We start from the raw sequence: 65341 nt of genomic DNA, 5'->3' as shown, positions 1-65341 counted from the left end.
GTAATCGTGATGGGTGTGTCAGAGGCAGTGCGGTTGGCGCAGGACAGAGCAGGGTGTAGGGCTGTTGTGCATAGGGTCGCTATGAGTCGAAAACGACTCGACGGCACATAACAACAACAAGAGAACTTGAAGCAATTACTGATAAAGATCAGTCTTGTTGTATGGATTATGTTTCCATATAATGAAAATCATATTTTCAAAATAGAACCACTTATCAACAGCATGATAAATAGAAAAGATTGGGATTGAAAGGATTTAATTTTGCTTGGTTCCATAATCAATTGCCATGAAACAAGCACTTAAGAAACAAAAGATAAATTGCAGCTGGACAAATCTGCTATGTAGAAGTTTTAAAAATTTAAAATGTAAAAGTAGTTATGTCACTTACATGACCAATTTGTACCTAACAGAGCTCTGTCATTTCAGTAGTCTTATATGAATTTGAGCAAATTATTCAAGAAGCTATATTCTAAAAAGGAATGTGGCATTAGGATTGGGAAAAGACTCATCAGTAACCTTCACTACACAAATGACATAATAACCTTGCTTGGTGAAAATAAGAAGGATTTGAAATGCTTACTGCAGAAGATCAAAGACTATAACCTTCAATATGTATTGCATTTCAACATCAAAGAATCAAAATTCTCACAATGGGACCAATAAGTAACATTATGATAGATGGAAAAAAGATTTAAACTTTCAGCAAATTCATCTTGGATCCACAATCAACACACTTGACACCAGCATTCAAGAGATGTATTACGCTGGGAAAGTCTGCAGTCAGGGATCTCTTGAAAATACTGATGTCAACTTGAGGACTATGGTGAGCCTGACTCTGGCCATTGATTTTCAATCACTTACTATGCATTTGAGAGATGAAGAATGAATAAGGATAACAGAAGAATTGATGTTTTGAACTGTGGTGTTAGAGAAGAGTACTGAATATCCCATGGAATGCCAGAAGGTGCAACCAGAGTGTTCCTTGGAGGCAAAGATAATAAATCTTCATCTCACATACTTTGGGTATATTGTTAGGAGAAGCTGGTTAATCCTTAGAGAAGGACATCATGGAAAGGTGGAGGGATGGCAAAAAAGAAACGCTCAATTAGATGGATTGGCACAGAGACTTTAAAGCAAATAGGCTCTAGTGTATCAGAGATTGTGAGTATGGCATAGGGCAGGAAAAGGTTCACGTCTACCGTTCATGAAGTCACTGTGAGTAGTACTCGACAGCACCTAACAACAACATATAAATGTGACAGTTGGACAATGAAGAAAAAGTGTAGAATTGATAACTTTGAATTACGGTTTTGGCAAGGAATAATGAATATACCATGGACTGTCAAAATAATAAGCAAATTTGTGTTAGATAAGTAGGGCCATAATCATCCTTAGAAGTGAGGATGATAAGACTAATATACTTCAAATATGTTATAATGCAAGGTCAAAGTAGAGAAATAGCAAAAAAGAAGAATTTCAACAAAATGGATTGACGTTGTTGTTGTTATAGTTGTTATGTGTCATTGAGTCATGTGTGACTTATAGTGACCCTATGTACAATAGCTTGGAGCCCTGCCCTAACCTGAGACAGTCTCACTGTTTCCGATACACTAACCCCAATATCTCAGTCATTGTGTCAATCCTTCTCAACCAGGGTCTTCCTCTCTTGTGCTATCCCTCAACTCTTCCAGGCATGATGTTCTTCTCTAGGGACTGGTCCCTCTTGGAAATATGTCTGAAATATGTGAGACAGACCTTCAAAATTCTTTCCTTTAAGGAGAAATTTGGTTTCACCCCCTCCACCTTGTTCTCTTTGCCATCCATGGAAAGTCCAACACTCTTCTTCAGGACCATAATGCATCAAGTCTTCTGTCATCCTTAGTCATTGTCCAGCTCTCTGATGCACAGCAAGTAATTGCAAAGATCATGGTCTGCATCAAGTGTACCTTGGTTTCTAGACTGACATAGATGCTCTTTAACACTCTGTAGAGGTCCATAATAGCAGATTTTCCCAATACAATTAATCTTTTGATTTCCTGAGAGCTGGTGCCAAGAGTGTTGATTGTGGAACCAAGCAAGCTGCAATTAACAATCTCAATTTTCTCTTCATCAATCAAAATGCTGCCAATTGGCCAAACAGTGAGAATCTTTGTCTTTTTTATATTGATCTTTATTCTATATTGAAGACTGTAGTCCTTGACCTTTTGCAACAAATACGTCAGGTCCTCCGCAAGCAAGCAAGGTTTCAGGAAGCAAGGCTGAGTTCTCTACAAAATGCAGTTTATTGATGAGTCTTCCTCCAATTCTGATGCCACATTCCTGATGCCTCATAAAGCCTAGTCTCTCAAATGATCTGTTCTACATATAGATTGAAAAGGTATGTAGACAAGATGCATCACTGACCTACTCCTTTCCTGATTTTGAACCATGTAGCCTCCAATATGGATTGAGGCTCAATGTCAAGAAGACAAAGATTCTCACCACTGGGCCAATTGGCAGCATCAGGATGGATGGTAAAGAGTTTGAGATTGTTCACAGCTTTAGTTTGCTTGACTCCACAGTCAACACTCTCGGCACCAGTAGCCAGTAAATTAAAAGGAGTATTGCCATGGGGAAGTCTGCTGTTAGGGACCTCTCCAGAGTACTGAAGAGCAATGGTGTCTCTCTGAAGGCTAAGGTGTGTCTGATACAGGCCATGGTCTTTTCAATAACTTGTTATGCATCAGAGAGTTGGACAATGACCAAGGAAAATAGAAGGAGAATTGATGCCTTTGAGCTGTGGTGCTGAAGAAGAGTATTGAGAGTACCATGGACTGCTAGGAAAACAAACAGATTCATCTTGAAAGGGTTAAACCAGGTGGCTCCTTGGAGGCAAGGATTCTGAGGCTCTGTCTAACATACTTTGGACATGTTGTAAGGAGAGACCATCCTTGTAAAAGGACATCGTGCTTGGGAGGGTAGAGGGACAGCGCACGAGGGGAAGGCCCTCTCTGAGGTGGATTGATTCAGTAACTGGGGTAATCGGAAAGGGAGTGTCAGAGACAGTGCGACTGGCACAGGACAGAGCAGAGTTTAGGGCTGTTGTACATAGGGTCTCTACGAGTCATAAGTGACTCGACCGCACATAACAAAAACAAAAAAAACCTGTTTCTTTGCTCTGTTTCTTGGTATAGGATACATATGAGACCTGGTTAGTGGCTATAAAAAATTGAGTCTATAAGGCTATACTTTAGTCTGTTGTTGCGTGGGTTTGCTATGAATTAAAATTGATTCTAAACCTCTAACAAGAATATTCTTTTTTTTTTTAACAAGAATATTCTTAAATTCACCATCTCAGCTCTGTTAATACAAAGAGAAAACAAGTACAATACAATTTTCAGAATCTATGTAGTCTGGCTAACAGGTCAAAAATTTTCTAGTGTGAAAGCTAGTGTAGCCAAAATCTTCATTTTACATCTTGTAAACCTGCTGTCATATTATGATTTTTTTTCTTAAAAATATTCCCAATGAATTATCCTATAAGTGAATGTCTCCTGCTTAACAAATAATACTAAACTAACTTCAACAACTTTTAAAGTAGATAACAGTACTGTTTCTATTTAAAAAATAAGAAAACTGAGCCTTGAAGAGACTTTATGACTTGCTCAATACCACACAGTTTACAATTTTAATTTAGGGACATGGCTTCAGAGCTGACATTGCTAAATACTACCATTTCTTTCCCCTATATTATCTAGTGCTGTGATAGGTTTACAAGTTTCTTTAAAGTCTACTAAAACTCCAAGCAACCCTATGCAGATAAGAATAAAACGTTATTTGGCTTCAAGTAGTTGATTTTGCAAGAAGAGGATCACTTTTTTTTTTTTGCCCTTGGAATTTCTGAGTGGATTTGAACTTCCTTTTTTTCAGTCAACAAACAAGAAGGCTCAGTGATAGGTTTGGTTTTTTTTTTAATTTTTTCTTTTTTACTGTGATTTTTACTAAAGTTTACAAAAACGTTGGATTTTCATTCATTCATTCATGCTTTGTTGCACGTTCTTTACAGTTCAATTTTTTTTAAATGAACATTTACAGAGATTTTGGATTTCCATTCATTCATTGGTGAATTTTTCTCCCTGCTCACCCCCCCACCCCCAGTTCGCTTTTCTCTTTGAAAGTAAAAGAAAAATTCCTTCATGGGTATACAATCCCCCCATCCCAAGTACACTCCACTATGCAACCTTCATTCTGGACTCTTGTCATAACCATAATACCCAATCATATATCGCTTTTAAACTGTTCTCTCCCTCATCTGTCTCAATGTAGTAAACATGATTTATCCATTTTTTCTCAGTCTCACCTCAACCCCGATGTCAGTCCCATTCTACAACAGTGGTGCTATGCCGTATTTGTCTTTCTGTGACTTAGATATTTCACTTAGCATAATGTTCTTAAGGGTCACCAATTTTGAATAATATTTCATGAGTTCCTTGTTTTTCAATGCAGCATAGTATTCCAGAGCTTCCCTAGCTATTCATTTTTTGATGGGCACTTGGGTTGTTTCCAACTCCTTGCTATTGTGAATAAAGCCACGATAAACATGGGTGTGCATATATCACTGGTAGTTTTAACCCAAATTAAACCAAAACTGTTGTTGCCGTGTCAATTACAACTAATAAAGATCCTAAAGGAAAGAGTACAACTACCCTATAAGGTGTTCAAGGCTATACATTTTCAGAAAACAAGCTGTCAGCTCTTTCCCCAATGGAGCAACAGGTGGGTTCCATGTACTGACCTTTCTGTAAGTTAACAAGTGCTTTACTGCTGTTCCACCAGGGCTCTTTGTATACTTAGAAATCAAATACTATCTTTCCCACTTATTAAACATTTGTTTACATCAACCATTTGGAGATTATTTTATACCTCCACACAATTTTAGGCATAAAAACTTAAAATTACTTTGTTTGTGACTAAAAAGTAAATCATTCTAATTTCTTGTGATTTCAAAAGTCCTATGCTCCAAGAGCTATTTCTCTCACCAAGCCCATATTTTCCAACCACTATTCCTTCTTCACTATTTCTTACTTTTCCATTCCAGTCACCAATTATCATTAACATATTCTGATTGCCTGTTCGGTCAATTTCAAACTGCAAAATTTGGTAAAAACTCTTAATTTCTTCCTCTTTGGCTGTAGATGTAGTAGGATATATTTGAATAATAGTGGTGTTAATGGGTCTTCCTTATATGTGTATGGATATTATCCTATCACTCACAACATTGCATTTCAGGATAAAAGTTAAAATTGACTTCATTCCCTGCATAGTATATGATATGATTTTCTGATTCAAAGTGGCCAAAGCTGGTCCATCTCATCTCACTAATGCCTAGTATATCAATATTCATACATTTCATTCAGTTTTACAATTTCCAGTTTTCCAACATTCAAGCCATGTATATTTCATGTTCCAATTGTTAAACGATGTTTGTTATTCATTTTCCTCATTTCAACTGACTTTCAATCTGGGCTTTACCACTACACTACTATAACTATCCTCTTAGTGTTCATAGGGTTTTCAGTGGACTGATAAGCAGAGTCATTATGGATGGAGAGGAGATTGAAACTGTCAACAGCATCATCTTGCGTGGATCCACAATTAACACTGTTGGTATCAGCAGTCAGGAAATAGGGAGACTCATTGCACTGGGAAAATCTGCAGTTAGAAAGCTTTCCAAATTACTGAGGAATGGTGATGTCAGTTTAAAAACTAAGGTGCATCAGATTCAGGCCACAGTCTTTGCAATTACAACCTATTAATGGACAATATATAATGATGACAGAAAAAGAATTGATGTCTTTTAGCTGTGGTGTTGGAGAAGAGCACTGAATATCCCATGGACGACCAAGAGAACATACATGTCTTGGTGAGCGTGCAGCTGAAGTGCTCTTTGGAGGCAAGAATGATGAGGCTTTGTCTCATATACTTTGGACATATTGCTAAGAGATGCTGGAGAGTCGACCAAAGAGAGGAAGACCCTTAACCAGGTGGGTTGATATAGTGACTGCTGCAATAGGCTCTTGTGTGTCAGGAAGTGTAAGGAGGGCACAAGATAGAAAAGGGTTCAGATCTTTTGTTCATAGGGTCCTTATAAGTTCTGCTCAACTTGATGGCACCTAACAACAACAACAACAACATGATCCAAGAGTACAGGGTGGAGACATTCAGTCAATGAAAATGTCATAGTCCCTCAGTTTGAATATATCTTTTAGTGGTATAGAAATCAGAAATGAATCTTCTGAAGTTTTATTAAAGTAAAACGATCAAGTGCCTTACTTCTCAGCAATAAATTCTTGTCATAAAATCACCCTTAAAATTTTGCTGGTTCTGACAACCTGTGATGAGAGAAACTTACAAAGTGGATTTAACCAAATTTCTGAAAGAAACTTTAAAAAGTCAACTTAGTGAGACTACTATTTTCCTGAAGACAGCGAGGTGTAAGTGAGATATAGAATTCCTCTTACTATAAATTTGAATTACGATTACCAGGACTTTACCAAAACTGGAATCTGTCAGCAATACACTCTGTGATTCCAAGAAGTTACACAATAAGCAGACATGCTTGCTACCCCCAAAAAGGAACTTTCTTTAATTTTTCATATCCAGGCAATTGTGTTTTGCTTTTGTCTTCTGCCATTATCTACAAGCTATACAAAGACCTCTGAATTGCCCTCTGCTTTGTCTGTGCTTACATTCCCTCAGGTTGTCCTCAGTTTGATCTATTTAAAATGCAAATAGAATCATGATTTGCTATGTAAAATAATTCACCCCCTCCTTTTCCTGCTGTATAAAGTCTGTACTTCTAAGCATGGTCTATCCTTAGCCTCTGACTAAGTTTCTTATGACTTCCTGACAACACAATTTATATATTCATATCTTATTGTCTTTTCTCCATAACATACTATAAAATTTATTAAATTGTGTTTTGCTTCCCTTTCATAGTCTTTGTCCCAGCACTTAAACATAGCACTTATTAATATCAATAGCAGGCAACCTACAGATTGTAAGAAAATTTTCAAAAACCATATATCCAAAAATGTTCTAAAATCTAAATGTGTGTGGATGTCACTTTTATAATAAAAAAAAGAGACAATTTAGAAATGAAAGAATAGACAATTCATCAAACAACTTAGCTCATGACCAATGAGCACAAGAAAAGATGCTCCCATTCATTCTCTTACCCTCTACCACAGAATCTGAAGCTACTCACAGCTGATCTCTGGCAAGTTTTTATAGGCTAGAAAATGTATCATAGGAGATGATTTCTCTTTCTCCTCGTGAAGCAAGCAGCCTGTAAATTCAAACCACCTGCCTTTGAATTGTCAAACTCAACTTTCTGCTCATTATGACACCAGAGATCCCTAACAGTCATTGTCATGTGTTGTTGTTATGCGTTGTTGAGTCATTCAGAGCGACCTCATAGCTGACTCCTCAACAGGTTTCCACAAACAATAAATCATACAAGAGGAGAATATCCCTCTTTCTTCTGTGAGGCGACTGGTGGATTCATTCTAATCATGTGTCTTTGGGTTGCACTCTTGACTACTTGGTCATCAGAGGTTTTCAGTAAAGTGTGAATCAAAACCACAATGAGATACTACTTCATCTCTGCTAGATGAGTATTAAGTAATGCCAATAGAGATCTGGTGACCTAACGGCAAGAAGCTGTGCTGCAATCCCAAAGCCATGTGGTTAGAATCCACCTCTCCTCTTGTGCAATTAATTGCTTCTGATATTATTACATTATTATCATTGCTTAATTATGAGGGGCTTTTTTTCATTCTTATGTTTTTTTATATTGCAGTGCTTCACAGTCAGTGTCAGAAGAAACATATTACTTGTTAGGTGCCAACTCAAAGTAACCGAATGTACAACAGATGGAAACTTTGCGCAGTGCCGTACGATGCTACAATCCCCACTTCTGTTTAAACCCATTGTTATACTAAATTCATCTTGTTGAGAGAGTTCCTCTCTTTTACTGACTCTTTACTTTTCTAAACATAATGTCTCATTCCAAGGATTTGGCTTTCTGATAACATGTCCAAAACATGTGAGGCAAAGCATCATCATTTTTTACTTTAAAGAGCCTTCTTATAGGACAAATTTGTTTGTTTTGAGGCAATCTATTGTATACTGAATATTCCTTGACAACACCACAGTTCAAAGGTATCAATCCTTCTTAAGTCTTCTTTATTCTCCCACCTTTGATTAGTTAGTTGAGTAGAATATTTCCTAGTCTTTACTGTCTTAAGGTCTGTAGTAAATATTTTTTTTTACTAAATAGAGATGCTGTTATAAATCCACTTTTCCCATTATCACGCACTGAAATATCAGAATTAGTCTTTCATCCTTCTAAAATTTTCTTGGCTCGATCTTGAACTTCACTGTCCAAAATTAGTAGACATATTCTCTAGTTTTGTTGATACCAACTTCAATTATTATAAATGCTTTGATGGTAAACATTTTGCTTTTAATTAATTTTTTTTAATCTACTAAACTTTATTTCTGAACTCAGTCATATAGCACCATATAGAGAGCTCAGGTTTCACACATACTTTAAGTCATTGTTAAAATTAACAAAAAGACGAGATACACCTATTTTAAATTTGCATAGAAGTAAAAGGGAAGGAAGAGCAGCTACTTCTGACATAATTAGGGTGAACAGAGCCATGTGGAGTTCATTTTCTTGCTTGGATGTCAGTCAAACTTAGGGCTATTGTAAAAGGAAGCACTAACTATGGAAAACAGCAGTCAAGCTGCACTGAATCCCTGATAAGCTCATACTTAAAAGAAAATCATACATATAATTTTTATTTATTTGGTGAGCTGAAAAACAGACCAGATAGCTACTTTTGAAAATGGAAGCAATGAAGCATCTGTCTTTTCACAAATAATGCAATAACATTCATTCCACTATCACAAAATTATTTCTGAGGTCTGGCAACCAATCTGTACTCTCACTGCCTGACCGGTTTGTGTTGAGTTAATTCTTTTGGATATAGAAATTGTATGCTACAGATGGTTTATAACTCTATGTCTATTTAATAGTTAAAGTCACATCGAAAGTGTCATCACTTTGGGAAGTGAGTTCTGTGGTAATTGTATTTTTATATTTTGAAAATACGGTGCCAAATATAATTCTATTTTTTATTTAAAATTTATTTACTACAACTTTAAAATGTGCATATAAAATGTGTATGTGAGTTTTAAGTAATAATTTTAAAAATCTGCACTCTTTTCTTGATTTTGTACCATGCAGTGTTTCCTGGTTCTATTCTGAAAACTGCATCCTGGTCCAAGCATAGGTTTGCATGAGCACAATCAGGTGTTCTGGAATTCCCATTCTTCTCAATGTTAATTACAATTTATAGGGGAAATTTTAAGGACCACAAACTAAAAAATGTTACTTTTTATCCCTATCTAAAGTAATGACATAACAATTAATTTTAATCTTATAGCAATTTATAGGGCAGGGTTTAGGGCTGTTGTACATAGGGTCGCTATGAGTCGCAAACGACTCGACGGCACATAACAACAACAACATAGCAATTTTAAGATTTTAGTTCCCATCTCTCAATTAACACTTTAAAAATCAAGAAAGGTTATTGAATGACCCACATATATAACTTTTTTCTTTATTCCATCTGGTACCAATTAATTATTTGTAAAACAGCATGTATGTTAAGTCATAGTCTAAGACAGAAATTCACAAACACATTAAAAATCAACATTAATGGATGCAGATAAAATCTAATTTTTAAAGAATTTCATGCTCATTAAAATTTATTGTTTAATATGGTATGAAAATGAAGTTAGTGAGGATAGTTTTCATTTCCTTTAGTAGTTCTTATATATATTTATTTCAACAATGCAAGCAAAATCCAGTTGAAGAGTATCCAAAAAATTACTGGAAGAGTATATTGAAAGAGAACTACCAGAAATACAAGCTGGATTGTCAAGAGGCGGTGGAACTGAGGACATCACAGTCAATGTCAGATGGATCTTGGCTAAGAGCAGAGAATACCAGAAGAATGTCTATCTTTGTTTCATTGACTATGCAAAGACATTTGACTGTGCGAATCACAACAAATTGTAGCTAACATTGAGAAGAGTGGGAATTCCAGAACACCTGATTGTGCTCATGCAAACCTATGCTTGGACCAGGAAGCAGTTTTGAGAACAGAACAAGGAAACACTGCACGGTACAAAACCAGGAAAAGAGTGCATCAGGGTTATGTCTTGTCTCCATACTGAAAAGGTCTCCAGATTGGGAATATCTTTATGTGGAACAGATCATGTGAGAGACTGGGATTTATGCAGAGAAATGTGGCATCAAATTGGAGGAAGACTCATCAACAACTTCTGTTATGCAGATGACACAACCTTGCCTTCTGAAAGTGAGGAGAACCTGAAGCATTTGCTGCAAAAAGTAAAAAACTGTAGTCTTCAGTATAGATTGAAGTTCAACATAAAAAAAATAAATCAATAAATTTCTTACCAGTGGGAAAATCTGCTGTCAGGGACCTCTCCAGAAGGCTAAAGAGAAATGATGTCAGTCTGGACATTAAGTTGTACCTTGATCCAGGCCATTGTCCTTTCAATTACTTGCTATGCATCAGAGAGTTGGACAATGACAAAGAATGACTGAAGAAAGATCGATGCCTTTAAATTGTGGTGCTGAAGAAGAGTGTTGAACATTCCATGGATTGCCAAGAGAACAAACAGGTTAGTCCTGGAGAGGGTGAAACCAAGTTGCTACTTGGAGGCAAGAATTGTGAAGCTCTATCTCACATACTTTTTGGAATGGTGCCAAGAAGGACCAGTCCCTGGAGAAGGACTTCTCATGCTTGGAAGGGTGGAGGGTCAGGGCAGGAGAGGAAGAACCTCATGAGACTAATTAGGAAGACACTAATGGAGGTAATGGGACTTGGCACGTTGGAGAAAATGAGAATGGATCAGGATAGGACAAAGTTCAGAGCTATTATGCATAGGGTTGCTATGAGTTGAGGTTACTCAATGGCACATAACAACAACATCATATGGTAAAATGATACATTTGGACTGGAGGGCATCCGACGTCAGCAACAAATACACGTAGAAGCTCAACATCTCTGTGTGTGAACACAATGCTGTCTGGAAACCAGGTTTTTTTAGTATCAATAAGACCATGGTCATGTAGTGTAAGTCCTTATGAGCGCCTGCTGTTTGTGTTGTATATCAGGTTGCTAAGCAAAAAGCCAGTGTGTCAAATTCACTGGGTGCTCCAAGAAAAGAAGATGGATAGTCTCCTCTAAGGGAGATTTACAGCCTCAGAAACCAGTTGGAGAGTTCCCATGAGTGCCCTCAGTTCAACAGAAGTGTGTTCCTTAAATTTCAGCCAACAATTAGGATGTTTAGTCCATTTACAATTTGTATGCAATTCTACACAATTTCAAGAAAGCCTGTCACATTTTTCTTTGTTTTCTTTTGTTTCTATTTTTTTCCTTCTGTTGCTCCTTTGTGTCTTTTTTATAGTTAATAAAGAGTAGATTATTCTAATTATTTCTTCTAAAAAGTAAAATGACTCATTTGTAGCTGAAATAATGTGACATTTTTAACTGCTAAGTTATTTACCGAGTTAAGTCATATGCCGCCGAGTTGTTTGCAACTCATAGCGACCCTATGTACAACAGCCCTTAACCCTGCTCTATCCTGTGCCAATCGCATGGCCTCTGACACACCCATCCCGATTACCCCAGTCACTGAATCAATCCACCTCATAGAAGGTCTTCCCCTCCTGCACTGTCCCTCCACCCTCCCAAGCATGATGTCCCTCTCCAAGGACCTGTCTCTCCTTACAACATGTCCAAAGCACGTCAGATGAAGCCCCAGAATCCTTGCTCACTTGACATTTCTTGACATCTCACTTGACAAACTCACTCGACATTTCTTAAACTGAAGGAACTGCAGAATAAATTCAAGCCACAAGTTGCAATATTTAAAGATGCTATGGTCAGAACACTGAAAGATCAAGGAAAGTTTTAGGCACAAAACTTTATAGTAGAAAACATATATTTCTTAATAAAAGTTAATTTAATGAACATTTAAGTTTCAAAAATGTTAAAAATATTGTAAAGTCTGTCAAGCATAGGATGAAGAATGTAATTTACTGCAGGACATCATGACATAAGGGAAAATGTTCAAACAAAAAATTCTGAGATCTATCACAATTGTTGTAGACCATAGATTCAGAACTGATCCTTAACTGACCCTCCACCGGCCAGGACAGTAAATTACATGGGAGGAGATTTACCATCCTTCTCCCCCAGAAGAGCTGGTGAATTCAAACCACAGGACTTTGGAATTGCAGCACAGCTTCTTACCACTAAGTCACAAAAGCTCCTTTTATATGGTTTTAATGACAACATCATCAATAATGAAAAGAACTCTTCTGATCCTCAGTTTCCATAATCACAGAAATAAAAGATTGGTTGACTGGTTTCTTCCATTTTCAACATTTTCTGATTCAATATCCAATTAATTTCTTCTTTGCTAAAAACTAGATGATACTGTCATATCTTTCTTTATGAAGAGGGAACTATTTCTTAAAGGATTATTTTTCTTTTGAGGAAACCATTATTAATAATAGCAACAATTATTTGTTCAGAGAACTTCCTCTTAAGTGAGCATCCTTTCAAAGTATTCAGCATTTCTTTAAGATTATACCACTATATCTTAAAGAAAATTCTATGTAGAAATCAAGTACAGAGGGATTATAAAACATTAATTAATAGAAATGTTTGAAACAAATAATAACTTGTTAAAGAGCTAAAAAGTAGAACTTAAGAAAGAAAATGTATAGGAAGGCTATTAATGATCTTACTGGCAAAATGTTTGCAGATTTTTGAAAATTCTGTAATCCAAATTTTTATTCAGATGAATGGCTAAAATTTTAGGATATATAATATACTGCATTCATTGGTCTCTACTCATTAGCCTGAAATATAAATATGAGTCAGAAAATTTGAAGTGGCATCTGTTAGTGATTCCACAGTAGGGAGACCAAGTTCTATGAATGCCACAGAACAGTGTAAAAGGGTATTGATTGATGGCTCTTTCTATTCTATACACATGTAAATTACAAATGGATTAATATTAATATTTTCTAGACATAAAAAGAGAGTACATCATTATATGAGAATATAAAAATAAATATTAGTATTTCTTGATTAAAAATGAAACAAAACTTCTGCTACTAAGACTTATTTTATGATGTTCTACAAAGGACGTATTCTTCCTCTTTCTCTAACTGTTGTTGTTCACTCTGAGAATACCAGAAGGCTTGCAGAGAGGAGACTGCATCTGTTCCTATGGTGACTATTAGGAATATTTTGAAAAGCAAGAAATCATATGTGCATATATTTTAAATATCATTTTCTTTAGAGTGGTTGATGAAACCAACTTTTACATTTAAAAAATAATTTACAGTCATATTTTTTTCTTTTCAAAGACCAAACTTGCTGCCAGCCAATTCCAATCATAAGTACTCTTTAGGATAGAACAGAACTGTCCCATAAGGATTTTAAGGCTGTAATCATTACAGAAGTGAAGTTTCTCTTCATTCTCACATGGGACAAGTAGTAGGTGGGTTCTAACTGTTGACTTTTCTTTTAGCAAACAAGCATTACACATATGCCAGGACATAGTTAACGGCATTAACACAGAAAATAAAGTTGTGTATCTGACATGGATGTCAGAAGAGATTCTGAATATCTAGAGCATTGAGGAGCCAAAACAAAAGATAGAAATCAGGAAGTTGAGGAGCTGAAGAGACAATTTCAAAGGGAAGCTCAGGAAGACTAAGCAAATTATTATAATGAAATGTGCAAAGATCTGGAGTTGGAAAATCAAAAAAGACAAACTCACTTGACATTTCTTAAGCTGAAGGAACTGCAGAAAAAAACTCAAGACTCAAGTTGCAATATTTAAAGATGCTATGGTCAGAGCACTGAAAGATCAAGGAAAATAAAAAGAAGAGTCACTGTACCAAAAAGTATTGGCTGACACTGAAGAATTTCATGAAACAATGGTCAACAGGGCATACTGATGAAGAAAGCCAGTAGACAACATCATTATAGGGGGAAAAAACTTTATAAATTGTCAACGATTTCAACTTACTTGGTTCCACATTCAAAACAGCTGGTACCATCCATTAAGAAATCAAAAGATCTGTGGCATTCAGAAAGTCTGTTGTCAAGCATACCTCACAAGTGTTGGTGAGCAATGAAGTCAATTAAAAGACTAAGGTGTGACTGATCCAAGCCGTGATCTTTTCAGTTTCTTGCTATGCATCTGAAAGTTGGACAATGGTTTAGGATTATAGAATTGACAACTTTGAATTGTGGTGTTTGAGCAAAGTACTGAATATTCCATGAACTACTAAAAGAATAGACAAATATATCTTAGAGAAAGTGAAAACAGAGTGATTCTTGAAGGCAAGGATAAGAAAGCTCTGCTTCAAAACCTTGTTTCCTTGCTATGCTATGAAGACTGATTTTTGGTCCAAGTATAGGTTTTGCAGGAGCGCAATCAAGTATTCTGAGATTCCCGTTTTCCTCAAGGTTAGCCACAATTTGTTGTGATTCACACAGTCAAATGCCTTTGCATAGTCAATGAAACACAGATAGACATTACTTTGGTACTCTCTGCTTTCTGCTGAGATCCATCTAATGTTGGCTATAATGTCTCTAGTGTCTTGTTTCTTCTAAATCTAGCTTGCACATCTGGCAGTTCTCTGCTGTTTTACTGTTCCAGTCATTTTTGGATAATCTTCAGCAGGTTTTGGCTTGTGTGTGATATTAGTGATATTGTTCAATAATTTCCACACTATGTCAAGTCAACTTTTTTTGGATTGAGAATAAACATAGATCATTTCCAGTCCATTAGCCTGGTAGTTGTCTTCCAGATTTATGGGCACTAACAGGGGACCTCTCCAAAGTACTGAAAAGCAATGGTGTGTCTCTGGAGACTAAGTTGCGTCTGATACAGGCCATGGTCTTCGCAATCACTTGTTATGCATCAGAGAGTTGGACAATGACCAAAGAGGATAGAAGGAGAATTGATGCCTTTGAGCTGTGGTGCCAGAGAAGAGTATTGAGAATACCATGGACTGCTAGGAAAACAAGCAGATTTGTCCTGGAAAGGGTTAAACCAGGTGGCTCCTTGGAGGCAAGGATTCTGAGGCTCCGTCTAACATACTTTGGACATGTTGTGAGGAGAAACCAGTCCTTAGAGAGGGACATCATGCTTGGGAGGGTGGAGGGACAGTGCAGGAGAGGAAGGCCCTCTATGAGGTGGATTGATTCAGTGACTGGGGTAATTGGGATGGGAGTGTCAGAGACAGTGCGATTGGCACAGGACAGAGCGGAGTTTAGGCTGTTGTACATAGGGTCGCTATGAGTCACAAGCGACTCGACGGCACATAACAACACAACAACAACAACAACAAGTGAGCACGTCTAGGGTAGCATCTCTTCGTTGAAATATGTCAGTTGATATTAGTCAATTCCTGGGGCCTTGTTTTTTGCCAATTCCTTTAGAGTAGCTTGAACTTCCTCCTTCATCACCATTGTCTGTTGATCTTTTCATGAAATTCCTGTGTTAGCCAATCCTTTTTGGCACAACGACTGTGTACTTCTCTCATCTTCTTCTGATGATTCCTATGTTATTCAACATTCTGCCTTTAGTATCCTTATGAATTGCAGCTCAAGTCTTAAACTTGTTCTTCAGTTCCTTCAACTGAAGTGCGTAACAAGTTTTTCTTGTGATTTTCTATCTCTTTGCACATTTCATTACAATACTTTGCTTTGTCTTTCAAAACAGCCCTTTCAAATCTTTTAACTCCTTAACTTCTTGATTTCTTCACTTTGCTTTAGTTCTTACATGCTCTAGCACAATATCCAAAGCCTCTTCTTAAATCAATTTTGGTCTTTTGTTCTCCTCTCTCTCTGTAATGACCTTTTGCATTCTTCCTGTATAATATTCTTGATATTCTCCCACAGCTCATCTGTTCTTTACTTTTTAGTATTCAAGCCCTCAAACTTGTACCTGAAATGGTCTTTAAATTATGGTGGGATAGATTCAAGGTTGAACTTCGGTTCTTCTGTATTTTATTTGATTTTCTTTAGTTTCAGTTTGAACTTGTGTATGAATAGTTCGTGGTCTGTTACACAATGAGCACCTTGGCCTAGTTTTTACAGCTGATATTGAACTTCTCCATTGATCCCCGCCCACCTCCCATAGATGGAGTCAATCTGATTCCTTTGTATATCTGTATATCATCAGCTGAGGTCCATGTGTACAATCACAATTTGTGTCTGTTACCAGCATAATGGGAAAGGTGTCTCGTCTGCTCTTATGATTAAAATGTTTGCCTGTCAAATGTTGCTCTAAAGTCAACCTTATCTATTCCATTTATATGCAGAAAAAATTATCTGAAAAGCGGGACTCTATGAAGAGGAGTGTGGCATCAGGATTGGAGGGAGATTCATCAAAACCTACATTACATAGACGAGGCAACTTTGTTTACTGAAAGTGAGGAGGATTTGAAATACTTATTGTAGAAAATCAAGGAATACAGCCTTCAGGATGGATTGCATCTCAATATCAAGAAAGCAAAGATTCATATCATTCAACCAATAGGCAGTGTCATGATGGATGAAGAGGTGATTGAAACTGTCAACAGCTTCATCTTGCTTGGATATACAATTAACACCCTGGGTATGAGCAGTTAGAAAATAAGGAGATGTTTGCATTGTAAAAAATCTGCAGTTAGAGACCTTTCCAAATTATTGAGGAGAGATGACATCAGTTTGAGGACTAAGGTGCATTTGATTCAAGCCATGGTCTTTCCAATTATTTGTTATACATCCAAGAGCTGGGCAGTGAATAAGGATGACAGAAAAAGAACTGATGTGTTTGAGCTGTGGTTTTGGAGAATAACACTGAACATCCCATGGATGGCCCAGAGGATGAACAGATGTCTTGGAGAGGGTGCAGCTGGCATGTTCCTTGGAGGCAGGAATGATGAGACTTTGTCTCACATACTTTGGGCATGTTGCTAGGAGGCGCTGTTCCTTGGAGAAGGACATGATGCTAGATAGCATAGAGGGTCAGCAATGAGCAGAAGACCCTCAACTAGGTAGATTGACCCGGTTAACTGCTGCAATGGGCTCTTGCATGTCAAAAAGTGTGAAGATGTCACAGGATAGACCAGAGTGCAGATCTTTTGTTCATAGGGTTGCTATAAGTCATACTCGACTCAATGGCATTTAACAGCAACAACAACAGGGCAAAGGATTGGCCATCCACTTCCAAAATAACAGACCTTCAAAACCCTATGTATAATAGAGTACACTTAGAGTACCTAGTAGATATTGCACGTGAGGCAGAGCCTTCTTACTCAGAATCGCAAAGAAGGAAGAACAGTTGCAAACAGACATTACAGATTGTCACATGGAATGTCAGAGGTATGAATGCAGGAAAATAACAACAGCAACAAGGAAGAAATTGAATACATAAATATTGACATATTAGGCATTGGTGAAATGAAATGAATTGTCATGGGATATTTTGAATAAGACAATCATATGATCTGTTGTTGTTGTTGTTGTTACGTGCTGTCGAGTCACTTGATACTCCTAGCGACCCTATGTATAACAGCCCTAAACTCTGCTCTGTCCTGTGCCAAATGCACTGTCTCTGACACTCTCATCCCAATTATCTCAGTCACTGAATCAATCCACCTCATAGAGGGCCTTCCCCTCCTGTGCTGTCCCTCCACCCCCCCCAAGCATGATGTCCTTCTCCAAGGACCGATCTCTCCTCACAACATGTCCAAAGTATGTTAGACGGAGCCTCAGAATCCTTGCCTCCAAGGAGCCACCCGGTTTAACCCTTTCCAGGACGAATCTGTTTTCCTAGCAGTCCATGGTACTCTCAATACTCTTCTTCAGCACCACAGCTCAAAGGCATCAATTCTCCTTCTATCCTTCTTGATCTACTACTCATATGATCTACTTGATCTACTCATATGATCTACTACTCTTGAAATGAAAAAGTGAGAAAAATGGGGTCACATTCATAGTTTAAAAGAACATTTCTAGATACATCTTGAAATATGTTATAGTGACAGGATAACGTCCATACACATACAAGGAAGACCTGTTAATACCACTACCATTCAAGTTTATGCTCCAACAATCAGAATCAAAGAGGAAGAAATAGAAGACTTGTACCAACTTTTGAAGTCAGAAATAGATTATACATACAACCATGATGTTTTTATAGCAATGGGTGACTGGAACGTGAAAGTTGGCAACTGGGAAGAAGGATCAGTAGTTAGGAAGGCAACTTGGTGACAGAAATGAGGCTGGAGTTAGAATGATAGAATCCTGTAAAATCATTGCAAATACCTTCTATAAGTTGTATGTTGTTGCTACTGCTGATTGCCTCTAAGTTGAGGACAACTAATAGCGACCCTATGAATAAAAGGCCTGAATCCCCTTTACAACTATTGACATTTATCAAAGTTCATAGAGTTTCCAGAGGCATGTTGTTCAGGAATGGATGCCACTCCTGCTATATTTTTAGTATTTTTTAAGTGCTATTTTAATGAAAGTTTAAAAAGAATTTAGATTTGCATTCATTCATTGTTGCACATTATAGTTGTACTTTCAAGTGGATATACTCTTTTTATATTAATACATTTAATATATTTATATTTATAGCAGTATATGAGAATATCAATTTAATCTGTCCCTGTATTATTTGTATTTTTTACTATTTTGAAGCATTGAGTACATATTGTGGTTTTAATTTATGTGTTTTTAATAGAAATATTTCTAATTAATTGAGTTGTAAATCTTCTGTGACATGTCAAATGCTCTACCTTACGCTATGTGACTTCTTGTTATGAAGGTGTCAGAATTTTATATAAATATGGGTATGATTTGTATGAGAAATATTTAGACTATTTTCTTCCATTTTATAGTTTATCTTTTTAGTTTCTTAATAGTACTTTCAAAGACAAAATATTTTTATAAATACAAGTTTGCATTTTTTAAAAAAATTAACTATTAATGAGTTTTTACTTGTTTTCTCTTGTATTTTATTTCTTTTTATGTCCAAGATAAGAAATCTTTAACCACATCAAAGTGACAATATTTTGTCTATTTTTATTCTGGATGTCCACTGAAACAATGCATTCAAACATAGCAATGATTATGAGGATGCCACAAGACCAGGGAATGTTTCATTCTGTTACAGATAAGGTCACTATGAGCCAAAGCTGACTCTATGGCAACCAAAAACAATAACACAATTTGTTTCAAACTGTCCATTTATAAACTATTATTTATAGCTAGTTCAAAGCTTGTTCTTTTTCTAATTTAGAAAGAGTATTAAAATAGAGCATTTGAAACATCTTGTCAAATTCTACAGAAAAAAAAATGTCACTGAGATTTTTACTGTGATTCCCTTAAGCCTTCATGACAACTAGGGAAAATAGTATTGTTTTCCATTTATTTAAGTTGCTCTTGGTCACTTTCAGATACTTGAAGTCAACTAGTGTTTGGTATTTTTTCAATATACATACTTATACATCCTTTGTGATATTTACTCCTAACAAAGCATTGTTTGCTGAATGTAAGGAGAACCTGGAATGCTTGTTTCAGAAGATGAAAGATTATATATAGCCTTCAACATAGATTATAACTCAATCAACATCAAGAAAGCAAATATTCTTGTCATTGGGCCAATAGCCAACATCACAATAGATGGAGAAAGGACTGAAACTCGGTGATTTAATTTTATTTGGATCCACAATCAACACTCTTGATAATAGCAGTCAGGAGATCCAGGGACATATTTCACTGGAAAAACTCTGCTGTCAGGAATCTCTTGAAAATCCTGATTATCAATTATGTCAGTTTGAAGACTTAGGTGTGCCTGAGTAAGGCCGTTTTCTTTTTAACCACTGTGCATCTGAGATCAGAATAATTAATAAGGATGATATAAGAAGACTTGATGCTTTTGAACTGTCATGTTGGAGAAGAGTTTGGAACAGCCCATGGACTGCCAAAAAAACAAAGGGACATGTCTAGGAAAAAGTGCAGCCAGGGTGTATCCTCGCCTTGGAGGCAAGGATGGCACGTCTTCATCTCTCATACTTTGGACATGTTGCTAGGAGAGGCTATTCCTCTGAGAGTTATATCATACTTGAAAAGGTAGGAGATAGGAGGGTCAATAAAAGAAAGGAAGACTTCCATGAGATGGATTGACATAGTGACTGCAGGAATAGGCTCAAGTGTATCAGAGATGGTGAGGAAGGTAAAGGATAAAACAAGATGCAGACCTGTTGTTCACAGGGTCACTATGAGTTGTACTTGACTCAAAGTCACCTAACAACAAACTGATACAGCCTGGATGTGCCCACCAGGTGGTGCCAAAAGATCTGGAAGATAGCTACCTGGCCAAATGACTGTATGAGATCTATATTTATTCTCGTTAAAAAGAAAAAAGAAAAAAATCCAAGAGTGTATGGGAATTATGGAACAATATTGTTAATATCACATGCATGCAAAATCATACTGAAGATTATATAAAAACAGGTAGACAGTATATTGACAGAGAACTGCTAGAAATTCAAGCAGGATTTAGAAGAGGCATGGCACCTGGGATATCATTGCTGATGTCAGATAGATCTTGGGAGAAGGCTGGAAGGTAACAAAAGAATATATTTCTGGTTTTATTGACTAGGCAAAGGCAATTGACTGTGTGGATTATAACAAATTATGGCTAACATTGAGAAGAATGAGAATCTCAGAACATTTAATTGTATTCATATGAAACAGACTAACAGGCTGCAATACAATTAGAAAAAGGAAATCGTGCACCTTAAATTTCATACCTATTCAACCTGTATACTGAACAAGTCAATTAAGAAGCTAGACTTTAAGTAGAATAATGTTGCGTCTGAAAAGGAGGAAGGCTTATCAACAACATTAATTATGCAGACTACAGGACCTTGCTCATAGAAAGTGAAGGGCACTTGAAGCTTGCTGCAGAAGATCAAGGGAGATAGCCTTTGATATTAATAACATCTCAATGTCAAGAGAATAAAAATCCTTGCCACCGGACTAACAGACAATATTATGATAAAGAGAAGATTATAGAGGTCAATTATTTCATCTTCCTTAGACCCAGTATCAACATAATTGGTACCAGCAGTCAAGAAATCAAAAGATGAGTTGCATAGGGAAAAGATGCTGTCAGGGACTTCTCCGGAATACTAAAGAGAAATGATGTCAATTTTAATGACTAAGGTGGTCCTGACCCAAATCATATTCTTCTCATTTACTTGTCATACATCTGAAAGATGAACAGTGATGAAAGATGACAGAAGAATCTCCGATGCCTTTGAGTTGTAGTGTTGGTAAACAATACTAAGCATCCCATGACCTACCAAAAGAACAAACAGGTCTGTTCTGGAGAAAGTGATACCAGGGTGTACCTTGGAGGCAAAGATGGTGAAATTTAGTTAAGAGGGGCCAGTCTTTTGTGAACGACATCGTTTTTGGAAAGATGAAGCGTCAGTGAATAACCGGAAGACTTCCTACAAGATGGACTGACACATTGACTGTAACAATTGGCTCAAGTGTGTCAGAGAGTGTCAGGATGGCATAGGATATTTTTGTTGTTGTTGACTGCCTTCGAGTTGAGCACAACTCATAGAGATCCCATGAACAAAAGGCCTGAAGTCCCTCTAAAACTATCAGCATTTATCAAAGTTCATGGAGTTTCCAGAGGCATGCTGTTTAGGAAGTGGATGCCAGTCCTGCTTCCAATGGCAAAGGGTAGGGCAGCATTAAGATCAGAGGGTCATTATGAGCCAATTGATTAGATCACATGTAACAGAAACAACAATATTTTCTTTGTTTTGGAACATTATAATAAATGGAATTGTATCTTTTAACTTACTTTTTCAATTGTGTCTTACTAGCAAATGGAAATAACAAATTTTAATAGATTTACTTTGCTGTTGTTGTTGTTGTTATGTGCCGTCGAGTCGTTTCCAACTCATAGCGACCCTATGTACAACAGCCCTAGACCCTGCTCTATCCTGTGTCAATCGCATTGCCTCTGACACACCCATCCCGATTACCCCAGTCACTGAATCGATCCACCTCATAGAGGGTCTTCCCCTCCTGCGCTGTCCCTCCACTCTATCCAGCATGATGTCCCTCTCTAAAGACCTGTCTCTCCTTACAACATTGATTAATTCTAGTAATACTTTTGTAAAAGATTTATAATTCTCTATGTAGGAAAAATGGCCTGAAAACATAGTTTAATGTATCTTTTTTTATTAAGATATGTGCCTTTTATTTTTGTTTTTCAGCTAATTTCTTTATTTAGCTGGCAATGGTTAGAGTATCCTGTTAAAAGATGGAATAAAAGTGAAGAAATTTTAAATCAGTGCTTTGATACTAATGTTTCACCATTAAGTGTGATCTCGGTTGTAGATATTTTGTACATGCCATTTACCAGGTTGAGAAGATATCATTCTATCTTTAGTTTGCTGAGAAATTACTCAATTCTGTGATCCGTTTTCTGAATCTATTTAGTCAAAACGCTATTTGCCTTTACTCCTTTATCTCTTAAATAAGTGATAGATTTTCAAACTCTCAATCAAACTTGATTGTAGGTATAAATTGTATTTGGTTGTAACATGTCACAAATTTTCTAATATTTAATTTACTAAGTATTTTTGCATTAAACATGTATAGTTTTTTTAGAATGTCAATTTATAGATTTGTTATACTAGTCAAGAAAATCATCTATCTGGGTGAGCGTTACAACTTAAAAATAATATAAGTTTTGAAATTGTTACTTAAAGTGATAAACTGGATAATTCAGATGGCCTATATTCTTGTTGCTATTTTATATCTAGATTTTTCTAGAAATTATTAAGATGTATTGAAATCTCTATGCAGTGGATTTATTGTTCTAAATGTCTTTCTTAGACTTTTGTCATATGGCAGTTTGGAACATGTAAATAGAATGTGCAACCTATAGTGAAGTACCAATTGTTAAACAATGTTTGTTATTGATTTTCCTCATATCAGCTGTCTTCCAATCTGGGCTTCACTACTACACTACTATAACTATCCTCTTTGTTTAGTGTTCATATGGTTTTGAAAAGCCTTTTATTTAAATAATTAGATGGTCCATCCTGCTTTCTAGTATGGCTTAATCAGGGAGCTCCACCAAAACCCAACCACAGTGGGAAACCCTTTCGGAATTTGACAAAACAATGGAAAATATTTCAGCATCACAGCAAACCTCAAGTAATCACAATACAGAAAACTGACAGACAAGTGCTGTACCACTTAGAACAATCTTCTCTCCAAACACAAACAATAGCAAGCCTTCAGGCCACAAAACCTTGGGCCCAACCAAATTTTAAATATAAAAGCCTGCCCACCAGATCCTGTTTGCCCACCTAGAGCTGACTGTAAACCAGATCAGATACAGTTAATCAGCTACACTTGCTTGCTAATACAGTTAGAAACATGCAAACAGTTTATCCTGGCTTTCAAATAAATCACAAACACTCACCAGGATCCAACTTTGCCAAGCTAAAGGATCACTCACAGGTAGGACCAGACCAACTTTTAAATACAATGTGCTTTTAAATGACTTTTAAATGGAATGTGCCAAGATCTGGAAGTGGAGAATAAAAAGGGAAGAACTCGCTTTGCGCTCTGCGTGTTTTTCAAGCTGAAAGAACTGAAAAGAAAGAAAAAAAAATTAAGCCTCATGTTAGAATGTTGCAAGTTTCTATGGGTGATATATTGAATGACCCAGAAAGCATCAAAAGAAGAAGGAGGGAATACACAGGGTCACTGTACCAGAAAGAATTGATTGACACAGAAAAATTTCAGGAAGTACCACATAAACAGGAGCCAATAGTAATGAAAGAAATGGAAGCTGCATTGAAGGCACTGGCTAAAAATAAGGCTCCAGGAATCTATGGAATACCAGTGAACTTGTTTCTATTAACAGATGCAGCATTGGATACACTCACCAGTCAATGCCAGAAAATTAAATAGCTGTCTGGCCAATGGATTGGAAGAGATCCATATTTGCTCCCATTCCCAAGAAGGGAAATCCAACTGAATGTGGAAATTATCAAACAATATCATTGCTATCACATGCAAGCAAAATATTGCTAAAGATCTTTCAAAAATGACCGAAACAGTACCTAGATAGGGAATTGCCAGAAGTTCAGGTAGAATTTAAAAGAGGTTGTAGCACTAGGTATATCATTGTTGAAGTCAGATAGATCGTGGTTGAAAGTAAGAAATACAAGAAGAATGTCTATTGGTGCTTTATTACCCATGAAAAGGTGTTGACTGTGTGGATCATGAAAAATTGTGGCTGATATTGCGAATGGGAATCCCAGATCACTTGATTGTGCTCATGAGGAACCTATACCAGGATCAGGAAGCTGTTGTGCAAATGGAGCAGGCGAGGAATGCATAGTCTGGAATTGGGAAGGGAGTGTGTCAGGGTTGTATTTTCTCTCCATACCTGTTCAATCTATATGCTGAGCAAATTATCCCAGAAACTGGACTCTATGAAGAGGAATGTGGCATCAAGATTGGAGGGAGACTCATCAATAACCTACTTTATGCAGATAACACTATATTACTTGTTGAAAGTGAGGAGTACTTGAAGCTCATGATGCATAGGAATGCAGCCTTCAGTTGCATTTCAATATCAAGGAAACAAAGGTTCTTACTACTAAACCAATAGGCAGGGTCATGATGGATGGAGAGTAGATTGAGCCTGTCAATAGCTTTATCTTGCTTGGATCCACAGTTAACAGCCTTGGTATGAGCAGTCAGGAAATAAGGAGACTTTTTGTACTGGGGGATTTTGCAGTTAGGGACCTTTCCAGATCATTGAGGGTTAGTGTTGTCAGTTTGAGGACTAAGGTGCATCTGATACAGGCCAGAGTCTTTCTGATTACTAGCTATTCGTCTAAGATCTGGCCAACAAATAAGAATGACAGAAAAAGAATTGACACCTTTGAGCTGTGGTGTTGGAGAAATGCACTGAATATCCCATGCATGGCCAAGAGAATGAATATGTATTCTTGGAGAGGGTGCCATCAGAGTGCTCTTTGGAGGCAAGAATGATGAGGCTTCACCTCACATATTTTGGACACATTGCTAGGAGATGCTATTCTTGGAGAGGGCCATAATGTTGGGAAGGGTGGAGGGTTGGCTAAGGAGAGGAAAATCGTCAACCAGGTGGATTGACACAGTGACTACTGTAATGGGCTTTTGTGTGTCAGGAAGTGTGAGGATGGTGCAGGACAGAATTCGGTTCAGAACTTTTGTTCATAGAGTAGAGCAGCTATGAGTAGTACTCAACTTGATGGTACCTAATACCAAAAATACTCAAAATGGAACATATTTACTTTCAAGCTGGAGCTCTGGTGGCCTATTGACAAGAATCTAAACAGCAATCCTGAAGAACCATGGTTCGAGACCACCAGCTAGTCCACAGGATAAGAATGGTCAATCTCCTCCGTGTAATTAACTGTCTCTGAAAACCTGCCAGAGGGTTACCTATGGGTTGTTTTCAACTCAATGGCGCACAACAACAACAACACTCAAAAGAATAGTTGAAATGCTGGCATTCAGTAGAAAGTATCAAGGAAAAGAGTGTCATAAGAAATCAGTGTGAGTGAGACCATGGATTGGACTGTGAAAACATAGAAAATAAATTTATATTCTTTATTGACACACACTTGTGCTTTTTATGTTATGTGATCACTAGTGAACAAAAGCAAATTTGTAGTAATATCTCTGCACTGGAGGAATATCCAGTGGTTGATCTGAGAGAAACAACTATTTGTTTGTTGTTATATGTGCTATTGAGTTGGAACTAAATCGTAGTTGAACCTCAAGCAAGTTTTCAGAGACTAAATTGCACTGAAGGAGATTGTCTGTTTCTCCTGTACAGATCAACTGGTAAATTCAAGCCATCTGCTGCTGGGTTGACAACATAACTTCTTACCCACATGGTCACCAGACTTCTCTAACTATTCATCTACATTGAACTGATACTGAATTAATTCAGGTAAAATATTTGAACTTTGAAATAATTTGTTGTATCTATAATTAGCCTGTCCCCTGAGGGATAATGTGGGCATATATTGAATTCTGTTGTATTTAGGTGTTGTTGTTTTTGTTATGTGCCGTCGAGTCGTTTGCGACTCTTAGCGACCCTATGTACAACAGCCCTAAACCCTACTCTATCCCGTGCCAATCGCATGGCCTCTGACACACCCATCCCGATTACCCCAGTCACTGAATCAATCCACCTCATAGAGGGCCTTCCCCTCCTGCGCTGTCCCTCCACCTTACCAAGCATGATGTCCCTCTCCAAGGACCTGTCTCTCCTTACAACATGTCCAAAGTATGTCAGACGAAGCCCCAGAATCCTTGCCTCCAAGGAGTAGCCTGGTTTAACCCTCTCCAGGATGAATTTGTTTGTTTTCTTGTCTTCTCCAGCACCGCAGCTCAAAGGCGTCAATTCTCCTTCTATCTTCCCTAGTCATTGTCCAACTCTCTGATGCATAACAAGTGATTGCAAAGACCATGGCCTGTATCAGGTGCACCTTAGTCTCCAGAGAGACACTGTTGCTTTTGAGTACTTTAGAGAGGTCCCTAACAGCAGACTTTCCCTTCGCGATATGTCTTTTGATTTTCTGGCTGCTGGTGCCAAGAGTGTTGACTGTGGAGCCGAGCAGACTGAAGCTGTGAACAATCTCAATCTCTTCACCATCCATCCTGATGCTACCAATTGGTCCAGTGGTGAGAATCTTTGTCTTCTTGAGTCCCTTCAAATAACACATTGGAACCTTCCTTTGTCCAGCACCGTCAGCACAATCTCTATACCTGAACTCACTGTTAGAGTCAGTGTGTCAACCTACCTCTCTATCTTACTGGGAGTCTTAGTTCTCTGAACTTCCACCTTTCCAAGCATGATATTATTTCCAAGGATTGGCCCCTACTGACAACATGTTCAAAATATAAGAGACAAAGTTTTACTACCCTTGGCTTTAAGGAGTACCATGTTGTGCTTCCTACAACATAGGCCTGCTTGCTCTTTGGCAGTCTATGGGATATTCAGTACTCTTCTTCAACACTGCAATTCAAAGGCATTAATGTTTCTTCTTCTGTCATCCATATTCATTGTCCAACTTTCAGAAGCATCGGGAGTAATTGGAAAAGAACCTGGTTTGGATCAGACTCTTGACATCGTTGCTTTTTAGCACTTTAAATAAGTCTTTGAAAGCAGATTTTCTCATTTCAATATGTTTTTTGATTTATTGACTGATGGTAACATATGTGTTGATTGTGAAGTCACATAAGATGAAATCATGAGGACTTCCCTCTTTTTTCCATCTATCATGATTTTGCCTATTCACCCAGTGGTGACAATTTTTGTTTCTTTATGCTCAGAAATATGTCTGTGTTGTTTTATCATTTTGAAACAACTAATTTCACACTGTCGTATTATTTTTCAACCTTCTAGAGATTTATTTTATTTTAACATGATGCACAATCTTACTCATTGTAATTTCTAACATAAAACAAGATTAGTAAGCCAAGATTTAAGCCTTGCTTTATGTATTTTGATGAGTACCAATTGATATTTTGCAGCTAACACATACAGTCCTGAACATGCTTACCAGGAAATTCGGAAACCTGGTGCTTGGTCAATTGAATGGAAGGAATTCATATTTGTTTTCATTGCCAAGAAAGGTGATTCACCAGAGTGCTGAAAATTGTCAAACAATGCAATAAATACCACATGCAAGCAAATATTGCTCAGGTTCATGCAAAAACTGCTAGAAGAGTACACAGAGAACTACCAGATGTTCAAGCTGGGTTTAGAAGAGGCAGCAGCACCAGAGATGTCATTGTTGGTATCAGATGGATGCTAGCTAAAGCAGATAATACCAGAATAATGTCTGTTTGTATTTTATTGCCTATGCAAAGTCATTTGACTGTATTGATCATAACAAATTACGGCTAACATTGAGCAGAATGGGAATCTCAGACACTTAATTATGCTCATCACCATGATACATGGAGAGATTGAGGTTGTTAACAATCTATAGCTTGCTCAGCTCCACAATCAACACTCTCGGCACCAGCAGTAAGGAAATAAAAAAGACAAGCTGCAGTGGGAAAATCTTCTGTCAGAGACCTCTCCAGAGTACTGAGAAGCAACCATGCCAGTCTCAAGACTAAGGTGCACCTGACCTAGGCCATGGTCTTCACAATTACTTGTTATGCATCAGAGAGCTGAATAATGACTAAGGATGACAGAAGAAGTATTGATACATTTGAGTTGTGGTGCTGGAGAAGAGTCTTGAACATACCATGAACTGCCAAGAAAACAAATAGGTCTCTCTTGGATAGAGTGAAACTAAGTTTCTCCCTGGAGGCTAATGTTTTGAAGCTCTGTCTCACATATATACTTTGGGCACATGGCCTGGAAGGTCAAGTCTTTGGAGAAGGACATCATACTCAGAAGGGTGAAGGGACAGCACAGGAGAAGATGACCCCAAATGAGATGGATTGATATAGTAACTAGGGGAATGGGCGTACATGTGTTGGAGTCAGTGAAACAGGCTCAGGATAGGGCAAACTGCAGAGCTCTTGTACATAGAGTCACTATGAGTCACAGATCACTCGACGGCAGATAACAGCAACAATAATTATGCTCATATGAAACCTATAGCTAGACCAAGAAGTTATTGTTTGAAAAGAGCAAGGGAACACTGTGTGATTTACAACTGGGAAAGGTATATGTTAGAGTTATATCCTTTCTCCATATCTGTTCAGTCCATACACTGATCAAATCAGTGAGGAAACTGGACTTTATGAGGAAGAATGTGGCCTTAAGACTGGAGGAAGAATCATCAGCAACCTGCTTTATGCAGATGACATAATCTTGGTTGCTGAAAGTGAGGAGATCTTCAAACATTTGTTGCAAAACATCAAAGACTACAGCTTTCAATTTGGATTACCACGCAACATCAAGAAAACAGAGGTCCTAACCACTGGACTGATAAGCAATATCATGATATATGGAGAAAAGGTTGAAATTGTCAATGCTTTCATCTTGCATGGATCCACAATCACTACTTTTTATATTAGCAATCAGGAGATACAGAGACCTATTCCATCGGACAAGTCCGTTGTGAGGGACTTTGCCAAGCACGGAGGAGTAATGATGATAATCTGAAGGTTAAGGTGTGCCTGATTCAAGCCATGTTCTTTTCAACCACTTAGTTTGCATCTGAGAACTGGACGATGACGTAAGGATGATGGAAGAAAAAGGTATGCTTTTCAATTGTGGTATTGGCGAGAACTGAATATCCATGGACTGCCAAAAGAACAAAGAGATATTTCTTGGAGTGCAACCAGAATGCTCCTTAAAGGCAAGGATGAGGAAGCTTCATTTCACATACTTAGGGCATGTTGCTATTCCTTGGAAAGGATACTTTGAAAGGTCACTGAAAGAGGAAAAAGCTCTTAACCAGATAGGTTGATACAATGACAGCAGCAATGGGCTCAAGCATGTTAGGGATGAAGAGGATGGAACAGAATAGGATAGCGTTAGGTCTGTTGTTCATCAAGTTGCTGTGAGTCCTACATGATTCAAAAGCACATAAAAACAATTACAACAACAGTGTTTCACAACTTGAGTTTTATTTTTAAAAGTTATGTACTTCTGTGCAATAGCCACTAGAGGGATCACTTTTCTGAAAGGATCTGATGGTTTTGGTAAAAGGTTCCACTGGAAATGAGGGCAGTTACAGTGACATAGACCAGAGAATCACACAGCTAAACCCAGAAGAGAGATCTCTCTAGGGGTTTGACTGCATCACTGGCTCCTTGGGAGATGGTAGGGTAATCTCTTTCAGTGTAGTTTACTGTCTCTGAAACTCAAAGGAGGGTCAAGTAAGAGTTGGTTTGAATTCAATGCCAACAAGTTTGAGTCTTTCAGTGTTAGACATTAGCATACATGCATGGTATATCTGCTCTGTGCAAAACTCTGAAATGCAAAAACTGTGAGAATCTATTTAACTCCTTTTATATGTGGTCAGTCAATGTGATAATTGACTATAAATAAATAGAAGCAATGAAAGTTATACCAGTGTTCAGGTCTTTTGTTCATTGGGTAGCTATGAGCTGCCTATGACTCAACGGCACTTAACAACAACAACAACACCATAGAGAGAGCTCAGTTGGCCTAGTGGGCAGATAGTGATGCTATCAAGCCAAAGGTGGGTTATTTTAATCTGTGGCACTCAGGCCTCGTTTTTAACCGTGTTTGGTCAAGCATTCTTCTAAGTGGTATAGAACGGGTCTGTCCATTTGCTGTACAAAGGTAACCCCTCAGTTGCTGTGATGCTGAACACTGTGACACTGATGTGTCAAATGCAAGAATGGTTACCCATGGTGGACAGTGTTTGGTGGAACTCCCCAATTAAAACAAGCTTGGAAGCAGGAGTGGCATCCACTTCCATAAAAGCTTGCCTCAGGAAACCGTATAAATCTGGAGAAAGGATGAAAGTTATACAAGTGTCGAGGTCTTTCATTCAAAGGGTTGCTATGAGTCACCTATGACTCGATGGAAATTAACTAAAACAACAACAACATAGAAGTCCTGTAATAAAGAAGGAAGCAGGTGTGTCATCCACTTCCTAAATAACATTCCTCTGGAAACTCTATGAATTTTGAGAAATGATAGGTATTGAAAAGCTTCAGGTCTTTTGTTCATAGAGTCGCTATGAGTTGTGTTCAACATGACAGAAATCAACAACAATATAATTAAAAAATAAAACCAGCTACAGGAACATAGATGTTTTATCTCATTAAGGGAAGGCTGAGCTTAAAGTCAAATTGTAAAAGAAGTATTGGAAAATAATACTGTGTTTGCAGTTGTTAGGTGCCATTGAGTGTCTTTTATTAGAGAGAAAGAAAGCCGATGTTTGGTTTTGTTTTAGTAATCAAATGTACCTTCTAACAAACGTTAATATTAAACCTTTTAGTTATGGTTTATTACAAGTTTAATAGGTATCACTGCAGCCCTGATTGGTTAGTGACTAAGCACTAGATGCTAACTGAAAGGTCGGAGATTGGAATTCATCAGCTACTTCACAGGAAAAACTTCTGTCAGTCTGCATCCCTAAAGATTGCTATTGTTGCTGTGAGTCAGCACCAACCCAGAGTTGACAGTCCAGTGGGTTTTCAGAGACAGGAAATTGCACAGGAGGAGATTTGCCATCCTTCTTCTGTGGAGCAGCTGGTGAATTTGAGCTGCTTGCCTTTGGAGTTTCTGTGCAGCCTCTTATCACAGCCTTGGAAACTCTAAGGAGATGTTTTGTTCTCCCCTTAGGGTCACTATGAGTCACAATCAACTCAACAGCAGTCTGATTGTCTTGGGGTCGTTTTGTGGTTTTGTTTCAATAAGTTGCAGGTATGTGCTAGTTACTAAAGATCAACATTCATTCAATACTTAAAATATTACTTGTTGGTATGAGTTGGTGGGGTATTTTTTCCTGTATAATAAAGTATAATACAATAAGTTGGGCAGTTTATAAAAATGTAAATTTATCGTCTCATTAAAGTGGAGGCTGAATGTCTGAAATGAGAATATTTAAGTTATGATGAATGCTTCATAACAAGTTATGGATAACATTGAGAAGAATGGGAGTCTCAAAGCACTTGAGTTTTACTCATACAAACCTATACCTAGATCAAGAACTTAGAGTCTGAACAGGGCAAGGGAACACTTTGTTGTTGTTGTCATTGTTATGTGCTGTCAAGTCACCTGTGATGCATAGTGACCCCAGGTACAACAACCTTAAACCCACCTCTATCCTGTGACAATCTTATTGTCTCTGACACATCTACCCCCATTACCCCAGTGATTGAATCAATCCATCTTACCAAGGGTCTTCTTCTCCTGTGCTGTCCTTCCACCTTCCCAAGCATGATGTCCCTCTCCAAGGACTGATCCCTCAGCATATGAAACTGGCAGTAGCTTGAAGCCTTTGGAATCACAGAAGGCCAGAAGGTTTGAAATATAAGCTATCAAATCAAGGGCTGTATAGTGAGAGATGGGTGTTGAAGGGAGTAGGTTGGAGTAGAAAGGAATGCTGGTGATAAAGATTTTATTTTTATTAAGGTGTGATATACATTGAAGGCTGTAGTCTTTGATCTTTATAAGCAATCAAAGGCAGGGACAACAGTGAAACTACTGGTTATTTCTACAATTGGGGAAATATCTTTCATCTGCTCTTTTTGGTAAAGTGCTTGTCTGTCAGATACTGTTATAAATCTGAGCATTTAGATTAAGGCAGATTAGGAAGAAGGATTGGCCATCCACATCCAAAATAGCATGACTTTAAAAACCCTGTGTACAATAAAAGGAAACACTACATGAGTTAAAATTAAGAAAGGGTTGCATTCTTTCCCCATACCTATCCAATCTATATTTTGACCAAATTATTCAAGAAGCTGGACTCTATGAAGAATAAGGCATCAATATCAGAGGTAGACTTATCAATAACCTATCTAATGCAGATGATACAATTTACTTGCTGAAAGTGAGGAGGACTTGAAACATTTGTTGCAGAACAGAAAAGAATACAGCCTTCAATATGAATTGTTTCTCAATGTTATAAAGCAGAAAGATTGAAACTATCAACAACTTCATCTTACTTGGATCCATAATCAATGCTCTCAACATCAGCAGTCAGAAAATCAGAAGATGTGCTAGGAAAGTCTGCAGTCAGAAACCTCTCCAAATTACTGGGGAGCAGTGATTTCAGTTTGAGGACCAAGGTGCATCTGATTCAGGCCATGGTCTTTCCAATCATTTGCTATGCATCCAAGACTGCACAATGAATGATGATAACAGAAGAATTGATGCCTTTGAACTGTGGTGTTGGAGTAGAGTACTAAACATCCCATGGACTGCCAAAAGAACAAACAAATATGTATGTCTTGGAGAGGATACAGCCAGAGTGTTCCTTGGAGGGGAAGGATGATGAAGCTTTGTCTCACATACTTTGGGCCTGTTGTTAGGAGAGATTGTTTCTTGGAGAGTAACATCATCATGCTTTAAAAGGTGGAAGGTTGAAGAACCAGGTAGATCGATACAGTGACTATCACATGGGCTCTAGTGTGTCAGGAAGGGTGAGGCTGGCACAGGATAGGAAAGGGTTCAGCTCCCTTGCTCATAGTGTTACTATCGGCCATACTCCACTCAACAGCACATAACGACAACAACAACAACAACAACAATCACAACATGTCGACTTAATTGATAATATTTTAAAAAATTCTTATTAGAAACAGGAACTCTGATGGCTTAGTGGGTAAGGAGAAGTACTGCCACCAAATGCAGACTGTTCAAATGCACCAGCTTCTCCAACGAAGGAAGACGGACAATCTCCTTTATTTGATTTTCAACCTTTGAAAACATGTTGAAGAGTCAGCTGTTAGTCAGTTCTGACTAGACAACATGACAACAACAAACAGTGGAAATAAGGTCACTTTCATAAGTAGTGCTGGTGGTGGTTAATTATGGAAGATGACAGTCAATCCTCAATAATGCCCTTCCAAAGGTCATCATCAAGTAGAAGAAAGCATGTTAGTACAAGTACTTGTCAATTATAACTTAAAGTACATAAAACTGTAAAACAAAATAAAGTAGCCATCTGTGGAACACAGAAAGGAAACAATCTAGATGGAGGACTGAGAGACAACTTTTTAAGAAAGAGTTACTTTGAAGCATATATATCGAGAATATATAAGAGATGTGTGCTGTTTCATTAGGGAAATCTCCTGCCATGGATCTTTTTATAGTGCAAAAAAGAAACAATGTAGGTTTAAAGACCAGTGTCAGCCTGATCTAAACCATGATCTTTTAAATTAGTTGCTATTTGCCTGTAAATCAGAGAGTGAATAATCATGATAGGAGGAAAATCAAGTCTCTGGGTTGTGGTGTTGAAGAAGAGTACTGCCTATCTCAGGGACTGCCAGACGAACAAGTCTGTCTTTGAGAAAGTGCAAGCAGGATGCTAGGTAAAGTCAAGGATGGTGAAATTTCCTCCCTCATACATTGGTCAAATTATCAGAAGGGCCCAATCCTTGGAAAGAAACCATCATGCTTGGAAAGGTGGAGGGGTGGAGGAAGAGTAAAAGACTCTAAACAAAATGGATTGATACTGACTGTGACAGTCAGCTCGAGCGAAACAGAGATGATGAGGTAGCATAAGACAGTATAAGGCTTAGATATATTGTTCATAAAGTCACCATGAGTCATAGTTGATTTGATGGCATCTATCAAAAAAATAGCAAATGGGGTGAAAAATAACTCTCTTGGGAAAAACTATCTTGTGTTAACATCTGGAGGCAAGAGGACCAATTGAGAGCATTTAAAGAAAGATACATAGTATTACTGGATCTTGAGAATTAAAGAATGAGAGGAGGTCCTTCTAAAATGAGAGACATAAACAAAGATTTTAAGGCTAGTCGAGAATTTTGACTTGACCCTGGGGGCAAAAAGAAAAATGAAGTATGATTTGATTTAAAAGTTATTTTAGGAAGACATTCCACTTACGATTCAGCAACTATATTAGAGATAGGATAAGAGAACCATGTAGATATCTTGACACAGACTAGTTCGGAGAGAGCTGAAGACTTTTGAGTGGCTCCAGGGTGTCTCCCTATTTTGCTTAATTTCCAGACAAGAAGATTTAGTTCTAGGGCTTAAATTTACAGTGTATTCTTCCCAGACCTTCCATTGTTTCTGTGTTGGGTGTTTTTGTGTTGTTGTTTTTATTATTATTAATTATTATTATTATTATTTTATATTGCTTTGCTTATAAAGTTTGTATAAATTGTGTTTTACACTATCCTTCATTCATATTGTGTTTCACACAATCATTCCCATTCATAATGTTTTATAAAATTAATCATCACAGTACTGTGCTCATCATTACCAGGTCTTTACAGATCCCAAATGGAACTTTCCCAATTCTCCTAATCTCTTCAGTTCTGACATTCCCACCTTTGGCTTTCCCTTCTCACCCCATTCCCTAGGGTGGAAGAGCATACTAATTATGGTCAAGACTTCAAAACCACCTTGCCTCCAGATGTATTTATAAAAACAACTACAACAACAAAACCCAACAAAACAGAAACCCTGCAGAATTTTAGAACAATGTTTGCAATTTGTAATCCTGATACTATGTGAATCAAGAATCTGTCTCTTTCTCCACCATGCGATGGGAAAGTCTGTGGTTAGGGACCTCTCTAAAGTGCTCAAGAGCAACGGTGTCTCTCTGGAGACTAAGGTGCACCTGATACAGGCCATGGTTTCTGCAATCACTTGTTATGCATCAGAGATTTGGACAATGACTAGGGAGGATAGAAGGAGAATTGATGCCTTTGAGCTGGGTGCTGGAGAAGAGTACTGAATGTACCATGGACTGCCAAGAAAACAAATAGATTCATCTTAGAGAGGGTTAAACCAGGCTGCTCCTTGGAGGCAAGGATTCTGGGGCTTTGCCTGACATACTTTGGACATGTTGTAAGGAGAGACTGGTCTTTGGAGAGGGACATCATGCTGGGCAGAGTGGAAGGACGGCACAGGAGGGGAAGACACTCTATGAGGTGGATTGATTCAGTGACTGGGGTAATCGGGATGGGTGTGTCAGAGGCAGTGAGATTGGCACTGGATAGAGCAGGGTTTAGGGCTGTTGTACATAGGGTCGCTATGAGTCGGAAACGACTTGACGGCACATAACAACAACTTTGCTTTTACTATATTAACATTCTTCTTTTGCTATTTTGTTTATACCATGCTGAGAGTAGACAGAGAGGGGTTGTGTAGAGTGAAGAATGTGGTTGTTATTAGATGCTGTTAAGTTGAATACAAATCATATTGATCCTGTGAACAGCAGATCTTAACCTTACATGATCCTAAGTCATCCTCCGTATCTTCCACATGTGCAAGCCCATAGTTAAAATCACTGCATCAATTATTCTCATTAGAGTCTTCCTAACATCAGTAGTACTCTGAAACACAATCATGTCATTCATATGATAATATCCATATTCCTCAAGTTTACATGCTAACTGTTAAGTCTGGACAAAGGGGGCTAAATAGAATGAAGCATTCAGAATTTGAATGTTGATGTCCTTTCCTGCTGCTGCTAAGAAGAGCAACAGCCTTGCCTGCTTCTCTGGGCTAGCAGGTGGATTGTAAATTAGAGTGGAATTTCCCTCCCTAAAGACTCTGTTATAAAAACCCTCCCCAATAAGTTCACAACGTGACTTCCCCAGTCTGCATCCTCAGAATGAGGAACTTCACCCGGGAGCTCCCCTATTACCTCGTTTAATAAAGCTGCATTAAGCTTTCTCTCGTTCTCTCTGATTTCTTCCTTGAGTCAGGTTACTTAACACTAACTGCTAATGCCAAATATTAGAAGAAATTGAAGATTTTTCTCAGTCTTAAACACTACATGTAGCTTTCAATATGGATTGCATCTCAGTTTCAAGAAAACAAAAATCCTTTCTACTGGGATGATTGCTATTGCTACAAATGCAACACTGGAACAAAAAAAAGCCAAATCAGCAGCTACAGTCTCCACCTCAGTAAAACCCACATTCATGAACGTGAGGAGAGTGGGATGAGGGGAGTCCCATTGGATGGCCCAGCCTCCGGGACCCTCCATCCAAGGCCAACAGAAAACCTGGAGATGTCAAATGCACCACTACTAAGTCTCTCACCTCCTCCCCGGGGTAGAGGCTCAATTCTGGAAGGCCTAGGCCCCAGCTTTGGGCCTTATGGTCGTGGTTGGTGGGGAGTCAATCTGAACCTCCCTTTCTGGTACCAGATCATGTAGATGTCTCCAGGGGAGGCTTTCACAAAAAGCAAAAATATTCTTAAAGGCTCGAAAACCACTGAAAGATGGATCCTAGGCTTTAGAAGGCAAATCCTTTGGCCCCATCTGCAGATACTTTGCCAAAAAAGGAACACTGTCACTATGAAGACTTGTGTGCCTTCTACCACCCGCACATCAACAGACCTTCTCTGTGAGATTGCACCTTCCTATCCAGGCGGGAATGAACCACTATGACCTCGTGGCCCCCATTTCTCTGTGACCATGTGATTTCTACCATGAGGCTCTCACCTAACACCCTCTTCAGTGATACATTCCATCACCCATCACCTCCAGCTTTGTGTTTCATCATAGGCGACAGTGTGCATTCTCCTCATCTGGCCTTGAGAAACTCATCTTTGCTTCCATCCCTTGCATCCTGGATCCTCTTTCCCCTTACCAAAGGACTGCGGAACAGGAAACCTTGGTGGTACTGTTTTTGTGCATCTGTCCACCTATAACCAATATCACCCTTCATTCCTGAGAACCCTTGAACAGTTTCTTTCCTTCTAGTTGTTTGTTTTAAGTCCTTTTTATGTGGCACCTTCTGCTCTCCATTTTCAGCTGTTCTATGAAACTTACCTTCGCAGCTTGGGGTCAAGTTTGAGTGGCTGACACAGAGTTCCTCCCTGAAGGACCATTCACTCTACGTTTGAGTTTTGTAGTTTCTGACTTGGGAGCATGATTCCCTTAGCTCTGGTCTATGATCACTGTGCTTTATGAAACTGTGCACCCCCTTGTAGCCTTTATCAGTGCTTATGGCTTCCCCACACAAGAGTATATTTCCTGCCAAAATGGGTCAGGCTCTTGGGGGTCTCTAGAATTTCCCTACCACTCAACAGGGCAGAGTTGTGAAACTTACCAAGAAACTTCCTCCCTTCCTTCATTCTTCCTATTCTTCTTCTAGGGTTGGTTCTGTTTGGGCTACACTGTCTTTTCTCCAGCTCACTTTAGTTAGACTATGTCATTGTGAGACCACCAGCTCTTTCATTTGAATTCTGTGGATCTCTCCATGGACTATCATCAAGTGAAACTTGGACAACCCTCTTCCAACCGTCTTCCTTTGTATCCTGGGCATTGGTTATTTTAATCTGGAAACAGATGTCGTTTTAAACTTCCACGAGAAAATAGATCAGGAGTTCTGTGGTCATGAAGTAGAGATGAGTGCCATTGGAGAACTTAGGTTGACTTTAAGAAAAAATCATAATAAATGTTGTAGAAACAAACAAAAAAATCCTTTCCACTGGACCAACAGGCAACAGAATAATTGATTGATAAAAGATTGGAACTGTCAATAACACAATCCTACTGGGATCCACAATCAGTACACTTGGTACCAGCAGTTAGATCAGTTGCATTATTGCTCTAGGAAAGTCTGTAGTCAGGGACATGTGAAATCATTGAGGAGCAATGATGTTAATTTGAGGACTAAGGTACACCTGATTTGGGCCACGGTCTTTGTTAGACATCTGAGAGTTGGGCATGAATAAGGATGACAGAAGAAGAATTGATGACTTTGAACTATAATGTTAAAGTGCTGATATATCCCCAAAACTGCCAAAGAAACAAACAGACATATGTTGGAAAAGGTGCAGCTAGTTCTTTTCTTGGAGGAGGCAAAGATGGTGAAGCTTCATCTCACATACTTTGGCCATGTTGCTAGGAGAAGTTATTCCTTAGAGAGGGACATCATACTTGGAAATGTGGAGGGACAGTGAAGGAGAAGACCCTCAACCAGGCAAATTGATACAGTGACTGCGACAATGGGCTTCTAAGTGTCAGACATTGTGAGAATGGCAAAAGATAGGAGAGGGTTCATATCTGTAGTTTATGTTGTTGTTGTTGTTGTTGTCTGTACCATAGAGTCAGAGCTGACCCATAGCTGACCCTCCAGTGGGTTTTCAGAGGTGATTAATCTCACTGGAGGATATTGCCCATTCTTCTCCTACGGAGCAGCTGCCTTGTGGGATTGCAGCACAGCTTCTTGCTACTAGGCCACCATAGATAAGATCACTATAAATTGAAATTGACACCTAACAACAACAAAATTAGACCAAAAGTCTTATGTGGATGTATTGATAACTAGTACAGATTGGAATGCACAAATTGGAAATATGCAAAAAGAGTCAGTAGTTGGAAAGTTGATCTTGGTGGTAAAAATGACTCTGTAGATTTCAGGACAAGATTTTGAAAGACCACCAACTTATTCATTGTAAATGCTTATTTTATCAACTACTGTACATGTTCATCTTACTTGCTAAAAGCAAAGAGAACTTGAAGCACTTGCTTATACAAGTAAAAAACTACTGACTTCAATGTATATCACACCTTAACAAAAATAAAATCTTTATCACTAGACAAATATACAACATTATGATAAAGGCGGGAAGTATAAAAATACCAAGGCTTTCATTTACTTGGCTTCCAAATAACACTCTGGCTGCAGTTTGTCCAAGGTGTATTTGTTTGTTCTTTGGGCAGTCCATGGGATATTCAGTACTCTTTTCCAACACCACAGCTCAAAGGATCATTTTGTTTTTCTTTTCTGTCATCCTCATTCATTGTTCAGTTCACAGATGCATAACAAGGGATTGGAAAAATCATGGCCTGAATCAGATGCACCTTAGTCCTCAAACTGATATTATTGCTCTGCAATAATTCGGAGAGGTCCCTGACTGTAGACTTTCCCTGGGCAATATGTCTTTGATTTCCTGGCTGCTTATATCAAGGGTGTTGATTGTGGATCCGAGTAAGATGAAGGTGTTGACAGTTTTAATCTTTCCTTTGTCTATCACGATGTTGCCTATCAGCAGTAGTAAGAGTTTTTCTTTTCTTGACATTAAGACGCAGTCCAGTCCACAAGCTTTGATCTATTGTAACAAATGCTTAAAGTCCTTCTCACTTTCAGCAAGCAAGGTTGTGTCTTCTGCGTAAAGCAGGATACTGATTAGTCTTCCTCTCATTCTTACGTGACATTCTTTTTCACAGAGTCAAGTTCCTCTAATAATTTGGTAAGTGCACAGATTGAATTAGTATGGAGTGAGACTACAACTCTGATGCCCTTTCTTCTTAATTTTAAACCATGTACTTTTCCCTTCCTCTGTTCAGACAACATGTCCTTGGTCTAGGTAAAGGTTTTAAATGCTCTGGAATTCCCTTTTATCTCAATGTTATCCGTAATTTTTATGATCCACACAGTCAAATGCCTTTTCACAGTCAATAAAACACTAATAGACATTCTTCTGGTATTCTTTACTTTCAGCCAGAATCTATCTGATATTGGCACTGATATGCCTGATAACACAACCTCTTCTTAATCATTTTACTTGGATCCACAATGGAAACTAAGAGAAGCACTAGTCAATAAATCAAAATTGTATTCCACTGGAAAAATTTGCTGCAAATGATGATACTTTGGAGACTAAGGTCTACCTGACCCAAGTTATCTTTTTTACTCCATTCTTGTATGCATGAATAATGGACGATTAAATTGAAGAAGTGATGCCTTTGAATTATGGACTGGACTTGGCAAAACATTTTGGATATATATATACCATAGACAGACAAAAGGGCAAATAAGTATCTTTCCTCCAAACTATGCAGGCATTCTTCTCCTTAGAAGGAGGGGGGGGGGTGTTGAAACTTTGCCTCATGTACTCTGGATATATTAGCAAGATGGACCAGTTTCTAGAAAAGGGCATTATGCTTGGTGAAGATATAATGGTTTAATTGGCATGGTGACTGGATCAATGATCTCAAGGGTGTCAGAGATGATGAGGATGACACAGGATAGGACATCGAGTTGTTATGAGTTGTACTAGAGGCACCTAACAACAAGAAGTGTCTAGCACTTCTGCAAGATGGAATATAGGCCTTCTGTCATGAGAAATATCCAAATAATGTTTCTCTCTGATTGGATTTGGGAACTCTTCTTTTCCTCTCCCCAGCACCCCAAGAGGACTGTTGCTCTCTGTCTGTTTTTTTAAAACTATGCTTAATAAAAATGACACTATTTCAACATTTTCCACAGGCAAAATTCAATTCAGTGACATTGATTTCATTCTTCAAGTTGTGCAACTGGATTTGCTATCCTTTTTCCAGATCATTCCACTGGCTGCAAAACTGTTTCTTGATTCGTTCAATGCACTTTCTGGTTAACACTCTCTTTACAATTGCCACTCAAGTCTTGCCCCAGAGGTACACAGGAGGGAACAGTCTAGGGTTCTTTCCCCATGACTCACAGTTGGCTACCTTCCAAGTTATTGCCTCTGGCTTTGGGAAACATTACACTTCTATTCCCAGCCAAATTCTTTTAGGACTCTCGCCACTCCCATTGCAGCCTTTAGTCTTTGCTCTGCTTTTCAAGTAACTCCTTTCCCAGACAGAGTAAAGTCAACTATGTTTCAACAAACCATTCACTTCCAAACTCCAGGAATACAAATCCCAACAACTTCGTCGCTGAATTCAGGGAGCAGATCTGAGTTTCTAAGCCTTAATTAGCACTCAGAGAAAAGCTAGCTTTTTTAATTCTACCAATAACTCCGCCAGAGAAAGATGTGGCAATCTGCTCCCATAAAGTTTTACAGCCTTGTGAACCCTATAAAGCAGTTCTACTCTGTCTGAAAGGGTCGCTATGCGTATGAATCTGTTAGAAGGTAGTGGATTTGGTTTTGTTTTGGAACAAGTGCCTAACTAGGTGGAGAGATAGGTGTACGTTTCCTAGCAGACAAGTATCTCAATTCTTCCCAAGTGACTCTTTTGTCACTGAAAGTTCTTGTCATTCTTTATCTTTGGCTTTTGGATCTGAACCAAAACTCTTAGACAATAGGCAAAGTCTCATTTTTACAGTCTACAGCACAGCAGGTGTGAGTGAGTTTAGGACAACATACTTCAGATTGTATTCCAAGAACTCTGCCTATGTAACCATGAGTTCTGTTTTGAGCATTCTTATGGATATCTGACCTGATTCTATAGCCAATGGTTTAATTAAGAGTAAAAGAACCCTAATAAGATTTTGGCCATGTTCTGCTTGAATACTTGTAACTCAAAAGGACTCAAACTCACTGCTGTGGAGTTGGAACCAACTCATAGGTGACCCTCTAGTGAATTTTCAGAGGCTGTTTTCAGAGCCATGAGAGGACATCACTCATGTTTCTCCTGCCGATGGAATTGAACTGCCAGAGATGCACCACCTTTAGATTACTAGTACAACTCCCTACAAACTAGGCCCAAACCTCTAAACATCTCAAAACTGACCACACTGTTTACGTACAATACTAATTGTTGGAAAGTTTGGTTTTTATATCAAGACATATTTTATCTCCGTGTAAATATCCTCTACTTTTTCAGATTTTTTCCCCCTAAACTTTTAAAAACTGGCAAATTTATTTGCCATGTGGTCTTAGGTTTTGAAACAACTATTATTTCCCTTTCAGATCTTTTTATAGACGTACTTTTTCACCCATATTTTTTTTTCAACTAATATTTATGTGTCAGCGCAAGAGGGGAAGGCCCTGTGTGAGGTGGATTGATTCAGTGACTGGGGTAATCGGGATGGGTGTGTCAGAGGCAGTGCGAACTGCACAGGACAGAGCAGAGTTTAGGGCTGTTGTAAATAGGGTCGCTGTCGACGGCACATAACAACAACAGCAAACATTTGTGTCAAGTTTTAAGGTATTACTCTTTTGTTAACCTATCTCTTGTTTTTTTCTGCTTTTCCTAATATACTGCTTACAGTATTATAGTCAGAAATTATAACATCAGGGAGAATACAGCAGGGACCATACTTTTGTCAAAAGACAATTGTACTTAAAATATCACTAAACCCTTATCAATGAGGAGACCAGACAAGTCATAACTATTTTAAAAGAAAATAAAAGGAACAAATACATTTATAGTTAAAAAATTTTGAAGTAAGTGTCTGGAGAAAAGCAAGATGATTTTTTTCTATTGTACTGGATGGTTGGACCCCTACTAGACAGAACAAAATGTCTTAGATAGGAAGTATTTTTGCATTGCTATTAGTTATGAACAACTGACTAAATTGTAAAATAGCTTTCATAGTTTCCATAGGATCAGGATCAGATAACAAAGCAAGTGGCCCCTAAAGTTTAGACAACGCATAGTTTGACACTGAAGCACAGATTTCCACCCCTCTACACATCTCTTTTTCTTTTTTAAACATAACAAAACAACAATAAGCACAGAACTTAACAGCAGTATTGTCATAAAACTGCCGTGCATCTTTTAAAAAAAATTCCTGTATAGTTATAAGAACCAGTAAAGTATGTCAATAAAAACTAAAGTTAACCCTAGCTTACTTTAAAAAATGTGATACTGTTTGTTCTACTCATGTATCTTACTGGAGGGAAAGTCAGTAGTGTGTTAATTGTTGCCCTCCACACTACTTGGGCTCTACATTTATTACTACCAAATCAGTTAACAAGTTCAAGTTAATCCGTCTTAATTCACAAGCCTAGTAGATTCATAATGGGAGTAAACAAAAGTATAGATTTTGTTTGCAAACCCATTATCTGAACAGGGAAAAGAAAAGACATATATAAATAAATGGCAAAGGAAGAAGCAATTCATAAAAGGACAAAGAAACAAGCTACTGGGTTTTCAGAAAATAAGCTAATGCTTTAACTTTAGAAGTTTTTTTTTTTTTTTAAAACTTTCTGGGAAGATAACAATTTCACAAGTTGTAACAAGTTAGAGCACACTGGTAGAGAAGGAAACAATCTTTTTGAAGATTGTATCTTAGATTAGAAGAGTTGAAAATACCATTGTTGGGTCATTCAAAGGTCTTAAATGTCAAACTGAAGAATTTATGTTTACCTCACAGGCAAAAAGAATCATTTTGAATTTTGAAATTATTTATTTACATGATTTCTCAGTCTCTTAGTTCTGCTATAAGAGAAATAGCACAAATGAGTGGCTTTAAAAGAATTGAAGTTAATTTTCTCATAGTTCAGCAGACTAGTAGAAGTCTAAATTTAGGACAGAAATTCAAGGAAAATATTCTTTTTTTGGCTCCTGGAGAAGATCGTAATCTCAGCTTTTGTGGCCTGTGGTTCCTTAGTGATCATCCTGTAAAATCTATCTTCTGCCCTTTGGGTCCTTCTATTATCTATTCTTTTTATAACTCAGAAATTATTAGATTCAGGCCACACCTACACTAAAATGAAGCTACCTTAATTGTTGGAACTGAGACGGACCTATGGCACACTTGCTACAGAAAATCAAGGACTGCAGCCTTCAATACGGATTGAAGCTCAACATCAAGTAAACAAAGATTTTCACCACTGGGATGATTAGCAGCATCATGATAGATGGTCAAGAGACTGAGATTGTTAACAGTTTTCCTGGAGCCAGAAACAACACTCTTGGTACAAGCAGCCAAGAAAACGAAAGAAAAATTGCACTGGGAAAGTCTACTCTCAGGAACATCTCCAGGGTACTGAAGAGCAATGATGTCAGTCTGGAGACTAAGGTGTGCCTGATCCAGGCCATGATCTTCACAATTACATGCTATGCATCAAAAACTGGACGATATTTCAAAGAGAAATGATGCCTTTGAGTTGTATTGCTGGACAAAAGTATTGAATATATCATGGACTGCCAAAAAGAATAAACAGATTCATCTTGGAGAAGGTGAAATCAGACTGCTTCTTGGAGCCAAGGATTCTGAGGCTCCATCCGACATACTTTGGGCATGTTGCAAATAGGGACCAGTCCTTGGAGAGGTGCATTATACTTGGGAAGGTTGAGGGACAGCACAGGAGAGAAAAACCCTCAATGAGATGGATTGACTCATTGACTGGAGTAATAGGGGTAGGTATGTTGGAGATAGTATGGTTGGCTCAGGATATAACAGGGATCAGAGTTGTTGTACATAGGGTCTATAAGAGTCACAAACAACTCTATGGTGCATAACGGCAACTACACTAAAATAACCTCATTAGTATAATAAAGAAAATCCTATTCCCAAAATGAATTAGATCTAAAAACACAGAGTTAAAGTTTATTTCAACACATTTTTTGGGGGGGCGGGAGGTGGTTTAAAGGTACCAGGCATTATTCAATCGACAACAACTGATAAACATGTGATTTGATCTGGATGATCAAATCAAAGTCCAATTTTGAAAGACAGAGATGGAAGGGCATCACAAGAAAGTAAGGCTTATATAACTTGATTTTTTTCCCTTTCCCCTGGGAACAAGGGAGCAATTATCAAAGGGAAGAAAGAAGTAAAAAATTCTCTTGAGTTTTCTCATGTGACATGAATAAAAGTAGGTTTAAGCCAAAGAAATATTTTGCCTTACTCTCTTGACAAAGCAGTTACCTGGGTAAGTATATTCCACTGGGGGTTTTGGTAGACAGTGGACAGAAACTGGAATAGACTAACTCTCTAGGCTGTAAAATATGTTGTTGTTGTTAGGTGCCGTCAAGTCATAGACGGCTCATAGCAACCCTATGAACAAAAGGCCTGAGCACTGTTCATGGAATTTCCAGAGGCAAGCCATTTCAGAAGTGGATGCCACTCCTGCTTCCAAGCCTGTTTTAATCAGGAAGCTCTAGCAAACACTGTCCACCATGGGTAACCATTAGCACATTTGGCACATCAGTGTCACAGTGTTTAGCATAAAAAGCAACCATGAGTTACCTCTGTACAGCAATGCACAGACCGGGGCTATCCCACCTAGAAGAATGTTTGACCAAAAACAATTTGAACCCAGCTTGAGGGCCACAGATTAAAATCACCCACCTTGGGCTTGGTAGCATAACTTTCTGTCCACTACGCCAATGTAGCTCTCTCTATGTTGTCGTTGTTGTTGTTAGGTGCAGCCGAGGTGTAGATGGCTCCTAATGACCCTATGAACAAAAGGCCTGAGCACTGTTCATAGAGTTTCCAGAGGCAAGACATTTCGGAAGTGAAAGCCACTCCTGCTTCCAAGCTTGTTTTAATCGGGAAGCTCCAGCAAACACTGTCAACCATGAGTAACCATTATTGAATTTGGCATAACAATATCGAGTTAAAAAATACTAGTAAAGAGAAAAAAAGATAGTGTGTAGCAGTAAATGTAAAACTAAGAGGGGCGGAGGGTGGGGTGGTGGTGGAAGAAGATATGGTATACAAAGTTTCTGCCTGAAAATAGACAAAAGAGCTAGAACCCAGGTAAGAAATGATATCTTGGTCCTCTACGCATTCCCAACATACCCTGTTGGTCAGGCAAGCTGAATTTGTAGCTCCCTAAGTAAGATGTGGGACCACTTGCACAGAGCTTTGTCAGTTTCTTGGAGGAGAAAGGGAAGTCAGGATTTATTTGCATTGTGTCTAAGGTGGGTCTTTCAGCGGAAAGATTTGATTATGATTCAGTAAGAATCACAAACAATAGTCAAGGATTTGTGGAAAGAACAAAATTAAGATTTTGACATGAATCATAGTGCTCTTATTGTTGATAATGTCAATCACATATCTCATAGGGCTATCAGGAAGTGCCTGCGATGAACAAGTAAATACGTTGCATGGACATGAGTTTTCTGGGAAAGTAAACAGATGGCAATGAAGAGACAGTGGCATAATCCTAGAGGAACTGTTCTGTTAACCCAAAGGACATCACTTTTCTGGTGTTTCAAATTCACCTTTCCTCAGAAGAAAGATGGGTGATCTTTTCTCTTGCAATTTGTAGTGTCATAAATCCTCTGAAGTGTCTGAAGTTGTTCTGAGTTGGAATTGATTCATTGGCAGTGGATAGGTGAGAAAGCATTAGAGAAGTATCTTTCCATTAAAAAATATACACAGACATTTCAAGAATGGCACTACTAAAACCCCCTACTAACCAATTTTCATCTTTATGAATGATACAAAACTACGTTTTTTTTTTAAAGTCTTGTTGGAAGTAATGTGCTTAGTTACAACAACTGAATGTGGCTGAAAATAATTGGCATGTATTACTTTTTTCGTTGCTCTTATGTGTCATTGAGTTGATAATGACTCATAGTGACCCTATGAACTATGGCTTTGAACCTTGTCTTATCCTGAGTCAAATTCACCATCTCTGATATACTTGACCTTATTGCCACAGTGGCTGTATCAATCCTTGGGATTCATGCTCTTTTGTAGTGTGACCTCTTCCAAGTATGATGTTATTTTCCATGGATGGTTCCCTTCTTGACAACATGCCCAAACTATGTGTGACACAATTTCACCATCCTTGCTTCCAAGAAACATCAGTTTAGGCTATGGAAATCTCTTGCTTGATCATCCAGCTATTTTTTTTTTCTAACTATTGTGACTATGGCATCTTTATGTGGAATTCTGAAGTGTTCAAACAGTATCATTTTAAATATGTCTCCCAGAAGGATATTGAAAAGCCAATGAGTTTTTTGAGCAGGAAACACACTCCCTTTAACTTTGTATGAGTGTCTTGTCACTACAGTTTTGGAACATATTTGTTCCTACAATATAACTTGTTGTTGTTGTTGTTGTTGTTATGTGCCGTCGAGTCGCCTGCGACTCATTGCGGCCCTATGTACAACAGCCCTAAACTCCGCTCTGTCCTGTGCCAATTGCACTGTCTCTGACACTCCTGTCCCAATTATCCCAGTCACTGAATCAATCCACCTCATAGAGGGCCTTCCTCTCCTGCGCTCACCCTCCCAAGCATGATGTCCCTCTCCAAGGACCGGTCTCTCCTCACAACATGTTACGCTAAGACTGTATGCCAAATGCTGAGTGAAAGAAAATAATGTGATAATAAAGTAAATGAAAAGGATATAGATTATTATTACAAAGACATGAAAGATAGAGGGAAGAAAAGAACTTAGACATTAAAGATACAGGAAAGAAAAGAACTTTCAAAATCTCCAAGAAGAAAGAGTATTAATCAAATTCTATTTATTTTTTTTAATTTGGATGAAAGGTCAGCATTAAGAAATTCCAAATTAACTTTTAATGTTATAACGTTAGTAAGCCCTTTCATCTGGTGATGCCTCTACACTATCTCCTTTCTGATCTCTATCTTGGTTAGAAACTCATATTAGAACTTTCAGATTTGGTAATTTGCCCAGAATTTGACCTTCTTGCCAAGAATTTGACCTCAATGAAACAAAGGACCTATCTTAACTAATTTTATTTCTCAAGTGTTCTCTTTCATTTACCTTTTAGATGCTGACATTTATTTAGGTAGCAAAATGACACAAGAAATAATTGAAATTTCTTTTAAATTTATTAGACACTGTTTTCTTGGGAAATTGTTTTTATCTTTTGCCACCATTTGCCAGTTTAGTACAATGTGTTCTCATAATTCCAGGAAGTAGTGTTATGGCTGTCAAAAAATGATGAGTTGCATAATCAGTAATAGTAAGTAGGCGAATTCTTTGAAGTTATTCCTTTTGGAAGGTGTATTAAGAATATCCACTACCAAGTGCCAATGTATACCTGCCAACAACTGAAACCTAGAAATTGAGAGACTTTGTGAAGTAAGTAAGAAAATGTGCTATAACTGTTTTGAAATAATCAAAGAGTTGACTGAGAGGAAATTGTGAAAGTACACAATGATCGCTTGTCATTTGTGGCGAAGTGTTCTGATGAGACAAGTGTTGTTACAAATCTACCTTTCTGCTGATCTTGAGAGGGTGTTTTGTGAAAAAATATGTCACTATCAAGTATAAAGAATTTTCTGCAAGGCCACTAGCAGCTCCACAGGAGAAGGATGGGCAATCTCCTCCAGTGTAATTACCTCTGAAAACCCACAAGAGTGTCATCTATGGGCTGGTTCCAACTCTACGGTACACAACAACAACAACAAAGAAGGACTCAATAATGTAATGTAATTCTTGAAGAATTGGGCAGAAAATTGAAAAATTGTATCTTTTTATAAAATTCAGAAAAGTTGTTTCTGAGTTTCCCCTCCGACACCAAGGGTCTAGTTTACAGTATAAAATCATAGTCTTTCAGTAAATAGTTCTCTTCTTCAGGGAAAGAAGGAGCTAGAGACATAAAGTCAGGGCTTCAAAAATTACTGTGTTGAACTTGAATCTGTGGGTCAAGGTCACCTTGACCATAGACTTAAAGGACTGAATCAAGCTAGGCAGAGGTGGGAAGAAGCCAGGTGGATGTTCAGAAGGATCATTAGGCATTCCCTTCTGAATAGAGGAAATTTGGATGAAAAAGATGGACAATCTCCTTTTTTTGTGATTTACTGCCTCTGAAAACTCACTATAGGGTTAGCTATGGGTGGTTTCTGACTTGACATCAGACAACAACAACAACAACAAATGAGAAATGAAGAATAAAGAATAAGAGCAGAAGATGGTAACAAGGACCTAAACATGGTAATATAAAAATGTTCTAAAGGATAAGGTAATGTTCCAAATAAAACAGTTTATACCTGACTTTCAACTAAATCAGGAGAACCTACTCTCGAGAATCCAACTGCTTCACACATGAGCCTCCAAACTGGAAGATTTAGTCAGGACCCACTGAGTATTAAATACAAAGGCCTGATTACTTAAACAAGAGGCTTCCAGCTCACAGCTTATTGTTAGCTAAATCCAGTAAATCCAATCAGCTCATGCATGATTGTTAATGAAATAAAAAAAAAAAATCAAACACTTTACACTTGACTTTCAACTGTATTAGGAAAATCTTCCCTTCAGAATCCAACTGCTTCACACATGAGCTTCCAAACGGGAGACTTAATGACAATGATGTTGTTGTTATGTGCCGTCGAGTCGATTGCGACTCATAGCGAGCCTATGTACAACAGCTCTAAACCCTGCTCTATCCTGTGCCAATCGCACTGCCTCTGACACACCCAAACCGATCACCCCAGTCACTGAATCAATCCACCTCATAGAGGGCCTTCCCCTCCTGCGCTGTCCCTCCACCCTACCAAGCATGATGTCCCTCTTCAAGGACCTGCCCCTCCTTGCAACATGCCCAAAATATGTCAGATGAAGCCCCAGCATCCTTGCATCCAAGGAGTTGCTTGGTTTAATCCTCTCCAAGATGAATCTGTTTGTTTTCTTGGCAGTCCATGGTACATTCAATACTCTTCTCCAGCACCACAGCTCAAAGGCATCAATTCTCCTTCTGTCCTCCCTAGTCAATGACAATGATAACAAAAAAAAATATGTGTGGCCATATAATTAAGTATGCATATATATGTACACACATAAACATACATATTTAAATAAAATGAACTATGTAGGTATATTCATACACATTCATACATAAGATTACGTGTGTTAAAGCAGTTGGATTCTGGAGGGTAGATTCTTCTGGTTTTGTTGAAAGTTGGGTGTAAACTGGCCATTTTTTAAAAATTTTATTCATAATTATGTAAACTGATTGGTCTTCTGGTTTAGTTATCAGGTGTGGTCTGGAAGCCTCTTGTTTAAGTCAATCAAGACCTGGTGGGCGGGCCTTTGTATTTAAAAGTTGGTTGGGCTCTGACTAAATCTCCAGTTTGGAGGCTCATGAGTGAAGCTTTTGGATCCTGGAGGGTAGTTTCTCCTGCATTAGTTAAAATTTGGGTGTAAACTGGCCATTTTTTGTTTTGTTTTTTTTATTGTGTTCACAATTGAGTGTAAGCAAATTGGTTTCCTGGTTTAGTTAACAATGAGCTGTAGACTGGAAACCTCTTGCTTAAGGGCCATCCTTGAAATAAATGAAGTATTATTAACTATTGCCCTTTGGCCCTCAGGCCTGGTGTTAATTTGTTTGAGAAGAACGTTGTTCTAAGTGGTACAGCACTGTACTGTGCTGAGACAGTTTGGGGTGGGCCCCTGGTGTGTCAAATGCCATAATGGCTATTGGTGGTGGACAGGGTTTGGAAGAGCTCCCAGATTGAGACAGGCTTGGAAGCAGGTTTGGCATCCACTCTCTAGACAACATGATTTTGAAAATGCTATGAACATTAAAGAAACAATGATAGTTATAGAACAGGGTCAGATCTTTTATCATAGGGTTGTTATGAGTCATATCCAACTTGACAGTACTTAATGACAATAATAACAAAAAGTAATGTTGTGTGGTAAAGATGATTAACAGTGCCCTTATAGCTATTTTTTTTTTTACTTACTTACAATAACATACTGGTCTTTGCTGGATACATTGAAATCCAGAAATATTTGAGGCCATTTCTTCTTTCCTTGCATCTAGTCATGGCAAAGTGACTAAATTTTAGCCACATAGCTATACAAAAACTGTCATGTTTTACTTCTAAAAAATCTGCATTAAGGAAGAGCTCAGACATATCTCTCCTGGATTTCCTTCCATCTGGTTATTTGAGATACAAATATGATGGATATCATTTCAGTAGAAATTTTTAATTTTGAGGCTAATCTTAAAAAAGGCACAAAGAAAAAAAAAGAAATCATCTGTATCTAAAAATATTTCACAAACCATCAATATGGCACTGGGTTAAGTGTGCCACTAAATTTCATAACCACTTGCAATCTGTGAATAGGATCTTTGCAGATATAAGCAAATTAAGATGAGGTCATAATGGATTTTTGTGGCATTAAATTCAATACTCCTCCTGAGAAGTAGGAAATAAAGGCATAGAAAGACACAGAGAAATATTTCACTCATACATACAATTACAGAAGCAGAGACTGGAGGTATGTGTCAACAAGTCAAGACATATTAAGTATGGAATGTCTTACTTTATGTGTTTTGCTCTACTTAGCTTCATAGATATTGCATTTTTTTAGATATTGAACATTTATACCAAACCTGTGTCAAGCAAATCTATTAGTGTCTTTTTCCCAACAGTATATGTTTACTTCTCAACTCTCTATCATCTTTTAGAAATTCCTTATCATGAGTACTATTTTAAACTTTTTCATGAATTTCACTTTTAATGAATTTAGTATATGCATAACTTTCATATGCACTGTTGTTGTTGTGTACCATCGAATCAGAACCAATCACGTGGGGGGAGATTGTCTACCCATATGCACTAGGACACTAAAACTTCCATGTTATACACTTTGAAACTTTATTGAGTTGCTCTCTGGGGTATATCTGTATTGCATGAATACAATAAGAGAAGTTAGGGAAAGGCAAGGAAGGAATATTTCCTAGATCTTTCAGGGGGAACATGACCCCAGTGACATTTTTATTTCAGATTTCTAGATTCCATTCCAAATAAAAATGACCCAACAGAAAGGAGAAATTATCAAACAATATCAATATCACATGCAAATAAAATCTTACTGATGATTATTTTTAAGTCTCAATAGTACATCATCAGGGAACTTCCAGAAATTCAAGCTAGATTCAAATATTTAAAAGAGGCCATGTTGCCAGGACATCCTTGCTAATGTTAGATGAATCTTAACAGAAAGTAGAGAATACGAGAAAGATGTTTACTCATGTTTTATTGAAAATGCAAAGGCATTTGACTGTGTGGATTACAACAAATTATGAATAACATTGAGAAGAAATATTCAGACGACATTACTTCGCTTTCTGAAATTGAAGAGGATTTAAAGTTCTAGTTGCAGGAGATTAAAGACGACAATCTTCAATATGGATTGCACCTCAGCATCAAAAAGTAAAAAAAATCCTGACCACTAGGCCAATAAGCAATATCATGATAGATAAAGAAAAGACTGAAGATGTAAAGGATTTAATTTACTTGGATTCACAATAAACATCTAAGATAGTAGTGGTCAAGAAATCAAGAGTGTTGCATTTGGAAAATTTGTTGTCAATGACCTCTCCAAAGTGCCAAATAGTAACAATGTCAATTAAAAGATTTAGGTATAGCTGATTCCTGGTATTTTCAATTGCTTCCAGTATATATGAAAGTTGAACAATGAATAAGGATGACAGAGGAAGAATTGATTCCTTTAAGTTGTGATGTTGGAGAAGAGTGCTGAATATCCTGCCAAAAGAACAAATAACATCATAAAATTAAAGTTGTTGTGTAATACTCACATATTTTAATTGGGTTGTGTCTCAGAATCAACTAGAATGCATTTGCAGTGATAGGCTTTATACATTCTGGTCAATTCACAGCTATGTTTTGGTGATGGTTGGTATTGTTGAATTAACTCTGAATCATGTGATGTAATCAATAGATGTAAACTTTGCCCCATTTTATGCCATTCTCACAATCTCTGCTTTAGCCATTGTTACAGTAAGGTCTTTTCTTTCTTTCTTTCACTGATCCTTCACCTTTCCAACCATGGTGTCATTTTTCAAAGACTGACTCCTCCTGATAAAATGTTCAAAGTCTCACAAGGTCTCATCATCCTTGCTCACCATCCTTACTACGCTTCCCAAGACAGACTTATCTGTCATTCTGGAAATCCATTATATATTCAGTATTCTTTGCCAATACAACAAATCAAAGGCATACTTCCTTTTTGGGGTTTCCTTATCATTGCCTCACCTTCACAAGAACATGTTTCTTTGTTGTTAATGTCATTCAAAAGAGTGTGACTCATAGTGACTCAGTGAACAACAGATCTGAAACCTCTCATATCCTGCACCCTTCTCATCGCCCCTGACACACTTGAGCTCATTACTGCAGAAATTGTATCGTATTGACCCATCACATTGAGGGTTTTTCTATCTTTCTCTCTCTAACTTTAGAAGCATCATCTTTCTCTCCAAGGAAAAGCCTCTCCAACAAGCATGTCCAAAGTTTGTGAGACTAAGCTTTGCCATCTCTGCCTCCAGGGACCACTTTAGTTTCACTTTCCTCAAGATAGATTTTTTTTCTTTTGGAAGTCCATGAGATATTTAGCTTTCTTCCTCAAAACTATAGCTCAGTGGCATTGATTCTTCTCCCATGATCCTTATTCATTGTCCAGATCTCAGATACATATCAGGCTACTGGAAGAACTGTGCCTTGAATCAGGCACATATTATATTTATTCTTTCATTTATAGTTCTTTTAATTATTTAGCACATTGAATAAAGAAAAAATAGTGATTGTTTCTCTTTATACACATTTCATTTAAAAATATTACATTTTATACTGGTTAACTTACAAAATTCATATATATTGCTTTCATTCAACACATTTCTCTCCCACTTTACCATTATAAAATGAAAAGCATTTAATTTTATAATGGCAGAGTGGGAGAGAAATGTGTTGAATGGTGAATTCATGCTCCTGGCCTGGAGCAAATTCTCCCCTGCTCACATCACTACTCTTCAGGACTTTGGAGAGGTCTTTGACATCAGACTTTTCCAGTGCAATGCATCTTCTGATCTCCTGAAGGTTAGTACCAAGAGAGTTGATTGTAAATCTAAGCAAGATGAAATCACTGACAATTTCAATCTTTTCTCCATCTACCATGTTGTTGCCTAATGACTCAGTGATGAAGATTTTTGTATTCGTGATTTTGAGATATTCTTGACACTCTGCAGCAAGTGTCTCAAGTTCTCCTCAGTATAAGTAAGCAAGGTTGTATCATTTGTGTTATGCAGGTTTTTGTTGAGTCTTCCTCTGATCCTGATGCCAAACTCCTCTTCATAATGTCCAGGTTTTCCAATTATTTGCTCAGAATATAAGTAGTGTAGATATGGAGAAATTGTATAGCCCTGAGGCACACATTTCCCGATTTTAAACCACACAGTTGTTTCCTAGCTCTGCTTGACAGGAGCTTCTTGGTCTAGATAGGTTTCATATGTTGTTTGTTGTTGTTATGTGCCGTTGAGTCGCCTGCGACTCATAGCGACCCTATGTACAACAGCCCTAAACTCCGCTCTGTCCTGTGCCAATCGCACTGTCTCTGACACTCCCATCCCAATTATCCCAGTCACTGAATCAATCCACCTGATAGAGGGCCTTCCTCTCCTGCGCTGTCCCTCCACCCTCCCAAGCATGATGTCCCTCTCTAAGGACTGGTCTCTCCTCACAACATGTCCAAAGTATGTTAGACGGAGCCTCAGAATTCTTGCCTCCAAGGAGCCACCCAGTTTAACCCTTTCCAGGGCAAATTTGTTTGTTTTCCTAGCAGTCCATGATATTCTCAATACTCTTCTCCAGCACCAGAGCTCAAAGGCATCAATTCTCCTTTTATCCTCCTTGGTCATTGTCCAACTGTCTGATGCAAAGCAGGTGATTGCGAAGACCATGGCCTGTATCAGACGCACCTTAGTCTCCAAAGATATACCATTGCTCTTCAGCACTTTGGAGAGGTCCCTAACAGCAGACTTTCCCGTGGCAATGCGCCTTTTAATTTCCTGGCTGCTGGAGCCAAGACTGTTGACTATGGAGCCAAGCAAACTAAAGCTGTGTACAATCTCAATCTCTTCACCATCCTCCCTGATGCTGCCAATTGGTCCGGTGGTGAGAATCTTTGTCTTCTTGACATTGAGCCTCAATCCACATTGCAGGCTGCAGTCCCCGACACTCTGCAGCAGGCGCTTCAGGTCCTCCTCAGTTTCAGCAAGCAGGGTTGTGTCATCCGCAAACGCAGATTGTTGATAAATCATCCACCAATCTTGACCCCCCATTTCTCCTCATAGAGTCCCGCCTCCCGGATAATCTGTTCTGCATATAGGTTGAAAAGGTATGGAGATAGGATGCATCCCTGGTGTACGCCCTTCCCAATTTTGAACCATGCAGTGTTCCCTTGCTCTCTGGAATTCCTATTCTTCTCAGTGTTAGTCATAAGTTGTCCACATAGTCAAATGCCTTTGCATAGTCAAGCAAATATGAATAGAAGGTTTTTGGTATTCTCTACTCTCAGCCAAGATCATTCTTACATCAGCAATGACATGGTCTCTTCTAAACCAAGCCTATATGTGCAGTTCTCTTTCAGTATACTGTTCTAGCTGGTTTTGGATTATTTTCAACAATATTTTGTTTGCATGTGATACTAGTAGCATTGTTTGATAATGTCAACATTCTATTGGACCACTTTTCTTAGGAATGGTAACACATATGGAACTCTTCAGATCTGCTCTTTGGTGGCAAGGATTTTGAGATTCCGTCTCACATACTTTGGGCATGTGGCCAGAAGGGACCAGTCTTTGGAAAAGGATGTCATGCTTGGAAGGGTCAAGGGATAGTGCAGGAGAGAAAAATCATGGATGGATTAACACAATAACTGGGGTAATGAAATTAGAGTTGTCAGAGACAGTGAGATTGGCTCAGGATAGAGCAGGGTTCAGAGCTATTGTTCATAGGGTCTCTATGAGTCATAGTCAGTTTGATGACACATAACAACAACAACCAGACAATTTTCCAGGCATATATCTTTCAAATATCTTAGCATAAACTGGTGAACACATCCAGGGTTGCATCTGTTGACTGAAGCATGTCAAGTGGTATCTAATTGATTCCTGGAACTAGAACTTCTTCGTTCACCACAATTGGATTTCTATCATATGATATTTCCTGAAAATTTTCAGTGTCAATCAATTATTTTTCATACTGTGATTCTTTGTATTCATTTCACTTTTTTTGGATGCTTCCTGGATCGTTTAAGATTTTTCCCATAGTGTCTCCACAGATGATGGACATTTCCAGGAGAACCAGTAGCACCCAGAGAGAAGGCTACTGGTTTAGGATGGCCAGAGCACCATCTTTACCTGGGAATACCAAGACAGATGGATGGAATCACTGAAGTCTAAGCAATGCTCTCCTGGAGAAGACAGAAGGGTCAGCAAGGCTGTGTTAACACGTTTTTACTTGCTTACTTTTATGATTTACTATTACCAGGAAATAAAAAATTGAATTCCATTAGGAAAATCTGATGTTAGGGATCTCACTAGAAAACTGAAGATCAAGTATGTTAGTCTGGAGACGAAGGTGCACCTGATCCAGGGCATGGTCTTCACAATTACTTGCTATGCATCAGAAAGCTGTACAATGAGTGGGGATAATAGAAGGAGAATTGATGCCTTTGAGTTGTGGTGTTGGAGAAAAGTATTGCATATGCCATGGACTGCTAGGAGACAAAAAGTTCTGTCCTGAAGAGGGTGAAACCAGTTGGCGCCTTGGAGGCAAGTTTTCTGAAGTTCTGTCTGACACACATTGGGCATGTTGCAAGGAGGGATCAGTCCTTGGAGAAGGGCATCATGCTTCGAAGGGTGGAGGGACAGAGCACGAGAGGAAGATCTTGGATGAGATGGACTGACTTAGTGAGCTACTAGGGTAATGGGTATAGGTTTGTCACAGACAATCAGGTTAATTCAAGATAGAGCAAGTTTCAGACCTGTTGTACAGAGTGTCACTATGAATTCCAAGGAACTTGACAACACATAACAATAACAACAACATTAAAGCACAGCATATATCTGCTAGTCTGCTGTACTGGGGAGGAGGATGTGAGATAGTGGAAGAAAATTACTTGCATCATACTGAACAATTTATAATTTGTTTATACTTGTTGTTCATAATTTACTTTTGTGAGTATGTGTGGTATTAACCTAAAGGTTGGCCTTTTATTAAGTCATTACAATTAACCACCTCTGGTGTCCAGCTACCTTAACTGCAAACACATAATATTGCAAATCAGTATGGTCTTGCAAATCAACAATAGCTGTGGAACTAGGATAAGAGAAAGAGGGCATCCCACATTGGGCAGAAAGTCTTGAGGCCAGCAATACTTATGGCAGCAAGACTTTGGTGAGACCAAGACCCTGGTAGTGGAGAGATTGTGGCATTAGTGTGGCAAGGTGTGACTTGAGGCTTCTGCATTTATGCTCACCGTACCTAAATATTTGGCTCTTCTTGCCAGATGTTTAAAGAAGAAACTAAATTATTGCTGCTCTGAGGCACCCCTTCCTTCATAATTTGGATTTGACTGCTGAACTGAAACTGGAGCCTGGATTTATTGAGCAATTGTGCTTTGGACCTGTTGGGCTAAACCCAGGACTTCTATTGTGAGATATTCTTTGCCTCTCCCACTCACTTCCCTAATAAGCCCCATTGTTGTTATTATAATTCTTTTTTTTTTGTTATTATAATTCTGAGTCTGTTAGTCTGTAACAAATAAATGAACATCTTGCTGGCGGGCTCTACACACACCATGGGGATAGGCTATGGCTTCTTTATCTACTTTCTACTCTGGGACGGCAAGGGGCTGTGCTATTCTTACTTACTCTGGCCCTTTCAGAGAGATATTCACAGCTCTGTGCCCCTATGACCTGGTTTCTCCCCTTTAGACAGTATGTGTTGATGTATGTATGTATGTATGTATGTATGTATGTATGTACTTTTTTGTTCATAGTTTGATCTTACGAATACAGTGCTTATCTGTCAATTTACCTTGATGCAGTAGATTGCTGCCTCTCTGATGTTGGAAACTGTCACTAGTATTTCAAGAGTAGTGGATCTCCTATGGTGAATCAGTTTCAGCAGAGCTTCCAGATTAAAATAGACTAAGAAGGACTGTTCACTTACTTTAGAAATAACTGGCCTTTAAAAATCTTATGAACAATTCAAAGAAATATTGTTAGATATCGTACTAGAGGTAAAGCTCTTAGGATAAAAGGTACTTAAAAATGAAGATAAATATCTGTAAGCATTCACTAATAATTGGAACACAGAAAATACAAAGTATGAATGTAGGAAAATTGGAAGTTGTAGAAAATGAAATGAAATGTATAAAGATAAACATTATATAATTTTAGTGAGGTAAGATAGATTGTCATTGGCCACTTTGAAACAGACAATCAGATGCTACAATGGGAGTGAAAAATCGGAGAAGAATGACTTCCCATTCATTGTTAAAAATACCATTTCAAAATCTATTCTGAACTAAAATGCTCTGAATGATAGGATAATATGCATAAAAGGAAGACCTGTTAATATAAATGACATTCAAATATTTTTATCAACAGCTAAAGCCAAAGTTGAAGAAATTGAGGAATTGAGTAAACATGCATTCAATATATATTAATCATAATTGGTGGCTAGAATGCAAAAGTTGAGAATAAAATAGAAAGAATAGTAGTTGGAAGTTAAGTACTTGGGACTAGAAATGGGCCTATCATTTTGTAAATTACTGCCTAACTTGGGAGTAACTTGAGAACATTATGCTGAGTGAACTAAGTCCCACAAGGAAAAACACTGTATAAAATCATTATTGTAGAACGAGTAGGAGGATCCAAGGTGGGGGGTTGGAGGAAGGTGGAAGTAGAGAGGTGAGAATGGGTGGGGGTGTTAATCATAAGGTTGCACAATTTGATGGGTGGGTGGGGTGTTGGAAATGGAAAGGATCTTTTGTAAAAAACAATTTATTCCAGTTTTGTAAATAAATCAGAATAAAATTTAAATTTAAAAAGAGTTTAAAAAAAGAAATAGGCCTAGAAAATTAATAATTGAATTTTCAACATTTAATGATTTATTCATCACAAATATATTTTTAAGGAAACACATATCAACTGTACACTTGGACTTCACTTAATGGATCTAGTAAGAATCAGATTAGGTATATTTGTGGAAAGAATCATTGGAGAATGTCAATATCAGTAGTCAAAACTAGGCCAGATTTTGACTGTTGGACATCAATTACTTACGTGCAAGATCATTTTGAAGTTGAAGAAAACGAAAACTTTGGTTCACAGGAACCAAAGTAGGATCTCAAGTCTATTACGTATGAATTTAACTATCATCTCAAGATTGATTGAAAGCAAGATGAGTTGTGGAATGACACCAATGCTTTGAGAAGAACAAGAATTCAAGAATACTTATCTGTGTTAATGATCAATCCATACAAGAGCTGAGAAGCACTATTCCTTATATAGTTTAGCTTCTTGAATTATATGCTCGGCGGACCTGAAGCACTTGCTGCAGAAAGCCAAGTATTGCAGTCTTCAATATGGATTGAAACTCAACTTCAAGAAAAGAAAGATTCTCACCACTGGGCCAATTGGCAGCATCAGTATGGATGGTAAAGAGATTGAGATAGTTAACAGTTTTAGTTTACTTGGTTCCACAGTCAACACTCTTGGTAACAGCAGCCAGGAAATCAGGAGATGAAATGCATTGGGGAAGTCAGCTGTGAGGGACCTCTCAAGAGTACTGAAGAGTGATGACGTCAAGCTGGAGACTAAGGTGAGCATGATGCAGGCTCTAATAGTCTTTGCAATTACGTGCTATGCATCGGAGAGTTGGACAGTGAATAGGGGTGATAGAAAGAGAATTGTTGTCTTTGAGCTGTGGTTCTGGAGAAGAGTGTTGAATATACTATGGACTGCTAGGAGAACAAACAGGTTTGTCCTGGAGAGGGTGAGGCCAGAGTGCTCCTTGAAGTCAAGGATTCTGAAACTTCGTCTGGCATACTTTGGGTATGCTGAAAGGAGGGACTGGTCCTTGGAGAGGGACATCATGTTTGGGAGAGTGGAAGGGCGGTGCAGGAGAGGAAGACCCTCGATGAGATGGATTGATTCTGTGAGTAGAGTGTTGGGAATGAGTGTGTTTGAGATGGCGAGGTTGGCACAGGATAGAATGGCATTTAGGGCTCTTGTACATAGGGTCGCTATGAGTCGCAAGTGACTCGATGGCACATAACAACAACAACAACAACCAACAACAACTGAGAAGCACATTTCCTGGTATTAAACCGTGCACTATATGCTTGTTCTGTTAAAAAAACCTGCTTCTTAGCTCATGTGTAGTTTGAATTTAGCACAGCTAAGTGTTCTGCAATTCTCATTGTTTTCAATGGCATCTATAATTTGTAATGTTTTACTCAGTTGAATTCCTTTGTGTAGTTAATATAACAATAGCAAAACATGATTATTATAATCCATAAAATGAGTGCAGGCAGCATCAGGAAGATCAAGTCTGATCTCTACTAACACTCTACAAACGGGAATTATCTCCATCAATAACACACACAATAAAAAACTAATTCCTATAAGGTCAAACATGGTCTCCTGTGCTCCTGCACTTATTTCTACTAATTCCAGCATAAATATTACTCCTTTACTAGGCCAAAAATCTATTTCAGGATCCATATAGACATCACAAAACTATATTCATGGTTATGGAACTTATTAGGGAAGTTAACAAGCCATAATTTTGGTTGTTCTCAGTACAGACAGCTCCTTTAGCACAGTCATAGGCCCTTGACCTTCAGTTTCATAGCTTAGATCACTGTTACAAAGGTTCCTTACTTCTGTCAGTTACAGTGTCTTTCCTCAGTCTTCCAGCAAGCTTGGTTAATGGCTTCTATCTCTTGCTTTCTGGGGCAGTAGCCTCAAGTCAGCTCTGTGTTATGTTGGTCTCTGGTTATCTACTGAGGCCGCTGTTGATTTAATGCAGATCCTGTTGTGGTTCGCACAATTTATGAACTCAGAGGTTGTATACTGCACTCTTTTTTGCTGGTATTGAGATTTCTAATTTCTGCAGCTAAAACTGCTTGATTTAAAGCTAATGTGATGGTGAGACTAGGCAATCTATTTGTGTTCACACTAAAACACACTGTATGATCCTTCCCAGACATGTGGCAAAATCAATGCCAATGGCTAGGAAATCCATTTTGAACAATAAACACTTGACATCACATCCTATAATTCAAAGTAAACAAAGAAATTTGGCCCACCCACTCAATTTGTAGATAAGGAAACTGATTTAATAAGGTAGACAGCTAGTAAGATATATTGACATAATGGCAGCAACAAGGGTTGACACACAGCAGAGGTTGTGATGGTGGCATAGGATATAGTAGAGTTTCATGCTCTGTGCATGTGATCACTGAGTTGGAGCTGACTGACACGTAACAAAAACTATACATCTATGTGTGTATATTTATATATATAATCTTTTATTCTTAGTATTCAAATATTCTTATTTTGTGAAATGATGATGTTGTTTTTGTCGCACACCATTGAGTCAACTACCACTCACAGTGATCCTGTGAACAATGGATCTGAACTCTGCCCTATCCTGTGCTGATTATCTCTAATGTTCCTGAGCCCAAAATTACAGTCAATGTGTTAATCCACCCCATTGAGCCTTCCCTTCCTTCGCTGACCCTTCACTTTTGCAAACATGATGTCTTTTTCCAAGAACTGGTTCCTCCTAACAGCACTGCCAGATTATGTGAGAAAAAGTTTCACCATCCTTACCTCCTAGGAGCAACCTGGCTGTACCTTTTCCAAGATATATTTGTCCTTTTGACAGTCCTTGGGACATTTAGCACTCTTCTCCAAAATCCCAACTCAAAAATTGTTTTGAAAGAGCAAGTATTTTGCTTTTTAAAAATTCTACATACAAAAGGAAGAAGACTACTACATAAATATATAGTGACTCCTCCCTCATGCACTCAATCAGGTTTGAAAACTATCAATGCTGTTTATATGCAGTGTTTTCTCTAGAGTTGGCATCACCACTGTGGTAACTCAGAGTTCCCTTCATCTCCATGGTCTTCCTTCTGTAACAGACCACAGAGTTGTCAGTAATGTTGATTATGATTTTTTGTCATAAAATAATATGTGGTAAATACAATTGAAAATCATATGCATATATTATTTCTTAGAGTATAAAAGACTCTTACAATAAAATTATATTGTTTTGTTATGTACCATAGAGTCAGAACTGACCTATAGCTGACCTTCTGGTGGATTTTCAGAGGCAGTTAATCTCAGGGAAGGAGATTGCCCATCCTTCTTCCATGGAGCAACTGGTGGTCTCGAACCACACGCCTTGGCGATTGCAGCCCAATTTCTTGTCACTAGGTCACCAGAACTCCCTTATATTAATAATTACAATATTATTAGTAACTGAATGAAATTTTTTACTCCTTTTTCCTTTGGTTATTATTCCATTTTAAAAAAAAAGGTTTTGCTATAGGTTCACAAATATTAATTATTACAATATTCTAGCTATAACACCTGAAAGTTTGACAAAATCAGCTCCTTGGAAACATCGGCAGCAAAGAAAACAACAGGAAATGTCTTGTGATAGCTAATGGGCTCACACTGACCATTCTGTTTCCCTTTGTCTTTGCATCTCCTTTGCACCTCTGGGCGGCCCGGACAATCCCCACTTCTCATCCCATCCTCTATAAACACTGTTGATTATCTACCACCCATTCCATATTCTCAATCTTTGGCAGTTATGTTTTATCAGGGTTAGTAATATTTGTCTTACAAGGATACACACACACACACACACACACACACACACACACACACACACACACAGAGTTTTTAATACCATAGAGTTGTAACTGACTTATAGCTGACCCTCCAGAAAGTTTTCAGAGGCAGTAAATCACAGAGGAGGAGACAACGTATCTTTCTCCAATGAAGCAGCTGATGAGATAGAACTATATACCCTTGGGTTGACGGCATACTCCCTACTAAACACACACACACACACAGCAAATGCACATACTCTAATGATTAGTCCATAAGGAGTTTTGCTTCTAATCTAAAAGCAGTGCCTCCCTGGTGGTTCCAATCCACTGGTGACTCTGTGAGAGAAAGATAGACAATTTCTTTGTTTGATACCTCTGAAAACTTTCTGGAGGATCAACAAGAGTTGGTACCTCAAAAGTAATGAATTGAGTATTAAGTGTGTGTTGTTGTTGTTATGTGCCATCGAGTCGCCTGAGACTCAAAGTGACCCTGTACAACAACCTTAAATTCCACCCTATTCTGTGCCAACCACACCATCTATGACACACCTGCCCCCACTATTGCACCAGTCACTGAATCAATCCATCTCATCGAAGGTCTTCCTCTCCGATGCTGTCCCTCCACCCTCCCAAGCATGATGTCCCTCTTCAAGGATTAGTCCCTCCTTGCAACATGTCCAAAGTATGTCAGACAAAGCTTCAGAATCCTTGCCTCCAAGGAGAAGCCTGGCTTCACCCTCTCCAGGACAAACCTGTTCGTTTTACTAGCAGTCCATGGCATATTCAATACTCTTCTCCAATACCACAGCTTAAAGTCATCAATTCTCCTTCTACCATCCCTAGTCATCGTCCAGCTCTCCAATGCATAGCAAGTGATTGCAAAGATTATGCAAAGACATTTGACTGTTTGAATCATAACAAACTTGGCTAAATCTGAGAAGAATGGGAATCCCAGAACATCTGATCGTGCTATAATGAGAAACCTATGTTTGGACCAGGAGGCAGCCGTCAGAACGGAGCAAGGAAACACTGCATGGTTCAAAATTGGGAAGGGTGTACAACAGGGCTGTATCCTGTCTCCATACCTTTTCAATCTTTATGCAAAGCAGGTTATCCAGGAGGCTGGGCTCAATCAAGAGAAATGTGGCATCAGGATTGGAGGAAGAATCATGAACAATCTGTGTTATGCAGATGACACAACCTTGCTTGCTGAAACTGAACAGGACCTGAAGCACTTGCTGTGGAAGGTCAGGGACTGCAGTCTTCAGTATGGACTGAGACTTAATATCAAGAAAACGAAGATTTTCACCACTGGGCTGATTGGCAGTGTCATGATGGTTGGTGAAGAGATTGAGATTGTTAACAGTTCTGGTTTGCTTGGATCCACAGTCAACACTCTTGGCACTAGTAGCCAGGAAATTAAAAGATGTATTGTGATGGGAAAGTCTATGCTTAGAGACCTCTCTAAAGTGCTGAAGTGCAAGGATGTCAGTCTGCAGACTAAGGTGTGCCTGAATACGTGCCATGGTCTTTGCAATCCTTTGCTATGCATTAAGTGTGTATATACAGATATTTCTGTACTATACCATTTGGAAGCAGGAGTGTCATCCACTCCCTAACGATAATAGTTACAGAAAGGCTTCAGATATTATGTTCATAGGGTCCTACGAGTCATGCTTGATTAGTCGGCAATCAAGAACAACTATATATATATATCTCACAACATATAGATTATAAAAAATACATGTAACACAACACATATATATCTCACTATATATATATCACGATATATATCAAAGAAATACATGTAACACAACATGTATATATATAACACAGCATAGATATATAGGTAGATAGATAGATAAACAACCTATATAGATAAAACAACCTTGTTGTTGTTGTTATTATGTGCCATTGAGTCGTTTGTGACTCATAGCGACCCTATGTTCAAGAACCCTAAACGCAGTTCTATCCTGTGCCAAACTCGATGTCTCAAACACATTCATTCCCACCATTCAACTCACAGAACTGATCCATCTCAGTGAGGGTCTTCCTCTCCTTAGCCAACCCTCCACTCTCCAAAACATGATGTCCCTCTCCAAGGACCAGTAGTCCCTCCCTACAACATGCCCAAAGTAC

The 65341-nt window shown here is 38.2% G+C and overlaps 1 pseudogene; it reads left to right on the top strand.

Annotated features, from left to right (window-relative positions):
• Positions 1-34258: 34258 nt before the first annotated feature.
• LOC102857910 lies at positions 34259-37287 on the top strand (annotated as a pseudogene).
• Positions 37288-65341: the final 28054 nt, after the last annotated feature.

The sequence above is a fragment of the Elephantulus edwardii genome, unplaced genomic scaffold (genome assembly GCF_000299155.1).
Source record: "Elephantulus edwardii isolate Elephantulus edwardi_28Jun2011 unplaced genomic scaffold, EleEdw1.0 scaffold00034, whole genome shotgun sequence".
NCBI lineage: Eukaryota > Metazoa > Chordata > Mammalia > Macroscelidea > Macroscelididae > Elephantulus > Elephantulus edwardii.
Note: the sequence above shows the minus strand (reverse complement) of the source record. Positions and strands in the feature narration are given on the sequence as shown.